Raw genomic sequence first — 56,572 nt, 5'->3', positions numbered from 1 at the left:
AACAGGCCCCGACCCAGCGCCTGCGCAAGAGGTTATGACCCTGGAGCTGCTTCCCGACCGACCCATTCAGGCACAAGAAGTTGCGCACCATTCCACAAAAGATAGGGTCATCTCCCGGGTCCTGGACTGGGTGTGGCGAGGATGGCCCAGCAGCAGCCCCGGGCCAGAATTCGCTGGCTACACAAACCGCAAACATGAACTGTCGGCCCACAAGGGGTGCCTGTTATGGGGAAGCAGGGTTGTTGTTCCCCAGCCCCTCCGCAAAAGGGTCCTCACAGCCCTACATGAGACACACCCAGGGGTAGTGAGGATGAAGGCCCTTGCCAGGAGTTATGTGTGGTGGCCAGGGATTGACAGAGAGATAGAGGCCTGGGTACAACACTGCCAGACCTGCCAAGAATCCCGCCCGGATCCCCCAAGGGCCCCAGTCCAGCCCTGGGAGTCCGCCCGACATCCATGGTCACGCTTGCACGTGGACTTCGCTGGCCCCTTCCAGGGAAAAACATTCTTCATAGTGGTGGATTCCTACACCAAATGGCTGGAGGTCGCACTGGTACCGTCCACTTCTACGGCGGCAGCCATCCGGGTACTACGTAAGCTTTTTGCAACCCACGGGCTCCCTGACACCCTCGTCTCGGACAATGGAACCGCATTCACGTCAGAGGAGTTCCAGACCTTCACAGCGCAGAACGCCATCCGCCACATCCGCTCAGCACCATTCCACCCTGCCACCAATGGCCAAGCGGAGCGCATGGTGCGGACCACCAAGGACAGCCTCCGCCGCATGACACAAGGGGACTGGGAATACCGCCTTGCCGCATTTCTTCTAGCACAGCACAGCACCCCAAGCACAACGACGGGCCGGAGCCCAGCTGAACTACTAATGGGCCGGCGCCTTGCAACTAGACTGGACCGACTTCACCCCGACAGAGCTCAGGATGAGGTAGTGGTGGGGAAAGGCAGGAACCCCCGGACATTTGTGGCCCAGGACGCAGTGTACGCAAAGAATTTTGGGGCAGGCCCAGCATGGGTACCCGCCACAGTCACCAAGGTGACCGGTCCCGTATCGTACGAGGTACTAACGGAAGGGGGGCAATGTTGGCGCCGCCACTGCGACCAGCTACGGCGACGATTCCCAGGAGGAACCCGGGAGGAGAGCGGGACAGAGGGGTCCCAAGGGGACAGCAGGGCAGTGAGGCCTGTAGAGCGAGAGGGGTGGGCAGGGGAAGCAGAAGCAGTAGGCACAGAGGGGCGCCCCGAGGCTGGAAGGACAACGGAAGCAGAGCCACAACCTAGTGGTTCAGTGGCGCCAGACCAGACAGCCCCGGCACAGCCAGCAGCCTCAGAACACGAGCCAGAACCAGAACCCCTGACCAAGGAACACCCCAGGCCACAACGCACACGGAGGCGGCCAGCAGACCTTGGGGACTACGAATGCAACTTCCCGGGCAGGACTGGAACTTAGAGGGGAGGGGTGTTATGTACTGAGCTGAATCCTAGAACAATAGGATTCAGAATCAGCGGGAGCTACCCAATCCAACTCCAGGTGGAAGTGAATCCGCAACCTGATTGGCCTGCTGGAGCAGCCAATCAGGCGGCTGGCAGAAGTGAATCTGCTACCTGATTGGCCTGTAGGAGCAGCCAATCAGGCTGCAGGCAGAAGTCAATCCACAATATAATTGGCCCACAGGTGTAGCCCTGAAGTAGCCAATCACGCAAGGCCCATTGTGTAAATAATGTATATAAGTAGATGGTTTTGGGAAAAGAGCCATTCTTCTTCTCCTCTTCTCCTTGATGACTATGAGCTGAATAAAGAGCATGAAATTCACTCTCGACTCCGAGTACATTTCAGTTAGCCTGCATAAAAAGTGCTTTAACCCTATCTCCCAGGAATCTATAACACTGATAAGAGGTGTTAAACACGGGAACAAGATGGAACCTAGAGGCATCCCAACTGCTCTGTACTGGAGCCACTATAAAATCGTACCTGCAGATGGGCAGTGTTCTGCTTACAGGCTTTCCCCCAGGCATTTTGAGAGGAGTGCTGGACTAGAAGGGCCACTGGCCTAATCTAGGTGGCTCTTGCATTGTTTTCATATGGAGGAATTTGTATCTCACACCAGGCATCATCTCATAACGTAAGACATTCCATGAGTCTACAAGGAAAGATGCTTTTCCTAAAATGGCAACTATAGGTTATAATTTCTAGGTGTGATGTCCAATTAATACTGTTGTTTAGTTGTGTCCGACTCTTCGTGACCCCATGGACCAGAGCACGCCAGGAACTCCTGTCTTCTACTGCCTCCCGCAGTTTGGTCACTCATGTTCGTAGCTTCGAGAACCCTGTCCAACCATCTCGTCCTCTGTCGTCCCCTTCTCCTTGTGCCCTCCATCTTTCCCAACATCAGGGTCTTTTCCAGGGAGTCTTCTCTTCTCATGAGGTAGCCAAAGTATTGGAGCCTCAGCTTCAGGATCTGTCCTTCCAGTGAGCATTTAGGGCTGATTTCCTTCAGAATGGATTGGTTTGATATTGCAGTCCATGAGACTCTCAAGAGGCTCCTCCATCACCATAATTCAATAGCATCAATTCTTCGGCGATCAGCCTTCTTTATGGTCCAGCTCTCACTTCCAAACATCACTACTGGGAAAACCATAGCTTTAACTATACGGACCTTTGTCGGCAAGGTGATGTCTCTGCTTTCTAAGATGGTGTCTAGGTTTGCCATCGCTTTTCTCCCAAGAAGCAGGCGTCTTTTAATTTTGTGACTGCTGTCACCATCTGCAGTGATCATGGAACCCAATTAATATTAGTCTGATAATAACAAAGATTCCAATTGGCTTTGTATAGCAATTTTTTAAAAAAATTATGATAGGTGGCAATTTAAGCAGTATGCGCCCAATTTAAACATTACATGGCAGCAACCATTGGCTGTAAAAAGGGGCAGTCTTATAGCAATTTAACCGTCAATAACTAATGTCAGTAGCAAGTGATAAGTCACTGCCAGCAGCTAGGAGCTGTACCATTCCTAGTTCAAATATTACTTCAGTCACAAATTCACTAGGAAGCATTACGTAATCTCTTATCCTTAACCCAAGTGCTTTACAGCAATCATGTAAGGATAACTGAAATAAGCAATTTGAGCACTTGGAAATGCACAATATAAATGTTAATTATTAATGTCTAAGCACATTTGAGTGCTTGTATGCCCAAGATGCTAATGTACTACAAAATTGGACAGACAAGAGTGATAAAGGCATTTAAGATATACTCATTCTCATGGGGAAGAACTTGAGCAGACGAAACAGTGATAATTCACAGTAGTAAGGAATGTGTAAATGAGCCTTTACCTTGTATGAAGTGGGATGCAAACTGGCTGGATTCCCCATAGTCACCAATTAAAACATTAAACTTTATCCCAAGTCTCCTTCCAATATTCCTTTCATTTCTCTTGAGCCAAAATTGGCTGTAGCTCAAGTGCAATTCCAGGAGCTTAATATGATCTACCTCACCCTATGGCAGCAGTTGGCTGTATCAGCTGTTCTCACACACACACACCTGTCTTCGTTAGGAGCCAATAGCAGCTTATGTGTGGCTCTCAATGATCTCTCAAGCAGGCACTGATGAGCAGACACCTGTTTAGGTCCATCAGTGCTACTGTATCAAGTGCTCCCACAGCATTCCTCATGCCAAGCTTCCGCAGCTTGTGTTTTGCCCATAGTAGGTACACTTAAAATTGCTGCACTCCTAAATCCAGTGCAACACCATTATGGCAGATGCTGTCCTCTACATTACACCCTAAGCATTGGTGCTATCAGAAAAAAGTACACAATAAAGAAATGGCTTTGTCTGCTTCTTTATTTCAAGTTCACTACATTAAGTAAAACAATAAGGCAACACAGTCATTTTATTAATATTGATAAAGGCAGAGTGTCTCCAGTGTCCTCTAGTGAGGATTCAGTGAGATGTTTCTGCAGAAGTGTGGAATACAGAGCAGAGTCCTAAAAGATTAAAAGGAAAAAGCTTCCAATGTATGCCCCAACTTTCCTATATGTTTTGCAAGGAAGCTTCGGGTGTATATCACTTCAGCACAGCAACAGCTCTCGAAAATGAAGTTCCAAAATATTACTCAGCCAAGAATTAACTTGACAGAATTAAATCGGGTTAGTTTTGAGTTATTTTAAAAACTGAGATCAGCAGACACTAAACACTACACATTTAAGAATAAACACTGGTTAGACTTCTTAAACTCATGCTTTATATTGTGTATAGTCTACGTAGGTCTTGTGAACATCAAGCTTCTCTTTTTCTTTACATCCATTGCACAAACTGGATAAGGTGCCACCTTCACCCAAATGCTGCCAAACAAATGAAGACTTTTAAAAGACATACCTCTGAACAACTTGCAATCTACAAGAAAAGCAGCTTCCCGACAGCCTTGAGCCCATTTCCCAGTTATGGTACTTTAATCCAAGATGGAAATACGCATTCCTTTCTGCCTGAGGCTACAAAATAAGCTCTCATATTGTAACACACACCTGTTGACAACAGTATTCAATCATGTGATCTGCACATGCCCCCATTACTCCCAGGCTACAACAGCAGAGCCCTATTCAAAGCACTCCTACATCTGTTACGTAGACTGGAAATTATAAGCAGAAAAAGCAGCCGAGTTCCACCATATGCATTTTTCTTCTCAGTAATCTAACAAAAAATATTAGCCAAGAAGTTTGTGTTGGAACATCTCTCTGCATTTTGTGTCTGTGTGTGTATGCAACACTGCAATGCTGAATTTATGAGTATGGGTGGAAGATTAGAGCCAAGCTCTGGGAATTAGAGTTTACAACCATTTATTTCTTCAATTTGCTAACAAAGCCTTGTGAAAACCATTCACTTTTTCTTATAATGGTATGGAAATCGAGTATTAAGTACATTGAGTGCAAGGATGCACAGTGGGCGCTTGTAGCTACTTTCTCAAGAGATTTTAAACTTCAAAGCATACCAAAAGTGATCTCACGTATCAAAATTCTCAGCTATCTTTGGTCATAAACCTATTCCTAAATAAATAATTTAACAAAAAACACATAAATGCTTCCCACAATGGCACCCCTGCTACAATAAGTGCACTACAGCAGCATTTTCATTTATGGACCATCCTAGATCCTCTTCCATTTTTACACCTGCATCTCCCAAAAGACTCCTCCCCACAAAAACCTGCAGAATATTGGGAGGAGCATTCAAATGCCTTTTTTTCTTGCCTTTCCCTAACAAAGTATGCAGGACAAGATAACATCTTATGAAATATCAACTTCTGGTACATGAATAAAAGGCCAACAAGTGCTATTGGAAACAGATGGCACATCCAATTGAAGGTGGAAGCAAGAGAACATTATACTGCTGCTGCTGCTGCTTGCTGTTTTACTCTAGATGGTGCTACTGCAGCCTTGGAATAATTTTTACTGTGAACAGAACCTACCACAAGGGGGGAGAGATGTTGGCATTATGTAATACTAGCTTTGCAAAACGGATGCAGAGAGTGCCAAGTAAGGTCGTCTGCTGGGAAATTCCATGCCATTTTATCAAGGAGCAATACGACGACAAAATGTGCACGGCAAGCTTTCTGCTACAAAGCTGACCAAGCGTGGGGCATTTGGGGGGGGGGACCATCCATTCACATAGGTTTTGCAGAGAGGAGAGTCATCCAACAGCGCGGCTCTTCTCTTCTAATCCGACCTCTGCATCTTTTGGCTGAAATTTGTGGTGTGCAAGTACATATCTGATGGGAGCCTCTGTGAAACAGTGCCTTCAGCATTTTGTCAGGATGCATTCTTCTATAGAACAGTGACACAATGTAGTGTGTGGCCATCGTTTAGGTTCCAGTTACAGACGAGTTTCATGGAAGCAAAGGGCCCAGGCTGAGCTCCACGTGGTGATTGAGCCAGATGACCTCACAACTCTGATCACTTTCCTCCGTGGGCCGGATAGGAGCGGCAAGGTTTTTGAATTCATGTTTCATCTTAAAGCTCACAGTAACTTCTCCCTCTTCTTTCTGTGGAGTGACCTTGATGAATATCCCAACTTTGTTAGCCTTCCGGAAGGCTATGATGCTGCAAAGGAAGAAGAGAGGCTTTAACATAATTCCACAACTCTTCCCTGTGAGCTACATCACTAAGAAAGTTTATTACCGGTAGTTGCTTAAGCCAACTAGAATAACTAGACAGAACTAACCAAATACATGGATTTGCCCAGTGCTAAAAGATGAGTTCGTGGGTATGCCTGAATTTGAATTTTCAAAAAGAAGTAAGAGAAGCCCTTCTGAATCAGGCCAAATGTCCACAAAATCCAGTATCTTGCTTCAAACAGCCAGCCAAATACCTCCAAGAATCCCACAAGCAAGACATGAAGTCAACAGCCCTCTTCCAAGGCTGCTGCCTAGAAACTAGAATTGACACATATTGCTTTCCTAGCAACTAGCATTCAGAGACATACCAGCACTGATATATCCATCCTCCATGAATCTGTCAAATTCCCTTTTAAAGGGATCTCAAGGAAGGCTCTAATTTTTGTTTTACATGAAGCACTTCCTTTTGTCTGCCCTGAATTCCCTGCCAATCAATTTCACAGACCACCCCAAGTTGGGGGTGGGATGTTTATCTATCAACTACTTTCTAAATTCCAAACTACACACCAGAGGAAAATAAATACTGTGCTCTCAGTTGCCAACCTGACAAAAGCCAACACCATCAACCACCAATGAATCATGGTTGACAAATGGATACACAGGTCTGTAAGATATGGAAAAGCTTACTCGGGATCATCTTGAAAATCTTGAGGCTCTGCCAGCTCATCATATTCTGCTGCTGCATCTTTGCCAGCCAGAAGTAGCTCTTTGGAAGGAACCACGACCTGAAAAACAGGTATGTAGAAAATATGTTTTGGAACAAGTAGCCAATCATCATTCACCCTGCTTTCCCTGTAGTCTATATAAGTAATGGAGGGGGAGAGATTGCCTGTGGCCAACAGCAAGAAACAACACTGGCACAGAAATACCCAATACGTCTTCAGTGCACATTTCCATCATCATTTATTATATATTTATATCCTGTCCTTCCTCTCAAAAGGAGCCAGGGGAGCAAAAATGCACAAATGATTTTTTTAAAACCCACCTAATATAGCAAACTCCTTACTGGTTATGGCATCCACATCGGTACCAATACTATGTGGAAGGCTTTTTTGCATAACTACTTATAAATCCACCTTAAGTCTTCAAGAAGACAATGACAGATGGCTATTTACTGGAGCTTCCAGCACAGCATCAAACTATGGCCCAGAATCTATGCCAGTAAGAAGCTGCAATACCTTAGCAGTACTACTGGTGTCATCAGGATCACCTTCCTCACATTCTTTCAGTGTCACATGGGTGAGATTTTCCACTGGATTGGTGAGAGTTAGAAGAACCTGACTCTCCTGTGCAAATGACAAAGGAAAAGATCACTCTCAGTAAGAATCTTTCACCCTGCTTTTACGCTGTTGCAAAAAACAAGTTTCTGCCTTCCACTGATGCCTCTAAAATTCACAAATTTATCACATTTAAAAATCAGCTAGTCTTCCAATCATTCAGTTAGTGATTTAGTGTTTATATTTGTCATAGCAAGCATTATATTACAAAAGGCATTCCCTCATATATACATGAAAAGGAGTTGTGCTTCAAGATGGTGCTTTTTAAAATGTCATCCAATTATTCGGGAGGGGGAAGACTTTTAGTTGATTAAAGATCTCCCCAGTTCATTCATCCAATCAAATAAACATCAATTGCGGCTCTTCTGAAACTATGGCTTGCTCAAACCATGATTTGGTGTGGTGTCTTAAATTGAGCCAAGGTTATAAAAAATAATGCATTCAATATGAAAAGCTATATAAAATAAATAAAAAAGGTGGTTTAACATTCACTCACATGCAACCTTCAAAACTCCAAGCTCCCAGAAGGCGCAAGCCAATGGTCATAAAAGATGGGAGTTGCAGCCCAATAACTCTGGAGGGCCACTGGTCCTCATCCCTAGTTTAAAATCCCACCTCTAGAAAAACACGTCAAAACACACAAGAACAAACCTTCATATAGCGCAGATTAGGAATAGACATGATTCTCACTTCTGGGATATAGTTGCTACAATACAAATAAAAGAAAGTAAATAGCAAATTCAAGTATGAACCGAATGTCTCTAGACTTCTGACTGCACTTTCACTTTTTAGATATCTGGCTTACCTTTCAACCCAGAATGGGTTCTTAAGATGGTGATGTTTTAAAAAGTGGAAAAAGTAGACGACTATGAACACATGGTTTAATTTTTTGAAAAGGGAACTGTACTGTAGATTAGCCACAACTTCCAAAGTTTTAACTGAGACTAAATGAGAACATGGGGCCAGACTTAAAGAGGTTGGTTTAAATGACATTTCAAAACGGGAGTTTGTAAACCAAGTAGCCCTCTGTACATAGACTATATGTACCTTCATGTAGAAGACAAGTCACTAGTGTGTCAGAGGAAATGCTAGGCTAGATCCCTGTTCTCTGATATCCCAGTTTGCTATGTGCTGTGATTTCTGTTTTAAGAGCTCTCACCTACAGTCTGAAGCGGAACAACTGAGGAGAAAATAGAGACCCAACCGTAAGTGCCATAGATTGTTGCTTCCACCCATTTCCAAAATACTTACACGGCTACCAGCTGAATTTTGAATTTGATGGATGTAGGGTTGAACTCTGGTTTACTCAAATTGTGTTCACATTTCTAGGAGAAACGAACATTAACAAAATGTGTGGCCAAACTGCAGACAACAGCCTACAACTATAAATGCTACCACTGAGCCTTTTTTTTAAAAAAAAATAAACACCAAAAGCAGTAGAAGTAGAGACTAACATATTTTTCAGAAAAGTCTACATACCCGGCACCGAAGGGAGCGTTTGATCAGAAGATGCTTATGACGTGGGTAAAGTTGAGAAGCACAGATGGGCTGGAAGTCTGGCTGGAGGAGGCGCTGCCGTAGGGTTGTCACTGTTCAGAGTACAGAAAGTTTATAAAGAAAAATCAGTTTTGAGCAATACGAAAGAGTGACCACCACCTGAACACATCAAGCTGGGGTAGGAGAGCACAAGAGATATGCTAAGAGCTACTACCTTCTGTTAGATTGATTGGTCGTGTGTAATAGTCCTCAGGTAAAGGCTCCACTTCCTCCACAGCCTGAGCAGGTTCAATTTTTATCTCCTTCTGGTCCTCTCCATCTTTCAGCCTGAGGCAAGAAAGAAACCAGCTGCTTAGGATAATCAGAAAGGTTGCTTAGAAGTAACTGAGCACAGTAAAACCTCAATAATATTACAATTACTGGCTAAATTAAAGCTTTTGCAGAGCAACTGTAAGCAAGCTGCTGAATGACATTCAGACCTCCTAACAAGACCTAGAACAATGACACAAGGCTACAGAGAATGAGTGGGAGAGAACTTGCTCAGCCAGGTGAAGGTGAAAATTGATGTGCTTTTCAAAACTATTTCTTGAAATGTTCCCATCTTTGAGATAATACCATAAATGAAATTGGCATGTAAATATTATAAAGAAAAAGTTACCAACATTCACTAGCCTTAACTTTCACTAATTTTGCCATCCTTAAATGCCACATCTTTTTTTAAAAAACTTCTTAAGTACAGCTGTTCTAGGAATTAGAGGATTAACAACAAGAAAAAACACAGAAAGGGACAAAAAAGGAGATTGCATTTAATGCTGTCCTTCCATTTATGGAGGCTCCTCAATCCAGAGAAGGCTTCTGCTGACAGAAGGGGAAGGGAGGTAATTTCCACAAATTCCTCCTCTCTCTTATTTTCATTTCGTTAGCAACATTTATATAGTGCTTACTTGTAAGAAAACTTCTAAGCAGTTTACAAAAATATACAGCCCTCCATGCCACCTCATATAATACTTTGGATCCCCACAACCTCCTGGCAATGAAGAGCTGAAGAGGGAAGGTGGAACCAGCAAAAAACAAACCCTACATACATACAAAAAAAGAAAGAAAACCAACCCACAGCAGGGGTGGGGTGAGCTGTTCACAGTGAACAATTTAGAATGGGAATTCTCTCCCCCTGCTTCCCCCTCTCCCCCTGCTTTCAACCTTTCCCTAACAAAATGGCCTATATCAAGCCACACAGAATTGCATGGCTGAAATCCCAAGGCACACAGGGGCTTACTTCCAAGAACACATGCACAGAAACAGGGAACCTTAAAGAGAGCCACATGATACATTTAAGGCACATCTAATGCACATTACTGTACCCCAAAGAATCCTGACATAGATATAATTCCCAGCACCTGTAACAAACTACAGTTCCCAGGATTCTTTGGGGTTTTAAACATGTGTTTTAAATATGTACCAAATGTATGGTGTGGATATGCAAAAAGCACCTGAGTTTGTTTCCTCTGAAGAGAAGGTCAACAGCAAAAAGATAGAATGAGCAAATGCTTCTGGGTATACAAGAAAAGATGATGCAAACAGTACAGTAGCTGTGTACTGCACTAGCACAGATAATCAATCGCAGGTACAAAACCTAAGGAAAGAGACTGGTAGCAGTCACATTTCACATTGAACTGAGAAATGGACCTCTTTTTTAAAAAAAAGGGGGGGGAGGGCAGACTCCTCCTGAATATAAGCTGCAGAGTCTTTGGATCACTCTTGGCAGTCTGCAGGCAATTTAATTGCACCGTAGATGGGCAGCAATGGGCAAGCTTGTGAAATTACACCATTTCACCTCTAGTCATACATATAAAAAGGTCTAGCACTCACGAAAGTCCTGTGAGGGCGCTGATAGGGGCCCCGGGCCTCTGACGCTGGAGCCTGGTTCCAAGGCCATACTTGTCCTAGGAAAGAAGTATGCAAGGAAAGTTAGGTCTGTTGATGGAAACAAGTTCACGTGGTTTCTGACAGCTTGAGGGGCACAAGGGATCAAGCATGCACACACGCACACGCACACAAAGGCAATGTACATGGTTTTCTCTGTTCAAACGGTCTTTTAGTAGCTTGATTAGTAAAATAAAATAACTGATCAAATGCTGGAAGAGGGATGCAGCATGCCACTGAAACAATCCTATTTTAAAAAAAACCTCCTACCCTGACCTATTTTCATGTGACAGCTAATGTAGCTTACTCAGAGCGTAACTGTTCTCATACTGGGTATAATTTTGTGACAAAAATATATTTGACTACAGTTAAGACACCACTGGACAGAAAGAAATACATGGTATGACACCCAACTGATTTTACAGCTCAGATTAACTACCATCTGGCAAGGTATTCACTGACAAGTTGCTACAATTCAACTAGTAACAAATATATAGAACTGTATCAACAGCATGGTGGATATACAGCTGAACTTCCCTAGTCATGTTGGCTGGGCTGTAAGTCCAACCTCATCTGGAGGTACTGTACCAACTTGGCTACTACTGTACTAGAGCACTGGACTAAGAACCTACCCAACAGAGAAGACTTGCACAAATACTTATTTGCACACCTGTTTCCATCCATTCACGGTTCTTTGGATTCAGTGTTATCCTATAACAGGCATCCCCAAACTTCGGCCCTCCAGATGTTTTGGACTACAATTCCCATTATCCCTGACCACTGGTCCTGTTAGCTAGGGATCATGGGAGTTGTAGGCCAAAACATCTGGAGGGCCGCAGTTTAGGGATGCCTGTCCTATAACCACCCTGAAAAACAGAGAAACAAAGATTTGCCCACTGCTACTCTGGAAATCATTGGCTGTAGGGGTAATGGGATGGGGATTTCAACTGAAAATTTCCCAGGAAGCAGTCCTGTTACATCCTGTGTCATTTTGTAAGATGGTGGTGCATGTCATTTTAGGAAGAAGGAACATGCACTTGGAGAAACAAGGTGTACTTCTCTCTACCTGTATGACCTATGATATTACATCTAAGTCAGAGAATACTTCTAATAATGACTGTTGCTTAAGATAAGATAAGATATCTTTATTGTCATTGTCCCCTTGCGGGAACAACGAAATTACTCGGTTGCTACATCCACTCAGATAAAGCATTCCGCATAATCCAAAATTTAAAAACCTAATTAAAAACAGTAAATATAATACAAATAACAAGTAAAATAAGATGACTTCAAAGTCCAGGCTTTCCATTTAAGGCCAAAATCGCTCTAGAGAAGAAACTGTTTCTGAGACGGCTCATTCTTGCCTGCATAGTTCTATATCTCCGTCCCGATGGCAGGAGCTGAAACAAATGGTGACCAGGGTGCGTTGGATCTCTTGATATGTCTAGTGCTTTTCTATGGCACCTGGTGGTATAGATTTGTTCTAAGGTGGAGAGTGGGCAGCCAATAATTCTCTCTGCTGTTTTAATAATTCTACACAGCCCTGCTCTGTCCTGAGAAGTACAGCTTCCGTACCACACACATAAACCATACGTGAGCACGCTCTGTATGGCACAGTGATAGAAGAGACAGACATAATACAAAAAAAGCTTTGACGTTTTAAAATGTAAAGCAGCAGGGTTGTAGACAGCAATACAGATGCACATACTTTAGGAGTGCAGAATTTTGGGGGTGGGGGATTACATGAGCAGGGACCAAACACCCCCAAAGAAGGGACGTGAATATAAATAGCACCCCTATCCCAGGAAATCCTGCTGGACAGAACCGAACCCTGAGCCCAGTCTATTAAAAAAAAAAAGTACTCTGCTCACACACCCAGCTGGTTCGAACATCACAACAAGCTGGTTTATGGATTAATCAGACAAATCCCACCTGACTGCAGCTCAAGTCCCTATGTGGCTTCTTCCTTCCACAAGCTATAGTATGGCTTGTTATGTTGCCTGAACCCAAAGTTACTTACAGGCAGGCAGTGAGCCAGAAATAAACCAAGAACAAATCTTAGTTGATTTCTAGCTTGCTGCTTGTGCATGTTCCTAGTTGAGACATCACAGCAAACCAAAATATGGGTTGCGTTGGGGGAGAAGCCGCACAGGGACTTGTGCAGTATAAGGGAAGACATGTTCACAATTAAACCATGGTTTAAGATAAACCGAAGCTTAGCATGTGTGAACCAGCTTGCTCTGTTAGCAGGGACTTGAACTGGCAAACATCATTCTTTATACGGACAATGAAAATGTACTCAAAGTCCATAGCAATAGGTCTACCAGCCTTGCTTGGAAAGCTCGGCTCATTAACTGGACGCAAACTGGACTTCAACTGCAAGCACATCCAAGACCAGAAGGCTGAGTACACTAAATATTGACATACCAGTAGAATGCAAGTGGTTTCAAAGGTTTTAACACTATCAGAAACTGAAGGGACTTACCACTACATGTATAGTGTGTTGCTGCGGAGAGCCCCCAAATTAGCAGCAGGTAACAACGGAGACAAGAAAAAAGCAGCAATAAAGACAAAAGCAAATGCACAGAGCAAGCAGGTTATACGGGTATCCAAGAGGTAGGAAGCATATGCAAAAATATTAAGCAAAAAAGTAAGCCTTTCAAATGACACAGGCTGCACAGCTGAAAACTGAAATGAAATATTGTCACATCTTATGATTTCTAGCACACAGCAAGTTTGTGTTGACGATGACTAGGCAAGCAAATATTTAGTGACTGATCAGTCAGTATTATAAAACTGAAAGCAGGAGCATCTGGGCCTAGCTGATTTCCAGCCCAGACTAATTCTTGCTCTTTTTAATACAATCCTGGGTTACTTGAGGGATTTCAAATGACAGATGTCTACATTTCGGTAGTGGACAATATCCCTTAATAAACGGCAAAACATACTGAAATCATTCCATACACAGATGTTTGGAACTTGTTCTTGGAAGATTATTGATCTGACATGATTCTTTTTTACAAGTCTCAACTAAAAACAACATTTATGCCTTTAAAGTTTAAAAAACCTGTCTTCTGATTCTGCCCAAGAGTTCCAGAATTCTGTATTTGTTGTCCTAGCTCACCGAAAAAGCAAGGGGCATGTAGGGTCTGCGTCGAACCAACTTTTTACGATCCCTCTCCATCTTCTCCTTCTGAGCCAGCTGTTGATAATACTCGACCAGTTTGTTAATCTGAAAGGAATGTCAGTTTAAGATGTGAACTGGAAGAAAAGCTGGCAAAGTAAAGGTTAAACAAAATGGTGGATATACTTTTTTTGGAGGGGGGGTCCCTTTTTGTTTTTTCCTTAGTTGAGCTGCAGCAGCAGCTTCTTGCCCAACTCCTGACATCACTTAACTGACCCAGTTAGCTAGCCGTGCCATACACATCCTAACAATTTTACCCACTGCTCTTTCCTCAGAGAAACTGAAACAAGAAGCTTGCATTACATCATATCCTACTCTTAGGTGGAGATGAGCTACGCCCTACATCTCAAAGTCAGGGCCAGACAGATAAGAAGGCCAGCAGGAAAAAGAGCTCTCATTCTCAAATAAGTGCTCTGTACAGAGTAATTCATGTTAGTGGCAATGCGTATGTATGAGAAGGTTCAAATCAGTGTAGTATATAAGAGCTGGGGAAGAGATGCTGATCTCTGCATGACACAAGGTCTGTGCCAATTCCTAATGACTGCTAGTTTAAACTGCATTCCAGCAGCTAATGAGGTCAATGTAGGTGGGCCACTTCTCAAAGAATGCATGTTGTGGAAAACTGCTTGGACTACTTGGTATGTTTTGCTCATCATAATGTCATCCCCAGCCCCAGTTTGATGCTACAGTGCTAAATCAATTGGGGAAAGATGCAGTCTAGCCTCAACCATGCAGGACTCATCCTTTCAAGTTTAATTAAATGTTGATTCTCTTCTGTGAGTTAAGTTAAGAGATAGACAAGAGCAGACCCAACACAAAGACTCTTCTTTTTCAGGCTACTCTATGAAAGAATTCCTTTTACGTACCTTCTGAGTATGTGGATTTTCTGGCTCCTGCCAACCTCCACTGGCTGCAACACAACAAAGCATTTTTTAAAAGGCTGGTGGGTGTGAGGGGAGGGAGAGAGAGCTCATACATGCACTGGACAGAGAAAATGAAATATATGCAAAATTACTGCCTGCTTCTCTCCTCCTCTCATCTAACCCAGACTACAGTTCATTAAATCTGGTATCATTAGTATCAACGTGTCAGATACCAAAAGCTTAAAGTTCTTGTGCATCACAAGAGGAAAGTGGCAGAACTACATAATATACCTGCAATGATGTGTTTCCTATACTTGTGTTTGAAGGTCAACATGAATGCAGGGGCACAGAGAAATATTTGTAAGAAATTACTGTCAAGTTTTCTAACACTTGCAATATTCATCTGAAAACTAATGCCACTCACCAACTGATTTATCTGCCATCCCAACATCTCTGGAAGTCCAGCGGCAAAAGCCACAGGCCAGGTAATAAGCCTTCTTCATTGTGGTCTTGGCTGGGTCATCAGGCAGCGGAGCAGGGATGCTTGTTGCTCGGGTAGAGAGTGTGTGCATACAGCAAGGACAGTCAAAACAGTTAGCACACCTGAACAGAGAGAGACCAGCATGGAAGTTTGACTCAAGTTTGTACTTGAACACCAGGGATTATACCTGGTGTTCAAGGCTCCTGATTTTATAACTCAGAAATTGCCTCTGACAAGTTTAAAAAAACTAAATTCTTTCCAAAGGTGTTACTATGAAAGAAAGGACTTTACAGAATCAGTCAACAAAAAACAAAGTAAGCCATTTCATTCCACTTCCATCACCCTTTGTGAAAGGCTGTAGGCAGTTTCAAATCTGGTCACAGTAAACATTCAAGATTCCACAAGTGCTCTGATCCACTGTGCATGTATTTCATAGAAATTCACAAAAGCATAGATGTCAATGTACGACAGATGTAAATTTATTCTGCAAGCCTTCTTGCAGCATGGGAGATCACCAGCAATTCCACAGTGTGCTTTTCTTGTGATTTCAAAAAAAACCCCACACACATTGAGAGTGTGAAAAGGAAACAGGCTTGTGCTCAAGTGTAAATTATTGCAGCATTACTTCTCCAGTACAGTCAGTACTTGGCAGTGCAGACTATAAACAGAGTGTGCTAAGTCAACCACACAAAAGCACTTTCCTCATCACAATGAGATCACATTGTAAATAAAATCCTTACTGAGAGGATTTTCAAAATTGTTTCAGATTCTTACTAAGGTGCTGTGGGCAAATATACACTGATAGAAGAGAGACTGTCCTAAAGCATGACAAAAGTATAGAGTAATGTGAGAATCACAGAAATAGCATGTAGTCTTACCTATTCTTCTTTAGCTTGGCTTCAGCTGATGGCATATTTTCCAAGCAACTAGGACAATAGTGAGAATCCACCTAAAAAATACAAAAAGGCCTTTTTCATTTTGTACCATTATCCTTCATCAGATGCTTTCCCAATACAAAACAAAAACAAAACTGTGAAATTTTTTAGAGCTGCACAGCATAGTAGGTAGTTCAAGTTATGAGACATCAAGTCCCCAATCTAATTCTTACCTTTGTCATGAATTCATCAGATGGCCTTAGGCAAGCCACGCCACCTCAGTTTTAAAGTGTAGTCTGTTAAGGATGCTAGGCATTGTAGCCCTGTGAGTGGGAAACGCCACAATTTCTAGGATTCTTTGGAGGAAGTCGTGCATAAGTACACAGCCTTATACCTGTACTTACACAGTAGTTATAATGAATACAAAGATTCCTTTATAAGGAATGTGAAATGTTGTCAACCCCCCCCCCCAAAAAAAAACACTAAAAAGTATCATCATCTTAAAACTGAGGTGTCTAGGGAATTTCTTGACCTAAACACAAAAAATTATCTTCAAACAACAGACAAACTGTTCTGGCAAAGTTATTCAGTCTTCTAATGCCCAGGAACTAAGCCAAGTATGATGACTGTCTTACTATTCAGATGGAATTTAACAATATGTTGCTGAACTATGTGCTAACAACCTTCCACCTTGCCACTCTCACAGATATCATCATCTCTATTATTCTGAACATTAGTGGAAATAACTGAGCAAATAATTTCCTGTTCACACTAAAGTACTTTATTTCCAACTCCTCTGAACCTTCGGTCCTTCCAGAATAACATAATGCTACTTCTTGTGACACTGTATATTTTAAAGATCATTTATAAGCAAAAGGGCACATTACAAACAAATGCATGTAATAAAACCCCACCTTTAAAAGAACCAGCAAAGATGAGGGGGTGCTTAATTTCTTCCATAAGCCTTAAGAATAAAACAGCCTTACTAGACTGATTTTGAATGGACAATCATTGGGGACAGTCAAATACACAGACTACTTCACCCTCCTGGGTCTCTTTTTCAGCTTTTCTGCTTTGATTATGCATTTGCATGCAGCTTCCCTTGCTTACTCAGGGTTCATACACCAGAACAAGGCATATCAGAATTCAATACCCACTTATTAAAGAGGTCCTACATATGAGTAGACATGTATAGAATTGCATTGCAAGGCATTCAAAAATAAACATTTCAGTTTTAATAATCTTAGTTAAATCCAGCGTAAATTAGGATTTCTGCACAGCAGCAAATATTCAGATCAGGAACAGTTAATAAAATTATGTTACTTTTTCGGAACATCAGTTCCATTTATATATATTTTTTAAAGGTCATCAAATTCAAGCCATGTATCCAATGCTTTATTCAAACAAAGAATTCTCAGTATAGAATCCTGTATCTTGCAACATCCACAGGACTATAATAGAGGAATGATTCCATTATACCAAATGAAGTCATTTATCATAATTTAGCAATGAATTAATTTTTTAGCTAAAGAATAGATGAAAATGAAGAAATGTCTAGGTGTGAATGAGGACAAAGAAACCAGCTCAGCTCTGAATCAAATGGGTATCAATACAGGGAATACAATGTATCTGCAAATACAAATTAAAAAACTAATTTAATAGTTATTACCTCTCCCTAAACTATTCTGCGATTTCTAGTTCAGTAAAGGAACCCTTGGACTTCTTGCAGAGAAAATTCAGCAACCTTCTCAAAGAACAATTCCAAGGATTCTTTCATGAGTCAGAACTGGAATAAAACCCGTAACTTGATCATGTAGATATTTTGGATTATTTGGCCTGAAATGTGTTCACTCTCTTCTGAGAGCATATACTGACTTGATGTATGGGAATCTCACATTCATTTCAACACAATGAAGAGATTTGTTCTGTAACCTTGTCTGTTGACAGGACAAAGCAGGTTTTTGGCTGTTCTGTTCACAGTATTTGATGCATATCAACAATCCAATGCTGTTCTCATTCTTCTTAGTTATACAGAACTGGTGAAAAACAGTGATATGCAAATTACCTGCCACTGTCTTTCTCCATCTTTTACATAAACACAGGAACACAGAAAGGTAAGGATATCTGTATATTTAAGCCTGTATGCTCTATTGTGACCAACAGTGTTTCACTATTATTATTATTATTATTATTATTATTATTACCAGGAGAAGTCTTCTCCATCACTTGCCACCTAACCCTTTTAACTGGAAATACCAGGGACTGAACTTGGGTCCTTCTATAGGTACAGCATGTGCTTCACTACTGACCTATGCGTACAAATGAATTCCTAACCTATCACATTGGCAGCTACAACTTGAAGACTTACCAACACATCTAAAATGTTATTGCAGTGTGTGTGTTTTTATACTGAAAGACTGGGAAATAATACAGATGTTCTTTACACAAGTCAAAGTTATCATGAAAAGAACATTAGACCAAGGTGTGGGCAGGCAGGCAGGTGTGACTTGTGAACAGAGTTGCAAACTTCAGCCCCCAACTATGCCAAACTTAGGTGCAGAAGCAGGCTCTAATCTTTAGATAGTTGTTAAGCCAAAGTCAAAAAGCAGCACGGCTTTTTAAAAGTTTTACAGCTACTTTACTTATTCTGAGGTTCTAACAAAGTAAAACATGTGTCCAGGCCTATTTAGTAATCTTATTGTCAAGGTAGAAGCTGCACTCAGGTTGGCACACTATGAACTGGCTGTCTCCATTCTCTACAGTTTAAAAGGGCGGAAAAGATTTAAGAGTGAAAAGAATTCAGCTAAGATATAAATAACAATTCTGTGTAACAAGAAAATTCACAGTCTCAAACTCCCTGGGTGGTACTCAACCAAGTTTCTCACACAGAGTAAATTAATGGACCCATCTCAGTTATGTTCATTAATTTCAACCGGTCTGCTCTGAGTAAAACTTAGCTGAATACCACCCTCTACATCCAAATAAAGAGGAGGAAAGACAGAATTTTTAAGACAATCAATTTGAGGTTGTGATAGGACTGGGTAATCAGAAAATGACTTAGCTAATCAGAAGAGAAAGAAACTGGTTTCTCCACCCCCTTCGTTCAGCCCGGACACTGAGGTCCAGCTCAAAGGGCCTTCTGGCGGTTCCTTCACTGCAAGATGTGAGGTTACAGGGAACCAGGCAGAAGGCCTTCTTGATAGTGGCACCCGCCCTGTGGAATGCCCTCCCATCAGATGTCAAGGAAATAAACAACTACCTGACTTAGAAGACATCTGAAGGCAGCCCTATTTAAGGAAGTTTTTAATGTTTGATGTTCTATTCTGTTTTTAATGTTCTGTTGAAAGCCGCCCAGAGTGGTTGGGGAAACCCAGCCAGATGGGTAGAAATAAATTATTATTATTATGTTGGTAAGAGTGCTGTATTTTATCCATAATCACTTCTGTGAGTTGAACAGGACACAATATACTACGGGTCAGCAACCTAAGGCCCATCCCTGCCACCCGCTCGGTAGGCTCACGTGCGCCGTGCCTTCCGCAACACTGGCTGGCTTCCCATTGGCAGCAGAAAGCTCCTGCAGCCAATGGGAATTTGTGCACGCCTCCTCCGTGCCAGAAATAACGTTTGCGCGTGCGTGCGTACTCCGGCCCATCACGGTGTCTGTGGGACCATGAACCGACCCAAGCCACAAAAACTTTGCCGACCCCTGCAATATGCTATAGAAATGGAGGGATGGGGCAGAAAACTCAAGCACCACACAGGCTGCTAAAAGAACAAATAAGAAGACTGAAAGCGATTTATTTTAATGTGCTGAATATACAGTAGAGGTAAAGGTAAAGGGACCCCTGACTGTTAGGTCAGGTCACGGACGACTCTGGGGTTGCGGTGCTTATCTCGCTCTATAGGCCGAAGGAGCTGGCATTTGTCCGCAGTGGAAAACCAGAGCAGCGCAGGAAACACCGTTTACCTTCCCCAGAGCGGTACCTATTATACAGAATATACAGTGTAGGAAGCAAAAAGGGAATGAGGGTGTAGCTAATTACACCCCCCCCACACACACACACAGGGTAACAGCCCCCCCCATCATGTCTACTGCTTACCAAATGCTATACTGTAGAGGTTGTTGTGACTTAACTATCCTGTGCATAACTCAGCTTTTCCACAACAGAGCAACTGGCAGGCTCACACCACCCTAGGAAGCAACTGAGAGGCTAAGAAGGAATATAATTAAGAATACAACTCCAGTAATGCCAGACTATAAAATGAATAACTGGCATCCTGCAGTAGACATTAGAGAGAAGGCGACGGTACTACCACCATACATCATATATAAATCAAAGAATGATATGGACCCGCCTCCCTCTAATCCATCCATCTCCCCTAACCAACAGAATGAAGGGAAGCAGTGAGTGGCAGCTGGACGGGCCAATCAACGGGCTCTCGAGGCGTGGGATGCGGCGCCCTCCCTGCCCCCCTCCCCGTTCTCCAGCCCCGTCAGCCCCAGCCCGGTTTACCTCATGAGAGACGCACTCGAGGGACCGTAGCTCACTGCAGTAGCGGCAGAAATAGAGCTGCGAGAGCGGCATGCGGATCTCCTTCTCGCCCCGCACTAGGTACGAAACGCGCTCGGACTGCAGCAGCGAAGCCATTTTGGGAAGACGGGGACCAGCCCCAACCTCTCCAGCCGCTCGCCGCACCCAGCCGCCCCGACTTCCGTCACGTGACCCGGAAGCGCCCGTCGCTTGAAGAGAACCGGGTGGGCTGGTCACTTCCGGGTGACGCTCTCTTATCTCCGCCTGCTGTAACGTCATAGGAAGGGGAGATGAAATACTGTTAATGGGTGGTTAAAACAGAAAGATACATAGATGGAATATTTATATATAAAATATTATATTTATGCCTATCTGAGTCTAAAATTTTAAATTTGATTTCATGGGTGCCACAGAACATGTTTTAACGTTTCTGTACAGAATCCACAAAATTTCCTGCAGGATAAAGTCTGTAGCTGTGTATAAAACAAAATATTATATATAACACATTCATTAATATCTCTGCTTGTGATTTTTATGCTGCAAGAGATTACTTTGACCATATATTTTATTGTATTGTTCAGAGCTGTGTTGTAAGCCACCCTGGGGACATTTCAGTGAAAGGTAGAAATAAATTAGGAAGCGCATCTCAGTCATAGTCTTCTTAATTGGTTCTTTTTTCTTTAAATAAAATTTTGAGCATTCCTTCTGATGATCAAGCTGGAAACTGTTTAGGACACATAATCCACCCTGAAAACCTCATACCATGCAAAAGCACAACTGAAGACTCGTGTTTACTCTGTCATTTGGCCAGTACCTTAGTTCTATAGCAATGTTTATGGAAGCTTGGATATGTTATAAAATAATATTGAGGGGGGGGGTTGCAGGACACCATTACTAATGAACAGAGAGGGGTGACCGAACCTGACAGCTGCAGTTACCCAGAATCCCTCGCAACACCACCTTCTTCGCCTCTGCTCCACTCCAGAGACCCGCACCCCTCCCGCTTGGACTCAACCCTGCCTTAAGGAAGGCTTAAGGATCAGCATATGCACACATTTCCACATGACTAGCAACTTGGGAGCCATAATTCGCTGTCAGTGGTATCTCATTCACAATGGAAGACTCCTCTGAACAAAAGACAGTGATCAACTCTTATAAAAATGTTAATTTCTCTTTGTGTTTAGGAATTCACACCTGGGAGGGGTGATAGGAGGACTAGGAGAGGTGTCAAAAGTGCTCAGATTTCTACCTTGAACCCTCCTTTTTTGTGAGATATTGATTACATAGCTGTGATGTAGGAATGATGTATTGGGGGCGTTTCTTGGTGATGGAGAAACTGATAAAAGTGGAGGTTCTCTTTTGTTCTGGGTTCCTTCCTTGTTCTCCTACGTGAGGGGAAGGACCCTGTTGCAACAGCAAATAAAGGCTTTGCTTCTCAAACTTCTCTGGTTGGCCTCTGTTATATATTCTCCGACCGATGGAGAACCCAATAAGGCTCTTGTGTACCCCATAAGGGAATAAGAGCAGATTTTGCTTAGAACAGATATATGTACAGTCTTTCCCCACCTGTCGGTGACTCCTCTCCACCTCCTGCTATCCAATCCTTGTTCTTCTGCTGTAAGCTCCAAATGTAGTTGAAAATTGACTTTCCACAGATATGTTTTATTTGCTGTGTGTGGCATGGGTACTGTGGGGAGGGTTGTGTACACATTCACTGTAAGCCTTCATGAACCTCTCAGAATGCAGCATTTTTATTAACTAAAAATAAATATACAGTATGTGAAGTCTATCTAGTGTAGCAGGCAGCTATGCCATATGTTTGTCAGTAAAACTCTTAATGGAACTATGGTATTCGTTTTAGGATTAAGGTACCAGGTGTAGCAGGGAGGTATGCTACATCTTACAATCTAAATCAAATCCCTTATGAATACACAGTGGAAGTGAGGAACAGGTTTAAGGATTTAGATTTGGTGGACAGAGTGCCTGAAGAACTATGGATGGAGGCTCGTAACATTATACAGGAGGCAGCAACGAAAACCATCCCAAGGAAAAGGAAAGGCAAGAAAGCAAAATGGCTGTCCAACGAGGCCTTACAAATAGCGGGGGAGAGGAGGCAAGCAAAATGCAAGGGAGATAGGGAAAGATACAAGAAACTGAATGCAGATTTCCAAAAAATAGCAAGGAGAGACAAGAGGGCCTTCTTAAAAGAGCAATGCAAAGAAATAGAGGAAAACAATAGAATGGGGAAAACCAGAGATCTGTTCAAGAAAATTGGAGATATGAAAGGAACATTTCGTACAAAGATTACCATAATAAAGGACAAAAGTGGTAAGGACCTAACAGAAGCAGAAGACATCAAGAAGAGGTGGCAAGAATACACAGAGGAATTATACCAGAAAGATATGGAGATCTCGTACACCCCAGGTAGTGTGGTTGCTGACCTTGAGCCAGACATCTTGGAGAGTGAAGTCAAATGGGCCTTAGAAAGCACTGCTAATAACAAGGCCAGTGGAAGTGATGATATTCCAGCTGAACTATTTAAAATTTTAAAAGATGATGCTGTTAAGGTGCTACACCCAATATGCCAGCAAGTTTGGAAAACTCAGCAATGGCCAGAGGATTGGAGAAGATCAGTCTACATCCCAATTCCCAAGAAGGGCAGTGCCAAAGAATGCTCCAACTACCACACAATTGCGCTCATTTCACACGCTAGCAAGGCTATGCTTAAAATTCTACAAGGCAGGCTTAGGCAATATGTGGACCGAGAACTCCCAGAAGTGCAAGCTGGATTTCGAAGGGGCAGAGGAACCAGAGACCAAATAGCAAACATGCGCTGGATTATGGAGAAAGCTAGAGAGTTCCAGAAAAAGTCTACTTCTGCTTCATTGACTATGCAAAAGCCTTTGACTGTGTCGACCACGGCAAACTATGGCAAGTTCTTAAAGAAATGGGAGTGCTTGATCACCTCATCTGTCTCCTGAGAAATCTCTATGTGGGACAAGAAGCTACAGTTAGAACTGGATATGGAACAACTGATTGGTTCAAAATTGGGAAAGGAGTACGACAAGGTTGTATATTGTCTCCCTGCTTATTTAACTTATATGCAGAATTCATCATGCGAAAGGCTGGACTAGATGAATCCCAAGCCGGAATTAAGATTGCTGGGAGAAATATCAACAACCTAAGATATGCAGATGACACAACCTTGATGGCAGAAAGTGAGGAGGAATTAAAGAACCTTTTAATGAGGGTGAAAGAGGAGAGCGCAAAATATGGTCTAAAGCTCAACATCAAAAAAACCAAGATCATGGCCACTGGTCCCATCACCTCCTGCCAAATAGAAGGGGAAGAAATGGAGGCAGTGAGAGATTTTACTTTCTTGGGCTTCTTGATCACTGCAGATGGTGACAGCAGTCACGAAATTAAAAGATGGCTGCTTCTTGGGAGAAAAGCAATGACAAACCTAGACAGCATCTTAAAAAGCAGAGACATCACCTTGCCTACATATAGTTAAAGTCCATATAGTTAAAGCTATGGTTTTCCCAGTAGTGATGTATGGAAGTGAGAGCTGGACCATAAAGAAGGCTGATGGCCGAAAAATTGATGCTTTTGAATTATGGTGCTGGAGGAGACTCTTGAGAGTCTAATGGACTCTCCATTCTGAAGGAAACCTATCCATTCTTAAGGAAATCAGCTCTGAGTGCTCACTGGAAGGACAGATCCTGAAGCTGAGGCTCCAATACTTTGGCCACCTCATGAGAAGAGAAGAATCCTTGGAAAAGACCCTGATGTTGGGAAAGATTGAGGGCACTAGGAGAAGGGGATGACAGAGGATGAGATGGTTGGACAGTGTTCTCGAAGCTACGAACATGAGTTTGACCAAACTGCAGGAGGCAGTGGAAGACAGGAGTGCCTGGCGTGCTCTGGTCCATGGGGTCACGAAGAGTCGGACACAACTAAACGACTAAACAACAACAACAATGCTACATCTTACATGGTGTCATCAGAACCATGTAAGTATAGTACAGTAGGTTCCTTTCAAAAGAGGCACATTGGAATCATAGAAACGTAGCATTAGAAAGGACCTTAGCGATCATCTAGTCCAACCCCCTGCCATGCATGAATTTTAGCTAAAGCATCCATTCTAAAGCATTATACTCTTCTATGATTTATTTCATGGTTTGTTTCTGGCTTACAACCTTAAGCCAAGAACAGCTGGGGAGGAAAAACCAATTTTTTGAGGGAAAGGTTATGGTGTGTTGGATCATCTGTTGGACAACTGATTTTTTTCCAAAAAAGTATATTTAAAACAGACTATGGGTTAGCATTATTTCTGAACTGTCAGAGGTGTTTGCGGCTGCTCTTGAGTAAAGACGCTCCACTCCATCTTGTCTTTCAGAGTTTTATTGTGCATATTATTTACAGTGCAAAGATCTCAGCAAACATGACTGCCTAGTCCATGTCAGAACCCGCAATAGCTTCTTCGGGGTTCTTGCCCAGCATAAAAGCCTGGGCACCCCAAAGCGCCTCCCCCTGGCCCTACGGGTGGGTGTGCGCCTCAATTTGGGCATTGGAGGTAACGGTCTCTTTTCTGGCGGTCCTGTGTCCGACATCTCTCCAGACTCCTCCTCCCCTGGCCTCTCTCATAGCAGTGCTGAGGCTCCGATACCTGAAAGAGCCCTCTCTTCTCCCCGCTCACTTCCTCATTCCTTTCTCCTGACTCGCTGCTCGTGCTGACGCTGTGTGAGGAGCTTGTCAGGGTGACAGGGGGTGGCTCTCTGTAGGGTGTCCCCCTGACATGAACTATACACTTGCAAGCTGCTCTCATGCCCCTATATTGGAAGGTTAGCTAATTGGTATGATGTGGCCACTGAAAACTGAAGCTGTTTCTATTACTTGCTTAAAACATAAATAAATAGAGTCAGCCAAGAATAGACATATTTCCTTGGCCTTTTAACACCATGCAACAGTGGAATATTCCAAGAGAAACTTTCTATTGTTCTGTAATATTCCATATGGAGGAAATCCAGTTTCCCACGGCTGGGCTATTCTTTTGGCATCCTGAGAAATGCCTTACTATGACTTTTCAGTAAAACAAACATTTCACATCACAGGGAGATCTTAATAAAGGGCTTGGCATTTTACTTTTCCTTCTTGAGTAACTTTGGTGTGGAGTTTCCTCATCTTCTTTCAAATCCCAACCAAATACACGCTCATGCTCACCTCTATAGAAATTCCACATACCCTGCAAGCTCAATTCGACTCATCATTTCCTCTCAGGGACAAGCAATTGATTTAAACAAGTTTCTTTCCTGGTTGTTTTTGTAGCTTTAGTGGGTCCCTTGATGTGCTTCTAGCAGGTTTCATATGACCCGGTTTCTTAGAAGGAAGCAGAATGACCAAATGGCTTTCCTGAGTTCGGTTAGTAGCGCCCTCCCTGTGGAATGCCCTCCCTTCAGGTGCCAAGGAAATAAGCAACTATCTGATTTTTAGAAGACAGCCCTGTTTAGGGAAGTTTTTAAGGTTTATTGCTTTTATTATGTTTTTAGATATGCTGTAAGCCACCCAGATGGGCAGGGCATAAATAAAATTGTTGTTGTTGTTGTTGTTGTTGTTGTTGTTGTTGTCAGCAATCTAAGTAGATCTTCATTGTTTTGAGCATCACTTGAGCTTGTGATGGCTCTCTTCTTTTTTCAATGGCCATCATATTTAAGCTATGTTCTAAAGAGGGATGATGTCTACACTAGACAAGACCTAAATTGTGGGGTCCTTCCCTTAGCCACAAGAAGGCATAGAAGAAGATATTTTAAATGTACTCTATGGTTGAAATAAGACAATTATAAAGACAAAGAACACTCCTTCTGAAAGGGTGTGATGTACACTGGAGCACATAAGGAAGTTCTTATCCCTGTCTGTACCATCGCACCTTCTGGAAGATCAGGTTAGCTGGGCAACTAAATGTTCCACCTTTTCCACTAGGATTAAACCCACAACAGAATAGCCCAATGAATTGTTAGCTGCCAGCACATGCAGAATACAGAGCAATAGGATTATATAGTATCAAAATGTAACAAAATATACATATATGTTAAAAACAGAGCATTGCAGTCAATTTAAATCCAGAAGAAAAGATAGTTCTAACCTTTGAACATGCCCTGGCTGTAGAAGGCAAATAACTTCTCTTATGTGCTACCTTCCCTGGGGATTAACAGCATGGACTTCATGGAGCTTCACCTGCTGAAGGTCCCCAGCACAGGACATAGCTGAGCATGTATTGATCTTTGCCTGTGAAATTGACACAGTGCCCTGAAATGCTTCAGGATGTTAGCAGAGGTGAACCAAGGTGCACCCAGATTTCCCATTCAGGAGCCTTGAGGTGCAACAAGTTAACAGTTTAATTCCTCATGGAAGAGTGGGTGAGCTTCTGGCAAGGCAGATATATAGACACTGGCTCTCAAGCAGTGCCCAGATCATTGTGTGGGGTGGGGTCCATAACGACTTTTTGCAATGGTAACCCTAGGGATGTGTTAGAAGGCCACAAACTGTGTGCGTGTGCAATTTAGCTGAAATGGGATGTGTATGTCTGAAAGTGAGGTTTGCGAATTGCATTATATTTAATTTCCCTTCCCTAGACTGAGTGCTGCTGCCAAGTACGGGCTTGCTAACTACAGTATTCAGTCAATCCCACTGCACAATTGTCTGTTTTGAATAGAGTCTTAGTCATCATTGCCAATATAAGAGTCTCCGTATAGTATTGTGAGTGCACCACTCAGCTCTCAGAAACAGACACCATAGCGAGCTTCCAGGAAAATATGACTTCCATTCATAGTCACATTACTTCATCCGGCACATGTATTTTCATAACTCTGACAGTGAAGAGAGAACATAAAAAACAACAACAACCAGCTGTTGATTTCAGAAAACTAAAAGCAAGCTGCAATTTCCTTTTTTATTATTCTTTCATGCACTGCAGGGCAAAGTCCTGACATTAACGATTCCAGTGCTGAACCTCGAGTGAAGCCTTGCATATGTTCACATTCTGGGGCCACATTTTATGCAGATGCTTATCTACAAGGGTGCATTTTACTTCCACGTAGGAAAACCACATGTACTCAGCGATGCTAAGTAAAATTGTGGGAAATGTGCATGTTCCATGCAACAGGAAGTTTAGAGAAATGGATCCAATGAAGAAAGCTATTCCTTAAGAAAACTCACATTACAGCATGTTTCCACCAGGCTCTTTACTATGATGGTGGGTTTTCACCAGGTCTACATGTGTAAAAAATAAACTTGTCTGCATATTTCTAGTTACAGGTAGGTAGCCGTGTTGGTCTGAGTCGAAGCAAAATAAAAATATTCCTTCAGTAGCACCTTAAAGACCAACTAAGTTTTTATTTTGGTATGAGCTTTCGTGAAGTGTGCATGCACACGAAAGCTCAAACCAAAATAAAAACTTAGTTGGTCTTTAAGGTGCTACTGAAGGAATATTTTTATTTTGCTTGTCTGCATATGTCAGAGTTTTTCTATTGTGTAAAGCAGCTCATATATCACTGTGGCCACGAGTGCACGAGTCCATTGGCTCTAGGGGCTACTCCAGACCCAGAAATCTTTTAAAATTAACATCAGTGCTTTTTTCCCTTTAAAAAAATGTTTAGGGGTACTCTCATTTTGACTCAAAAAAATCACCACTTTATAGTTCAAATCAGGGGGAAATAAATACAGTAAATAGACAAAAGTACAAAGATTCACAAAATGTTTAGGGGTATGCGTACCCCTGCGCCCCCTTATAAAAAAGCACTGATTAACATATATATATATTATCTCATACATGATATACATGATAATCATCCATCATATATCCATCATAAATAATAACTTCATTGTTATACAGCCATTTTGGTTTGTTTTTCTTTTTTCTTTGACAAGCTACTTTATAATCAAATATCTTCTCATCATGCTATTTCGGATGAGAAGAAGGTATACAACTGGATACTGGTAATGTATACTGTATCAATCAAACCTATCAAATCAAACTTAGGTTTTGCACTTCGCCTGTGGCCACTAGGTGGCCCGCTCGCCTTTCATGTCGCGGGGGCGGGGCGTAGCTGCGCTGCTGCCTCGCCGAAGCCTGACCTTCCCAGCGCAAACGAGGCGAGCGCGGAGTTCCAGCGCGCGTAGCAAGCGAGAGGGAAACTTTCGCTTTTGTTCGAATTCCCTTTCCCGGGCGTGGGAGGCGGCATCCCGTTGGCCAGAGCACGGTCTTTGGGGTGGAAGTTGTCCGCCGGGCTCGGAGAAAGAGGATCACACCTGCCGGGTGTGTGTGAACTTACTCCCCACATTTCTTCGTCCAGTTATTCGGCGGCCCGCGGATTTTGCGCTCTTTTGGACCAGACGCTAGCAAGCCGAGCAGGCGACACTCCAAGCAGGTTTGGAAGCAGCCCGGAGACTCAAGAGCAACATAAGAAACCCCTGTAAGTCCTCTTTGTAGCGATGAGCAGCGACTTGTCTGTGAATTTTTACGGCTCGAGAGAGGCGAGTGCCACGATTTCTTTTGCTTGCTTGTTTGCTTTTTCGTGCGCTTTCGTATTCCTCCTACTACACCTTCTTCATGTCAGTAGTTTCGCTTCACTTCGTTTCCCGTTTGCATTTAGCATTGCTCCGATTTTTGTTTGCTTGCTTGTTTGCCTTGGAGATCAGTAATAGTTTTAAGTCCCAAGGGAAAATCCACAAGTAGCTGGTCAATAAGAAAGGGCTCTATCCATGCCATCTTTGATCTTCATTTCAGAAAGTCATTGGATTTTTTTTCCAAGGAAAGTGAGTGATCTTGCCCTGCAAGATAAGGTAAGTACCCTGCAAGACCCATTTGTGAGTTTCCTTCTACATTGGGGCATTTGAGGTGGTAGCAAACCTTCTCTTATGACTACGGTATTTTATTCTGGTGAGCATCGCTTAAGCTAAACCTTTGACACACGCACACACATTTATATATCTGTATATACTGCTCTTTTAGATATGCCTGTGCTGTTTTACTGCTGTTCGTTTTATAGTTAGCTTTCCCCCTGTGGTTTATAATATAAATATGAGATCTTTAAATGTGCATTGCATGTATCAATGTGCCTATCATTTTTATAGCAACTGTTGTAAAGCTATCACTAACAAAAACAACGAGAGGAAACCAAGATGTAAAAATGTTGTGCGGTTTGCTGTTCCTATCCTGGTTTTTGGCAGTAGTTCTGTTGTTGGATCCTTATCTCCAGACTGCTTCCAAAAGGCAATTGTTTTCCTTCATTTCCCTATAGCAAAATATGGGGAAAACCCATACAGTTGGGCACATGCGATGACTAGACATAGTTAATCAACATCATGCATATGCAGAGGGAAGCCAGTACCTATAACGGTGATGCTTACATTAATCACCTGTGATGGCCTATGTACATCATACATTTTGTTACCCACACAGTGTTGTGTAACCGTCTCCATTCCCAGTAGCGAAATGACGCTAATTCAGTACTTATCCAAAGAAATTGCAGTGAGCTGGAATTCATTGGCACATCTAATTGCCTTTATCGGTGCTTGAAAAAGAATAGGGAGTGGCTCTCAGGCTACAGAATGTATATGACCTCCCATATGGATATGTGATAGTTTCAGATGATATTCTATTATTTTCATTTTTCACTTTCTCTTGGTTTTCAACCCATTTCTGGTTAGTGCGTTTGCAGTCTTCTCTATGCAGCTGATCACAAATTGACAATTGCAAGGCATGTCACTAGGTTCACCTTTTGGTTCAAAGAAATAAACACATTCACTTTTTGTTCTACTCTAGTCCATTTAACTGTGACAGACGTACCTAAATGCAAAGGAAGTCAAATATAAGGTTGGAAGTTTCATGTTGCTTGTATGTATTTCATAACCATACTAACCACAGATGTGCTGTGTCTTTATTTTGTTTTCTTCCTCCCCTGTTTCCGTTTATAGCTTCTGGCATGAACAAAAGCTTAGGGGAAGCTTCCTATCTGCAATGTTTTCCAAGTAACCCTTTGAAGTTTTAAAGGAAAGGCTGGATAGGGATGCTTTAGATATATTTTTTAAAATCTCTCTTAGTTCAGGCATTTGGAAAAGATCAGGTCTGGTACAACACAGGATGTTGGATTTGTACTATTGTTCAACTCATTTTTCGTTCTTGGATTGTCTTTATGAATCTGGACAAGTCCTTTATTTTTCAGCTTCTCTTACCTATCTGTGAAATGGAAATAACAGCAATTCAGCTCACAGGATTGTTGTGACTTTAAGGGCAGGCATGAAATAAAGATGGTAAAGGACATTGTAAATTACCAGCAATACTAACAAATTCCATGGTGTTCAAAATTACTTGGTAACTTTCACATGCACTGTGCCAATTTGCCATCATTTAGATGTCTGCACCCTTAACTGTTGTACCATTTGTATTTTGATCAGTAGTGTTTGGGCACTGACTTACCATTGGCTATTCCGCTGTTTCTCTTGTGCTGCTTTTGAGGGACATTTGGCTGGTTTAGACAATACCTGAACAAGCTGCCCACCACAAGGCATGATTCTCCCTCCATCTCTAGCCATCCATGCTGAAATGGCCTGTCTGGATGTGAATGGGCACATGTCAAATCCTACAAATGTGTAGGGGGGAGTTACATGTCTGGTTCCCAAGTAAAACCCAGAAATCAACTGCATGCTTTTAGGCCGTTACATGTAATATTATTACTATTTATTGCATTTAGGTTTTGTTTTGTTTTTAATTGTCAAAGTGGCTTACAGCAGCATAAAAAAAACAACAGCTAAAATCAGTTAACAAGGAAAAAGCTAGAGACAATAAACACAAACTTCCTGAAGTGCCCATGCTATAATACTATAAAACAATTCTACCACACGCCGCTAAAGTGCAGAATGTAAAATAGGTGCATATTTGGATGGGTCTCACTCACAGGGATGGCAGGAGGCAGTGGAGATGGGGAGGCAGGTGAGCCCAAAGCAGGCATCCCTTGCTTTGGAATTCTGGGGCTTAAGGAATTCCAAGTGAAGGCAGACAAGTGAAAGTGACATAAATGCAGATTTTCTGGCCTGGAGCCTTCCGTCTCTAATTCACAAATGGGAATTGCTCCTCCCTCCTCCCTCACTGATGATTTGAAAGCTGCCTGCTTTCCTGGGTTCTTCATGTCCCCAGTGGTTGTATATTTTGATTTTATTCTGCCTTGCAGGTATAGGGTGGTATATAAATTCAATAAATAATAATAATATGTTCGTCATATAAAGTGATGGGGCCCCTTTACTTTCTCTCTCTTTTTCTCTCTCTCTGCTCTACTTCAGGCACCTAGCCAGAAACCTTGTGGTAAGGGTGGGGGTGCGGAATCACTTACAGAACTTCAAGATCATAAATACAGGTATCTGTCTATGTTGGAAGGGATTTAATTGCATTGCTTCTTAATGAGCAATTGGGTAGGATGCTGCCTGAAGCCTTCCCCACCCCCTCCTTATAGCTGAAGTCTTAAAAAGGGCCAGAATATTTTTAAAAATAAAAGCTGAACCTTCAAAGAAGGACTGATAATGTTTCTGAAAAGGGGCCTCCCATTAAGAGGCAGCTTCAGGCAGCAGATTTGGCACAGCATTATTAGGATACTGTATGCCCATTTAGTTTTTTAGTATTATTTTGTGGCGTGCTAAGAGCACCATTTTTATTTTTATTTTTATACTTGGCCACCAAAATAATCAGAGACTGGCTTCCTCTGCTCTCAGATAAGATGCTGCCTGATTTTCATGCCTCTGCTTTGATTAGACTTCTCCCTTCTGATTTGTTTCCACTTTCTTCGGAAAGCAAGAGATTTTTCAGTCAAATTAGGACTGACCCTTAACCAGTCAAGCAAGCTATGGGCTTTAATAACACATCTTCCACTCCTGTTGAATTTGAAATAGATAGTAGTAGTTTTCTGCAGGCAGGCAGTTTCTATCCAAGAAAGATACTTATTAAATAAACAAACAATTAACATTTAAGTATTGTGTAGTAGCTTACATAGGACAGAGTTTTTGTCAATTATGTTGCGTTTCTAAGGAACTACATGACAGGGATGCCATTCCCCCCATTATTTTTGGCAGTGTCGGGTTATTAATTGGAAACATCTATATTTTTGATAAGCTCCCTGATACTACACTAGTGGTAGGGAACAGTGTTAGAAATTCAGGTATAGAAGCTAGGTCTGGGAGTCAAGGAGCAAGGCGTCGGCAAGGCAAAAGGTCCAAGGGTCGAGGATCAAGGCATCGGCAAGGCAGAGGTCCAAGGGTCGAGGATCAAGGCATCGGCAAGACAGAGGTCCAAGGGTCGAGAATCAAGGCGTCGGCAAGGGTCCCAGGAGCAAGAAGCAAGAAGCCAGATGCAACCAGGCAGGGATAGCGTTGCTGTGGCAAAGAGCTGAAGGGAAATGCTGAGCTTTTATGCCTCCCAGCTCCTGCCACCAGGTGCAGTGAGGTATCAAGTGGCCTCACCTGAGTGGCCACTCCTTGCTTCTCCAGCACAAGCTGAGGTCTTCACCTGAGTGGCCACTCCTTGCTTCTCCAGCACAAGCTGAGGCAGGCCCCAGTCCTGCAAAGCACTACAGGCCCCAGAGCCTGACTCCTGCCCATACTCCTGACAGTCACTTCTGGCTGGGAGGGCTATAATGTTAGGGTAGACACAGATTTAGATGAATTTACCCCAGAAGTAGGGTGGCCAGGTAAACCGGGCAGGACCTGCAGAAAGTAGTAACAAGAGCAACGGGCTCATAGAATCATAGAGTTGGAAGGTACCCCAAGGGTCATCTAGTCCAAGTCCTTGCAATGCAGGAATCTCAGCTAAAGCATCCATGACAGATGGCCATCCAACCTCTGCTTAGAAACGTCCAAGGAAGGAGAGTCCACCACCTCCCGAGGGAGACTGTTCCGTGTTTATAGTCTTTGTATTTGAACACCCAGCAGGATGCATTCACAATTTGAGGGAGAAATGGTTTCCATAAATCCTCAGCTCAGCAAGAATGACCATTAAAACCGGCAATGAAGAATCTCTTAAAAGTTGAGTAACTTGCTCTTGAATCTTCTCCAAGCGCCACCAAACTCTCTCTCTCTCTTCATTAAACACCGGTGATTCAGAGCACAGTGCCTGCTGGGTTTTCCCTCCCCTCTCTTTTGTCTGTCGGCAAGCTGGTTTAAATGTGGAGCCCCCTGTGCTGCGTGATAGTAATAAATAGGTTTGTGGGTTTCTTACAAACAGCCTGTGTTTTAACAAGTAATCCCTTGAAGGCATTAAGATGGGTGTAGCCTGGCCTTTGAATCTCCACAGGTTTTGACGTCATGTTATCTTTCTGATCTGGAGCACTTCAGAGAATTGGCACAGTGACTCCAGCTTAACCTGTTCTTGCTGATGTCAAAGTGGCAACGAGCGTCACCAAACTCTGGGGATAAATTACAAAAATGGCACAGCCAAGATGATGTCAGGCTGCTCGGTTGGAGGCGCTTGTGCATTGTACACAATCCCATGGTCACCGCATAACAAGTTGCACGGTTGCGTAAGCTTTTTCTTCGTATGACATTTGTATCACACCCTGTCACTCAAATCAGCCCAGCACTGGGGGCTCACAACAACCCTTTGAGGTAGGTTAAAGTGAGAGGGAATGACTTGCCTAAGAGAGGCAAGTAAGTAAGCAAGCAAGGATTATACTGAAACCTAGGTCCCTTACATGGTGGCACGATGCCCGCAGACAGCCCCTTGGCCAGCTGCCTCTTCCAGTTTTCTGTTTTGTTTAATTTGTACAGTGCTGGCTGAAAAGCAATGTGCAGGCACCTAGCAAGTCTACCTTCTTCCCTCACATTTCCTAGAAATGCCTCTGGGCCCCACATGGACCCCCTCATAGGAATGGAAAGGGAGAGAGAGGGGTGTAGTCCTTGACTTTGAACCTCCTACAACTCATACGAATGATGTGTGGCACTGTCTCATTTCCATGACAACAAGCATAAGAGGAAGTTCAACTGAGAAACAGGGACTGCTCCTGTGAACTTAATGGCTAAGCAGGGCTTGGTACCCAGGTCTCCTGGATCCATGCCCAACACGCTGCTCCAAAGGTTGGTGGGAGCTTTAGTGTAACAACATATGGAGAACCAGGTGTTCCTCTTCCCTGTTCCACTCATGGTACCATGTTGGCTGTCAGAAAGCTGTGTTGGAAGTCGATTGCTTTTGTATTGAATTAATGGGACTCGCCGGCTTTAAATCTCAAGTCTTCCAGCATCCCAGTTTAGTTTTGTGTGTGACATGAAATCCAAGTTAAACTAATAAGATTACTGAGACTGCGCTGCTCACGACACGAGGAAGCACCCAGGGATCAGAGCCTAGAGCCACAAAACACTTGTCAATGTAGGAAATAACTGAGTTTCACTTGGAGCAAATCAACAGCTTAGATTACTGCTTGCCAGGAAGTTCATTCCAAATAACGACAGCGCTAATGCACTTCTCTGTAAACGGAGCACGGAGCACACATTTTCCTGTGCTGTGCGTAGGCTCTGCCTCACACACACACACTCGTAGAAGGAAGGCCTTCCATTTCAGCAGAAGCTTGCCAGCAAATTCTTCCACTTAAACACGCCTCAGCCTGCCTATGACATAGGAGAGTCTTATTCCACGTAAGACTCTGACATGGAAACCCACAAAACAGCATTGCGGTGAAACTTGAATCCCAAATTAAACTAGCACTCCCAACCAGTCCTGCTCATGAATTATGTTCCTGACAGTCACTGTGGTTATCTTTCCTAAATTTTGAACCATGATTTTTGGTTAACATTTTATTGTCCAGTTTATTGACATCTTTAGTCAATGGAGTGTCCTTTTAGGCTGCAACTAAGAGATCTACAGAACCAAGACTAGACCCAGTGGATGGAATTGGCAGGGAAGCAGATTTTGGCTAAAACATTAGGAGTAACTTCTTAAAACCAAGGTCCCTTCTGCACTATATAGTTAAAGCAGCCATGGCTTCCTCTACAGAATCCTGGAAAATGTAGCTTGTTAAAAGTGTCAGCATTGTTAGAAGATTCCCTGTTTCCCTCACAGAGCTACAATTTGCAGAGTTATTCCCTCGACTTCCTGGGGTACTAAAAAAAAATTGCGCATGTGAGCACACAAACACATATATAATAAAATAAAATAAAAACTATTTTAAAACAACAACCACACACATGTAAGAACAATTCATATCCATCACAGATAGCAACTGGAATAAAGAGCTGTGTTTTCCCCAAAGCACTTTTGATCTGAATTGAGAAACAGAATGATGTAGCTGTGCTTTGAGCTGATAATGTGTACACAGCCTTAGTCCGGATTCGACCCATTGACAGAATCAGGTGTTGAGCCTCTTGTTGAGAAAGAATGGATTGGTTTGCTTTGTAGGCTGATGTTGGCTGGAGAGGCAAGCAAGCAAGCAAATAAGAAAATAAATAAAGAAATGTTAACAGGATCAAAAGATCAGGGTGGGAAACAGCAATGTATCCAGCTGGCAGGGGTTTGCGCACTGTTTGGTGTCATCAGTTGCTTCATTCGTGTAAAGAAACTGATTTCGTGACTCAGGAAACCATGATTAAGCACAGGTGAGATGCCTCGAGGCTGCTGAATCAGACACGAAATCTGCATCAACGCCTACTGTAGTTAAAATATACACAGAGGCAGTCCGTGTGACTGGAGATTTGGCAAGGGTTTTTTACCCCATCGCTAATTTTATTTGCCCAAGCAAAATCTTCCCTGGAGACTGGACAGATGAGAGGCGGGGTCCCATGGGCTTAGAGGCTGCAAGCTTCCTACCAGAGCCGGTTCTGCCATTTGGCACAGTAAGGTCTTAGGCAGCATATGCTGGGAGCCAGTGGTGCCTCTCAACTCTTCGAGAAGAGAGCTGTGTGCCACACCACTTTGCCACCCACATTTATATCTATCCTGCTGACCTCCCTCAGGGGCAGGGCAGTGCCCCTTTGCTAGTCCCAAAGCAGGAGGCGTATGAATGGGTGTGCATCATTTCTCCTTTGCCTTAGGCAGCCAAATGTCTTGGGCCAGCCTTGCTTCATACATAGACACACTTTGGCAGTTCATGGGACGCCAGTTGAATTTGTCCAAGAGAGGAGAGGGAGAGAACTGCAGCAGTTTATTAGCCTGGGATGTCCAATGTTTCTCATTAAGGTAGATAGTACTGTGCAGGTACTGGTCTGTATGTTGAGGTTGTTGTTGTTGTTGTTGTTTAGTCGTTTAGTCGTGTCCGACTCTTCGTGACCCCATGGACCATAGCACGCCAGGCACTCCTGTCTTGATGTTGAGGTTAAGGTGATGGAATTCAGGGCTATAACTCTTTTTGGCTGAGGGGCTGAGAACTTTAGATGCTTGCGTTTGGAGAGGGAAAGGGCCTTGCACTGATCCTTTGAACCCAGAAATGGGGACCCTGTGGGCATCAGGGAAATCCTCTGCCACACTGGCAACCTCTGCCCTATGGTTATGTTTCCCCACCTTCCTTTTCTTGCAGGTGCATACACACTTCTGTGCAGTTACCAAAAAAGGTGGTGGGGAATATTTTTGGAGGGCAATTGCTTCTTCTTGAATCATCCCTGCTAGATTAAAAAAAATCAAACAGGTGTCAGCTTGCCTGAAGTTGTACAGCAAAGGGATCAGAATGGTTCATTGCAGATGCTCAGTGCCTCTATGACTGCAGCCTAATCAAGTAAAGCATATCCTACTGTGGCAATATGCTGTTGAGAGAGGAGAGACTCTGGCTACTTAGAATTGATTGGACGGGAGCCAAATTGCTTGCTTTTGAGCTGACTCATTACAGAATTTATTACACACACACATACATTGTGCATATCTATCTAATCTATCTAATCTTTAAGTCATCCATTGGTGTTGGTAGGAACTTGTAGAAGGAGACAAAGAACCAGGGGGCGGACCCCCCCCCCCCCCATAGAGGAGGACAACATAGCAATTAGGTAGCTCACATGCAGCTGAACAATTCTTCTCCCTCCCCTGCTCCCACTGTTCCATTTTTAAGGCACATTTTCACATTTAGATGGTGGCATAAATGATGTGCTGTATATCATTTCTTGAGCATACAGAAGGCCTGCCAGTTTGCAGAGAATCTCTGATGTTGCTTGAGAAGATTTATACGCTGATATTCTGCAGCGCTTCCAGGGTTTTTAATGGGTACAATCCTTAGGCCAGGTAGAGAGCTCTAGAGGGCCACATTTGGCCTGTAGATCTGATGTTCCTCATCCTTGTTTTAAAATAATCGGTATCTGGCACCCTTCCAGGCTAATTCAACTTTGACTCTCCTGCATTAAGTTAACATGTTTCTATCTCACTGAGGGGCAGAATAGCAGAGTTGTGAATTTTTTTCATCAGATTATACAATAGTGGTGCAATTAAAATAATGACATGTAATGAATGCTAATGAAGAGCCAGCATTTTACGATGCCTTTTTATTGGAGGGTATCAGAGTACATGGTTTTCCTTTTACAGCTCCCTTCCCTCCTCAAGATACCTTATTAAACAGAACATTTTGTCACCATGCGGCTTAAGAAGTATGAACAGCAGCCCACACTGACCTTGAGAACTGCCTCCCTTCTGTGCCACCACGCACAGTTTCACATTTTGATGTTATGAGCATGTGGCGGTGTTGCACAGCAGTGTTTTGCAACAAAGCCCTCCTTTTGTTTCTGTGACATTTTGTGGAAATGCAGTCCTCTGAAATAAATAACATTCATTGTATTCTTTGATGCGCAATTGGATCAATTGTTAATTTAGCACATGCGCTAAATTATGCTCTAGCTTCATGACCCACTCCAGACCCTCTTTCCACTGAGTAGGAATTCAGACTTAGAAGTCCTATACTGTATCTGGGTGGGATTCGGCTAATGAATCCCTTTGACAGAAGCCTGTGCAATGGCTTTCATTTGCACAATGGGGTTTCCTCTAGTTCTCCTGGTGGCAGTCAGGAGAATCCCCAGAACAGCACATGGAAGAAGGTGGATGGGTAGGTGGGACTGTTCTGTCTAGGAAGCTGAAATGCTTGCACTGACTGAACATTCAACATAGTACAACATTGAATTCCTCCCTCTGTGTACAATATACTAGTCACTACAGCAAACTAGCTGAGAAAGCCACACGCATGAAATAACATTAAATGACATCTATTTCTATTTACAGGTAGGTAGCCATGTTGGTCTGGTGTAGTCGAAACAAATAAAAATTCCTTCCAGTAGCACCTTAGAGACCAACTAAGTTTATCATTGGTATGAGCTTTTGTGTGCATGCACACTTCTTCAGATACACTTCAGATACACACTTCTGAGCACACGAAAGCTCAGACCAATGATAAACTTAGTTGGTCTCTAAGGTCCTACTGGAAGGATTTTTTATTTATTTCGTATCTATTTCTATGTAGTGCCTGGATGGCAGGCAGGCAGGCAGGCATAGAAGTGACCCATCCCATCTGATCCCACACGGCAGTGTTTGCACAGACCAAATCTTTACGTCCTTAAGTCTGCAATCATATGCCTATTTATGTGCCAGAAAGCCTCACTGCATGAAGTGGGGCTTGAATAAGTATTGTTGCATGCTATCCCAATCTCTGAGCAGTATGAGATTCCAGGAGTTGCAGGTACTTACCTTTTGGAAATGGGACACAGTAGAAGCTGTGGAGCCTTTATGATACTGTATATGGTTTATTTACACATATATACAACCTGAGCCTATGATGGAGCATTAACACCTCAAAAGGGTCTTGTTTCTCCCATAGCTGAAGCTATGGGAGAGATCAACCATTGCTGTGCCTCTCTGGCTTTCCAGCTTGCTGCTTTGCTACTCTGCCACATTATTCTTCCTAACCTCTCTGCTGTAAACTCTGGTTTTATCTGTTGAGGAATCCTTTGATTCTTTGTTCTCTTAATGGTCCATCACCCAGGTGATCACTTCAACACAGGAAGCTATCCTAGCTTAATTAGCTCTGATTAGATTTTAACACTTGCTGGACCTGGGGATTAGAGGGGTCTGGCACCCAACTTAACACCCCAAGCTTTGATTAAATTCTAACACTTACTAGATCTAGGGATTAGGGGTGTCTGGCACCCACAAACTCATAACAATATGTATAGATAGGAGTGTCCTGCATGTCTTCTTCTGGACCCAATGAAGTGCAGATAAGTGTTCTACCTTACATCATTTTAAAGCAGTCTATCCAAGCTCTTTTATTTCAACTCTGGAGGTACAGAAAGGTTATGTGCTTGTCACCTGTGAGGATTGCATTTGCTTTGTGTTCTGTTTTATTGATACTTTTCTTTTTCTTCTTTGCTTTAGGGAGGAACAGGAGGAGCATGGATGTTTTGGGAAACATAGAGGCCACACCGCTTCCCCTTCCAAAGCACATCTTGGAAGTGTGGGTCATTGTCCTGATCATCCTCGTCACCATCGTTGTCATGACATCCCTGCTCTTGTGCCCAGCGACAGCAGTGATCATTTACAGAATCCGGACACACCCGATACATAATGGAGCCGTGTGAAACTTGCTTCCATGTCACTATGTTGGGCTTTGCTTTTGAAAAACACGGGAGGAAAAAGGATTACAGGGAAACTGTGAGTTTATCAGGCTTTCTCTGACACCAAGCCAAGCTTTGAGGTGACAATGGAGGCATGCCAACAACAATATGACAGCAGCACAGAGACTATGATCATGTGACAAGGAATGATCATGTGACAAGGATGTCACATGTCACCAAAAGTGCCCCAGAAGCCTGGTTGCACAATACAAACTCTGTCCCTAATGCTCCACATCTAGGACTTTATTCCCAGTTATGGAATCAAGTTGGCTGGTTCAGGATTCCAGATGGTTCCTGTTTTGGATTTTTGGTGTGCCCTTTTATTTGAAAAATGGTTCTTCGTGTTTACTGGGCAAGCTGTTCCAAAAGACTAAGGAATTGGCAAAAACAGATGTCAGAAAGGAATAATGAAATGTAACCCAAAAAAATCCCTTCCATGTAGATTCCAGATGTGGAAACACAACTTGTTTTATCTATCCCCTCCAAATTGAGACATAGACATATAAGCTTTGATTGCTTCCAGCTGGCATGTTGGTCATTCTCTCTTCCCTTCAAGATCCCTCTAATCCAAACAACAGCAGCCGAAAAGGGATTTTTTTTTGGGGGGGGGGAGAGGGAGAAATGAGATGTAGGTAGATAAGCGAAGTAATCGTATTTGTGGTATACAGTTACAAAATGATATACTCATCATTGAACATCTATTTTTAAGGAACCTAATAAAATCTAATACAAAAAAAACAGAGGAGGGGAGAATGAGATTTGAATAAAGTAATTTACTGTCAGGGAACAGTTTTGTGGCGATGAAAAAATGGAGGGAAAAAATGGAGGCTTTCTTTTGCTGCTGGGTTGTGAAACTGTGTGCATCTTGCAGTTCTGTGAATGGGATGGGAGGGCCTTTCCTAGTTGCACTGAAGGAATGGCAACTAGGGAATAAACTTGTAAAGACTGGGAATCTTTGCAGCTATGATGCGATACAAGTAGTGTGGCTGTTCCATCCATCCCTGTTTCACACGCACCCTCAGGCAACTGTCCATTAATGTGTTCTCTTTTTACTAATGAGGTTACTAGACGTCTATTTCCGCCTGACAACAGTGAACATATAATTGGCATGAGCATGCAACAATTTATTGTAGTTCCTGCATGATTCATTTCCCTTCTCTCTTGGCTACTGCTGGCCTCTACTGCTGTGTCTTTTCTTGACAGCCATCTGTTCCCTCATACAGCAGAACTGGCAGCTCCTAGTCCAAAGAGGCCTTCACTGTCTGCACACCAGGGAAAGGTTCAGCAGCTATTCTTGCTGCTATGTGATGTTGAAGGAAGACTCAAGATTGACCAGACCTCTCCCTTTCGCTCAGCTACAAGTGATGCTGAAAACATCCTGCCAGGCCAGGTGTTAGGAGATGTTGTCCGTTCATGGTTCAGAGCTGGAGATGATCTACTTATAAATCTGTTTTTATGGAAAGAAACACTCCACCCTGTGAAAAATGGTTTCAAAGGTTTAAGTAAAATTTGTTTATGTATTGTACATAAAAGTGGATGCATTTCCATTAAATGTATCAGCAGGAAACCCCTGCTGAAACTGTGATATTGTGGCAAACCCATGTAATAAACATTTGTTATTTTATTTTATTGCATTTGTGAACAAGCTTATCATGAAACATCTCAAAATGATTTCGCAGTACTGTAGAAACATCAACAGTTAAAAACAATTCCATATTTTTTTAAATAAAGTCTTTCGTAGGACCCAACAGACAATGGAGATAGCACCTCTCTGATGTGTAATGGGAGGGAAATAATAATAATAATTGTTGTTGTTGTTGTTTTATTTGTACCCTGCCCATCTGACTCGGTTGCCCCCACACTGAAGGTCTGGTTTCTATTTCGGTTGAATGAATCTTCTGCTAATATGCAGGAGAGACCCTCTCCTGCAGAGCACAGTGTTCGATCCGGTATATAAGGGGTTAGACTGTCTTTTAGGTTGTTTTGTGCACAACTATCATCTCAATATCAGGCATTGTTGAATTAACTGCCTGCTTTTATTCTTGGACTTTCTATACTAGTCTCATTTCTGCAATGACTCCTGATCGTTCCTATATGAGCACTTGTGAGTGTCACCAATCTCATAGTGCAATCTGGCTGAGTATCCTTGCATCTTATGTATGGTTATTATTGACTGTCTCAAATAGAAAATTGGTGTTGCTCATTTTCATGTTCTTCCTATTCCCTGCCTCTGGGGTAGCCAACATTAAACCCCTCAGACGTTTTGGGCCCATCAGCTTCAGCCAGCATGGCTAATGATCAGGGACGATGAGAGCTGAGTCCACAAAATCTGGTGGGCATCACCTTGGCTATTGCTGCCCTACGCCATGCGCTGCAATTCCTCATTTTTCCTCCTGAGACACAGGAAAGCTCATCTCTCTCTCTCTCCCCTTTAGAATTTCAATTAGAAATAAATCTACACCACTTTCAACAAAGCAAAACATGGACACTGAAATAGAAATAGCAATGCAATTTGCAGTGAAAGAGAGGAAAGAACATAAACAGGTGAAAATTCATCTCTAATTTTTAGATGACTAGGATTGGGAGCTTACAGTTAATATCTGCCTTTACCACACACATTCTTTGTGTCCAGAAATAGCAAAAAGAGTAGCTCAGGGTGCTTAGAACAAAGGTTTTTAAAAATCCCACTGGCCATGTGATGTTTGAGACACACAACCTATTTTCTTTCTGTTGAGGGTTGGGACAGGATGTGAATTTACTGTACTCTTATATCAACCATGGCTCACGCCATTGTCATATGCACATTTTGCTGAATTTTCTCTTAAGGTTTGAGGTTCGACCTTGACGAAAGCCAAACACACGAGGGCTTTCTTAGGTAATGAAATGAGTCAGATTGCGGCCTGGGAAGAAAATGACATAAATCAGAGTCAGAGAAATTGTTTTCTTGGCTTACATCCTGTTTCTTGTAGCTGGGTGGGAAGAAGTGAATAAATTAAATATAGGAAGCTGCCTTAAAATGAACCAGACCATTGATTCATCTAGTTCAGTATTGTCTACACTGGCTGCAGGGTTGCAGATAGGGAATATTCTCAGTCCCAGCTGGAGATGCCAGGGATTGAATCTGGGACCTTCTGTATTCAAAGCAGATGTTCTGCTATTGACCCACAGATCTTCTCATGCTCTGCAGACATTTCCAAAGCGGTTTTTGTTGGGAGTTTCACATGTCTGGTGACTGTGAACCATTACGCTGCAAAGAGCTACCAATCAAAAACAAGTAATAGTGGTTTTGAGTGTAGCCCTTTGGGGGGATTTAAAGAAGGAAGACTGGGAGTCAGGCTGAACGTGGGCCTACCATGGGCATGTCATGCCACTGCAGAAGTGCAGAAATAGTGGATGGAGCTAAATGTCTGAATATGGTAGGAAGGGCTCCTCAGAGTGCAGCGCAATAGGAGCAAGTGGCTGCTGTCAAAGCAAGTATTGCTGGACACCTATTGCATCAACAAGCAGCATCTATACGGTCGGCATGAGTCATATCAATCAACCACATTAAACAAGCACATTGAAATTAGCGCAGGAACCTCACCATTACCACGATGTAATTGTACCTTATGCTTTAATCCCAGCCTTAAGAGAGGAGACTTGTGATCATAAAGTGCCTAGATTAGTGGTTGAGCTAAACCTTAATTTACCTGTTCTTGTCATTTTGTAAGCAGGCATTAGTCTGAGGGTTCGAGTCTAAAGGAAGAAAAACTTCCCATCAGTCTCATTAAAGGCATCATGCGTGATCGGCAGCTAAGTCTGCACGTTGAATACAAACCCCATGGATCTTCTTTAGGGCTTATTGTTACTAAACACAAAGTGCGAGGTTGATTGATTTCTTGAAATCTTTTTAAAGCCCACACTTTCCCTCAGAGCTCCAATATATGTGTTTAACAGTAACCTTTTACCTCACAGATCTGCAAGCAGAACTATCAGAAGACTTTAGTTTATCCATTCTAATATTATACCAAGAATAGTCCCAGTATACCTGAAGGAGCATCTCCACTCCCTATCATTCAGCCCGGACACTGAGATCCAGTGCTGAGGGCCTTCTGGTAGTTCCCTCACTGTGAGATATGAGGTTACAGGGAACAAGGCAGAGGGCCTTCTCGGTGGTGGCGCCCACCCTGTGGAACGCCCTCCCATCAGATGTCAAGGAAAGAAACAACTATCTGACTTTTAGAAGACATCTGCAGGCAGCCCTGTTTAGGGAAGTTTTTAATGTTTGATGTTTTATCGTGTTTTTAATATTCTATTGGGAGCTGCCCAGAGTGGCTGGGGAACTCAGCCAGATGGGCAGGGTATTTATTATTATTATTATTATTATTATTATTATTATTATTATTATTATTATTACCCCCTCCGAGTTTATTCTGAAGGAGAGATTTGAAGAGAATTCTTCCTGGTTTGAATCACGGTTTAGTCACTCTCTCAGATCAAACCCATGGAATCTAAATGCCGTTTAATCTTGTACATGAAGGAGCCAAGGACTGTTCTACAGAGACTTGAAAGTGCCAGTGGAAACAATGTGAAGTACTTTAGATTCAATTAAGATTAATTGCATGCACTTGGGTCCATTAGTCCTAATTCTTAGGAAACAGCTTTTCTCCAAGGATTTAAGAGGAAGCACAATTAGGATAAAATCTGTTGCTTTGGAAGCAGCCTAAGTCAGTGAGCCTTTGGACAAGGAGGCAGAGTACACAGGACAAAATGAGATTCTCGGGGCGGGGGGGGGGGGAATCTTGACGCAGTAGCTTATAGCCAAGACATAGTGCAGAAATACTTGATGATATTCATGTTCATTAGCAGCTCGCCTCTTTGTTGAACCCAGGCCAAACTGCATACAAAGTCTTGTTATGGAAAAATAAGATGGCAGTTTGGGGGGGTGAGGAAAGGGGAATTTATAGCATGCAATTAGAAAGGGTGCTGCCAGGAGTCAAAGGTTCTTTTAAGATTGGAAGACAATGAACACACGTATGGGTGAAGGCTACACATTCTTTATTAATGCATGCAAAGAAAATAAAAAGCATAAAACTACAACAAGAAACAATGCTGACATTCCCTTAGACTAAGAAATAAGGGCTTCATTGCTTGCTACTCATTAGATGCATGATAAGACAGACTGTGAGGATTTAACTCTCCTTTTACTCCAAGGTTAGCTCAATATATTTTGCCGCCTGAGGCAAAGACAAGATGGCATCCTTTCCCAAGGCACATACAGAAGCCAATTGGGCTGGCAGTGGGATCTTATTCCAATACTGGTGAAAGGAAAGGGTCTTCTACTGTATTTGTGGGCTGGTGTAGTGGTTACAGGGCAGTGCACTTAGCACTCACTGCTCCGGCCATCTCCCCACCTCAGTATCAGCCGCCTGAAGCAGCTTCCTCAGTCAGCTTTATAGTTGTACCCTGGTTCTCGAATGTAATCCATTCTGAAAGTCCGTTCAACTTCTGAAAATGTTTGAAAACCAAGGTGCAGCTTCCGATTGGCTGCAGCAGCTTCCTGCACTTAATTGGAAGCCACGGAAGCCACACTGGATGTCCGGGTTCCAAAGAACGTTCGAAAATCGGAACACTGACTTCCTTGTTTTCAGCGTTCAGGAGCCAAAACGGGCAAGTACCAAGGTGTTCAAGAACCAAGGTACGACAGTACTCCCTGGCCTCCTCCTCCTAGAGTCAGACTCTCTAAGGAATTGGAACTCTCTTCCATTATCTTTTTACCCATCTGTGGACGTTTTCAGACAGTCACTTTTTAATAATAATAATAACAATAATAATAATTATAATAATAATAATTACAATCACATGGTTTTTCTGTTTGGAGACATATGGGATGGACTTCCTTGCAATACTTTTGGAGTGATTGGTGCAGAGAGCAGCTAGAGAGCAGCCAATTGACAGAAATGCCTCTCCAAGTTCAAAGGATGTTTGGAACAGAAAAGAGTGTGGCTCTGAGAGATTCTGGGGGACACTTTTTTAAAAAATGGCTTTACATTTCACTTGGTACAGCTAAGCCCTGGTTCCCCTAATACAGCGTTTCTCAACCGCTGTTCCGCGGCACACTAGTGTGCCGCAAGACGCTGGCTGGTGTGCCGCGACGTGCAGGGACGAGAAGGGCGATTTGCATTGTCACGTGCCTGGTGGCCGCCAATAGGCAAAGCTGACCCACCGGAAAGGAAGCCGGCCGGGTCACAACGCGGAGCGAGCGCAGCTCTCAACAGCCACCACCACGGGAGGGTGGTTTTAGACAAACTTAAAGAAGCTGGCTGGATGAGCTCAACCTGAAACTTGCTGAGCAAAGGATTGTGCTGGCAGAGAAATCAGCGGCTTGTGAAGCCTTATTACAGGAGATTGCAACCAACACAGCAATTGGCAAGTGTTTCTTACAGTCATAATTATATAGTCAATATAGGGCGGCACAGAGTTAAATTTTTTAACTTTTTTAATGGTGGTGTGCCTCGTGATTTTTTTCATGGAACAAGTGTGCCTTGGCCCAAAAAAGGTTGAGAAACACTGCCCTAATAGACCAGCCTCCACTGATTTTAATCAGGGAGTAGGAAGAACGAAGAGTAGAAACAAAGTATCAAATTAAAATGCTAGTATTCAACCATGGCGAAATCACTGTTTTTAAGTCATGTTTCAAAGGCATTCTCTCAGTTAACAATGTACTGTATACTAATAACTTGGGGAATTCTCAGTGACATGGAACCCTAATTTTGCACATACCTAAAAATCCCCTATTGCAGCCCAGCATTAAAGGGGATTTGGAACGTTCTGCAGTTCCCTCACAGCTTTGTTTTGTTGGGGACTGAGCAAAAGATGGTTACCCAACCCAGATATGCATTTTTCAGAGGTTGCTGCTTGGCTGCGCATGCTATTAATTAATTAGACAGACAGTGCTGCCAAAGGTGCCCATTGTCAACATTTCATTCAAGCCTTTTTCGAAGGGAAGCTGAGTGCATCTGCTTTAGAAATAATGAGTTAGTTCATTTTCCAACTCCCATGGCATTTTATAAGAAACGTCTTCCCAAGCCAGAGGTCTGTTAAAGCATTTTGAAAAATAAAAATAAAATAAAATGGAACAACAGGACAAAAATCCCCATTAATTTTACTTTTAGCCCTTTGCCAACACTTTCCTTATTCCAACCACAGTGGAGTGGTCATCTCATTTCCAGAAAAGGCCTTGTGTGCATGTGTTGAGGGGTGGCGGCCTTGATGTCAGAGTTTCCTTGTTTACTACTTTTGAGTCCCACCCCCCATCCAAATCATAGGTGTGCAGTTGGTCTACAAATGCAAAGTTGAATGAAGGGAGAGGGCTATAGCTCTTTGGTACAGCATAGCTTTACCATCCCCATAGTATGTCTATGCCTGTAGACCTCTTGTATGCTTCTTGTCAGCAATGATCAGATGAGATGCCTTAAAAAAAAAGTTGCAAGTGCATCAGAGATGAGCAAGTTTCAGATCATTCCTTACTCTGGTGAACAACATACATGCAAATACACACCTGTGGGCTCAAAATGCCCGCGATCCTTCCCCTAACTACCTATCCAGAAAACAAACACTGAGCAACAATTCTGAGCAACCAATATGCTATAATGAGCATAATGAGATTTACTGTGACATTGAGGTTGAATCCTGACAAGACTGAAGTACTGTTTCTGGGGGACAGGGTGTGGGGGACTCCCTGGTCCTGAATGGGGTAACTGTGCCCCTGAAGGACCAGGTGCGCAGCCTGGGAGTCATTTTGGACTCACGGCTGTCCATGGAGGCGCAGGTTAATTCTGTGTCCAGGGCAGCTGTCTACCAGCTCCATCTGGTACACAGGCTGAGACCCTACCTGCCCGCAGACTGTGTCGCCAGAGTGGTGCATGCTCTGGTTATCTCCCGCTTGGACTACTACAATGCGCTCTACGTGGGGCTACCCTTGAAGGTGACCCGGAAACTGCAATTAATCCAGAATGCGGCAGCCAGACTGGTGACTGGGAGCGGCCGCTGGGACCACATAACACCGGTCCTGAGAGATCTACATTGGCTCCCAGTACGTTTCTGAGCACAGTTCAAAGTGTTGGTGCTGACCTTTAAAGCCCTAAATGGCCTCAGTCCTGTATACTTGAAGGAGCGTCTCCACCCCCATTGTTCAGCCCGGACACTGAGATCCAGCGCCGAGGGCCTTCTGGCAGTTCCCTCACTGCGAGAAGTGAGATTACTGGGAACCAGGGCCTTCTCGGTGGTGGCGCCCGCCCTGTGGAACGCCCTCCCATCAGAGGTCAGAGAGATAAACAACCACCTGACATTTAGAAAATACCTAAAGGCAGCCCTGTTTAGGGAAGTTTTTAATCTGTGATATTTTAATGTATTTTAATGTGTGTTGGAAGCCGCCCAGAGTGGCGGGGGGGACCCGGCCAGATGGGCGGGGTATAAATAATATTATTATTATAGAGCCACTTTTATTATCCGTTTACTAACACGTCTTGCTTCAGAAGCTAGAACAAGACAAGTTATTGGAATTAATGAATTAATGACATACCACAGACAGAGAAAATCCCTCAGTAATGAATGGGGCTGAGAGACAATTCTCCACTGTGAGAATAGCGCAAAAAGCTGGAGGGTTACTGTCTGCCATCCCCTTCTATCACCACACATTTTTCACATTAGCGTTGCATAAGGAAGCTCTTAACTCACAGAACTCCCCGTTCCAAAGATAGATGCAACATATTTATGTAACAAAGCAGTCACTAGCTACAAGGGTCAAATACATGCCTTCACATTGGCTGGCTGACCTATCCGCTGAGAGCTGGCCCAAGGATGGGGATATTGTGAAAGCACATTTCTTCATTTGCTCTGCTGCTCTCCAAGAACATCCCCTGTGTGCAATTACTGGGTGGGGAAAATATTGTTTTAAAACTCAATGCTGAAACAAGACTCTATCTGCCACAAGCATTAACCACTGCTGTTGTTCCTTTCCTTCAGGAAGGAAAAACAATAACACTCCAACATAAATATTTTCAGTACAAGCAAGGAACAGCTGCATCATGGGTCATCAGCCTTTGGGGGCCCAAGGGCACATTTGCAAAACAAAGAGACCACAACCAAGCATATATACTACAACCTATCCTTTCGGCTACAAAAGCTTGATTTCAGTGTGGGGAGAAGAGTCTGCCAAGCACAAGGGAAGGACTTTGCAGGTGCCCAGGGATGCCACATTAGCATAGCAATGCTTGTTCTACCTTCTAAAAGTTGCCCTGAAACTATAGTCTAAGACTCCTCCATCGCCTTGCAATTAAGCAATTGAATGCCGAGGAGTTTTTAAAGACATTTAGCTAAGGCTAGAAAGCCAGTGCAGTGCAGTGTAGTGGTTAAGAGTGGTAGACTTGTAATCTGGTGAATGGGGTTCGCATCCCCGCTCCTCTACATGCAGCTGCTGGGTGACCTTGGGCTAGTCACACTTCTTTGAAGACTCTCAGCCCCACTTCACCTCACAGAGTGTTTGTTGTGGGGGAGGAAGGGAAAGGAGAATGTTAGCCGCTTTGAGACTCCTTCGGGTAGTGATAGAGCGGGATATCAAATCCAAACTCTTCTTCTTCTTCACAAACTATTATGGCGAGGAAAGAAACCATGCTTTCTAATGCATGCCAGTGAAAGGAAAGAGGTTGCTTTCAGATTTTCAGGGTTCTGAGGCTGAACCAAAAGACTCATCCATACTGGCAAGAAATACAGGCAATTGCTGTGTGCTAAGCAATAAAATATTTAGGAAGCAATGGAAAAGTCACTCGAGGTGATGAAACACTTGCTCTTTCATGACTGCCAAGAAATCAATTCCCCTTTCAAAAACTGAAAAGGGGCGGAGGGTTAGGGCTGAGAGTCCAGCTGTTCATCCTGATTTCAGCTGGAGGATGAACAGAAAGCTGAATTTAATTCTCAAAAATATTGGCGGTGGCAGTGGGGGGGGGAAGATCTATTCTAAAGGAATCACTAAAGGTAAAGGTAAAGGTACCCCTGACCACTAGGTCCAGTCACGGATGACTCTGGGGTTGTGGCGCTCATCTTGCTCTATAGGCCGAGGGAGCCAGCATTTGTCCGCAGACAGCTTCCAGTTCATGTGGCCAGCATGACTAAGCTGCTTCTGGCGAACCAGAGCAGCGCCAGAGCGGTACCTATTTATCTACTTGCACGTTGATGTGCTTTTGAACTGCTAGGTGGGCAGGAGCTGGGACCGAACAACGGGAGCTCACCCTGTTGCAGGGATTTGAACCGCCAACCTTCTGATCCGCAAGCCCTCTGTGGTCTAAACCACAGAGCCACCCGCATCCCTAGGAATCACTAGTGTGTAATAAATACTGCTTTATGTGAAGTGCCTGGAGAACTAGTGAATCAACAAGGGAATCCTAAAGAACAACAACTGCCAAGATAAAGTTTCATGCTTGACTGAAGCTATGGCCATCTTTTTTGGGGGGGTGAGTCCTGGAAAACCTGCTCCCCGCCTAGCAGGCCTTTTCCCACTTGGCCTGGGAGGGCAGGGCCCCTGACTGACTCAGCTACAAAAACTGAGGCTGCCGAACAGACTCTTGGGCTCGGTATTGTTTGGGGTTTTTTGTTCAGGTGTGTGCTGCTATTGATTTTTTCTTTTAGTTGAAAACTTATTATGATTTGTGTTGAAATTAATTTGGTTGTGTCCTGTGTCCTTTTGATGTTTTATTTATTGTTTATCTCTACTTTTGGTTATGTTTATAATTATGCATTTTTTTCATGTTGCAAGCTGACTTGAGCATGGTTTGAACTGGGGAAAGGTGGCTACAAATAAAATGATGCATGTATAGAATCACAGAATTGTAGAGCTGGGAGGTAGACCCAGGGTCATCTAGTCGAACCCCCTGCAATGCAGGAATCTCCACTAAAGCACAGTATACCCAAAGGAGCGTCTCCATCCCCCATCGTTCTGCCCAGACACTGAGATCCAGCTCCAAGGGCCTTCTGGTGGTTCCCTCCCTGCGAGAAGTGAGACTGCTGGGAACCAGGCAGAGGGCCTTCTCGGTGGTGGCGCCCACCCTGTGGAACACCCTCCCATTAGATGTCAAGGAAATAAACAACTATATGACTTTAGAAGACATCTGAAGGCAGCCCTGTTTAGGGAAGTTTTTAATGTTTGATGTTTTATCGTGTTTTTAATATTCTGTTGGGAGCTGCCCAGAGTGGCTGGGGAAACCCAGCCAGATGGGCGGGGTATAAATAATAATAATAATGTTGTTGTTGTTACATCCATGACAGATGGTCATCCAACTTCTATTTAGAAACCTCCAAGGAAGGAGAGTTCACAAGCTCCTGAGGGAGATTATTATGACCATATATATGAAACCTAAACTAATACAATCTATGCTATTGCAAATGAAAGCACTGATACATGGTGCTTACTCTTGATACCCAAATATCTGCAAGAACTTCTTGCCTCCTATCAACCTGCCTATGCTTAGTTTAAGGTCATCAGATGAGCTCCTCCTAGTGGCCCTTGAGTGAGAGCCTGGGACAGAGCTATTCCAGTCAGTGGTGGGTGCTTGCCTCCCTGTGGAGATGTGTCAGGCCTCATTTGTTTAAAGCTTCAAGCAGCTGGACAAGAAGATGCATCTGCATTCAGTGATTCGTTTCTGTGCATTCTTAATTGACTGTTATTATTTTATGGATTTTATGGATTCTTACCTCCTTGATTTTGTTGTTAAACAGCCCTCTGAATAGAGCAGTATGCAAATTAAAAAATCTGGAGTAGACAGCACAGGAATACATTTAGGTGCTGTGGAATGAAATTCATTTTCTAACAGAGCTTGAAACATTGGTGCCTTAGTATTATAAGTGTCAAAACAAGAAAGGGGGGGTCTCTGTTTGTAGAGACTGCAAAAGACACATCAGGACGTCAGCACACGAGTTTAAAAAGCATGTGTGATGTCAAAGACAGTAGGACTGGACACTGTGTTGTTTAGCCAGTCTGGGTGCAGAGTTCTATTTTAATTCACAGTGAGCACTTAGCATTCATATCCATCCTTCAGACATGAAGGAGTAAAACACCGAGAGAGATCTGTAGACCATCATAAACTGCTCTTATCCAATCCAACCATCTAGTGGACATCCTAGGTAACTGCAGGAATTCTCCAAAGGAAACCAGAGCTTCCACACAACCAAAAAATGCAATGTTCAACCAAATATTACCCCTTTATGCGTAATACTCCTTCAAGCCCCACTTCATTATAACTATTCCATCACATCAGCCCTACATAATGGATATTGTCTAACAGCAGAGGGTATTGCGGCCTCCTGTGGCAGTGAGTTCCATAGTTTAACTCAGGCATAGGCAACCTTGGATCTCCAGATGTTTTGGAACTACAATGATCCCTGACCACTGGCCCTGTTAGCTAGGGATCATGGGGGTTGTAGTTCCAAAACATTTGGAGAGCCAAGGTTGCCTATGCCTGGTTTAAATGTACGCTGTGTGAAGAAGTACTGCCCGCTGTCCTGAATTTCAAAGCATTCAGCTTCATTGGATGGTCCTGGGTTCTAGAATTATGACATTTGAGGGGAGGGAGATAGTCTTACATGCTATCTCCCCTCAAATTATAAAGCCACAAATGTAATATTTCTTCATCCTTTTTGGGAAGAGGTGACCAGAACACAGTATTCCACAGTTGCGCCATAGGTAATATAGTAGTGCTATAACAAAATTAAAAAAATCCTTCCAGTAGCACCTTAGATAGGAGCGCTATGATATAGGCAGTTTTGTTTTCAATTCCTTTCTGGAAAATATATGAGAAAATATCCACAGGGTTGAAACTCCCCCCCCCCCCGAATTCTACACACTCTCTGGTCTGCTTCTCCCATTTCAAACAGGCAAACAGCATGCCAAGGCGGAAACAAAGGGCTCAGTGCAAATACTCTTAATCCATCATGCCTATTAGTCTAGTGTCTCCAGTCGTGTAATTAGAACAGAAAGTCAGAGGTGAAATGAAGGTAAATTGCCAATTACCCGTTGTTCCAGGAAATGAAGTATTTGCTTATCATTTTACAGGCAAAGTACAGCTCTTTGGATTTCTAAACACTATTGGATTATTAGCCAGACTTGCCAAACTGACACATGATCATTTCAACATTTGGAAACAGCATAATTCAGTCAGGCATGATCCCTTTGCAGTATCATGAACTGCCTTTGATCCTTTTATGGTCTTATTTAATGTGATACATGTAGGCATCCCTGATTTGGGGGAATTGTTGATAGGGAATTTGATGGTGGCAGCAAAAATGGCACAAGGCTGGAAGCTCCCTTCTGTCTGTGAATGGTTGATCCAATGTCTTGAGCTAGCAGAGATAGACAAGATTGCAGAATGGGTGTGCAAGGGATCACAATTTTTGACAGATAAAGGCTCAAATCTTATTTTATATTGCAATGGGTTTATATTCTGGTTACAGGGGTCTGGATAGGAATCTGTTTTTTGTGAATTGTCCATGCACCCGAAGGACTGTAATACCTTTCAACCTGCCTCCTTCGCCTGCCGTATCAGTTGCCTGCATTGGAGGTATAATAGTGATTGTCTTTATATAAGAGAAATTCATGTGTCAGATTACTTTTATCACACCACTACTAAGGTTGTGGTGAGAAGCCAGCCAAAGTCAACATCGATAGCCCATGTTTCCTTGATGTCATTCAAAGATAGTAGATGGGGTCCCTGCCAACTATGGGACTCTAAATCCTGCTGTAAATGTCCCAATACATTTGGAAAAGGAAGGAACAGGACCTTTAGGATCAGAACTGGCATCGTGAGGTCTTGCTAAGCCAAAGGAAAATGTTTGGGTGGTGGCAACATTTAAGCAGCTTGCTTGAATACATGGGTGTTCAGATCATGAGACGAGTTTTGCCTATGTGGTCTAGCATCCTGTTTTCACAGTAGCCAAACCAGGTGCCTATAGCAAGCCTGGACGCAGGACACAAGCATTTCCCCACCTTGCGATTCCCAGCAAAGGGTATATGGATATTTGATGCTTCCAATACGTGGCCACAATGGCTAGTTGCTTTATCCTCCGTGAATTTGTCTACACTCCCTTTAAAAGCTGCCACAATCCTAATATCCCTCTTTCTCACTCACTGCCAGGTCTCACACACCCTGTAAGCATATTTGTGAAATTGTTGTGGTTTAGACTTTCCCAGTGAGAAAGTGAGAGATTTTACTTTCTTGGGCTCCTTGAGAGATTTTACTTTCTTGGGCTCCTTGATCACTGCAGATGGTGACAGCAGTCACGAAATTAAAAGACGCCTACTTCTTGGGAGAAAAGCAATGACAAACCTAGACAGCATCTTAAAAAGCAGAGACATCACCTTGCCTACAAAGGTCCGTATAGTTAAAGCTATGGTTTTCCCAGTAGTGATGTATGGAAGTGAGAGCTGGACCATAAAGAAGGCTGATCGCCGAAGAATTGATGCTTTTGAATTATGGTGCTGGAGGAGACTCTTGAGAGTCCCATGGACTGCAAGAAGATCAAACCTATCCATTCTTAAGGAAATCAGCCCTGAGTGCACCCTGGAAGGACAGATCGTGAAGCTGAGGCTCCAATACTTTGGCCACCTCATGAGAAGAGAAGAATCCTTGGAAAAGACCCTGATGTTGGGAAAGATTGAGGGCACTAGGAGAAGGGGACGACAGAGGACAAGATGGTTGGACAGTGTTCTCGAAGCTACGAACATGAGTTTGACCAAACTGCGGGAGGCAGTGCAAGACAGGAGTGCCTGGCGTGCTATGGTCCATGGGGTCACGAAGAGTCGGACACGACTAAACGACTAAACAACAAAGACTTTCCCTCTCAACTTCCTTTCACCCCCCCCAACCCCTTCATTTTTAAGGAGGATTGTTCTTGGGAGAGGATAATTTTAAATTCTGGCATTGAAGTACAGTCCTAAAGCTGTTTCCTCAGAAGTAAGCCCAACTGAGTCCAATGGCAGCTAGTCACATATAACCCATGAACTTAGTGGGTTTCGCTTCATTTTTCTTGTCATTACAGCGGGAGGGCCATGAGCCAAAGTAAAAACACAGTATGTTTGCTAGAGCTGGCCTTTTTCTCTGTAGCATTCTCACACAGCATACCTTTAAAGCACATCCCCCACCCCAAATAATCCAGTGAGTGTACTTTGTTGAGGGTGCTGGGAATTGTAGCTCTGTGGTGGGGTAAACCACAGTTCTTGGGATTCTTGGGAGGGTGCTTTAAATGTATGGTGTGTGCACAGAAGGGGCTGGCCTCAAGAATTGGAGCTGCAGCAGAGAAAACTTCCACGTCAAGGCAGATTTGGCAGCACAACTGGTGGTTTTGCTGGCAACACTAACTGCTTTGGATCACAGGTCCAGTCCGTTTCCTTCCTAGCTATTTAAAGACAAAATTGGTTCAGAACCTTTGGATCCCTGTCAAGGGTTTTAAGTGGGGGGAAACCACGCACAAGTAAGTTAAGCGCAAAGGCTGAACCATGTCCAAAGAGGAGCAACGGTATTGTTTCCAGGAGGCATTTTAGCCTCAATAATAGATTGTATTTATACACTGTTTAGAGCTGTGATTGCTCAATCTGAGCCAAGTCAGCCTTGGCCTTTCTTTTGCTCTGGGAAGGGGTCCCCCTAGTCTAATAGCATAAACATTTCAACATCGTGGACTGGAAGTGGTTTATGCAAAAAGACCTGGGATTTCTCGTAACGCAAAGGGAACTGCGCATTTCTTGGAAGCAATTTAGGCAGCCTGAAATATCTCTGTGCCACGGCCTGATATTCATATTATGCCTTCTGACTCTTTGATGGATTTAACGTATGCTCCACTTGGAGTGCTTCCACAGAAGGTGTTTCATTTGGAGGTTCTATGCTTCATTAAGAACAGGTTAGATCAGGCCAAAGACTCATCTAGTCCAACCTTTTATTCTCACAGTGGCCAACCAGATGCTTATGGGAAGCCTGTAAGCAGGATCTGAAAGGAACAACACTCTCCACACTTGTGATTCCCAGCAACTTGCATTTGGAGGCCTCTGACAGCACGTGGAGAGCACCACCATCGCAACCTTTTACCTCACTTTCTAATTTCCTTCCTCTGTGGCCCTTTCCCCACACAGGAA

At 43.2% G+C, this 56,572-nt stretch overlaps 2 protein-coding genes across 3 annotated transcripts; one reads left to right on the top strand and one right to left on the bottom strand.

Annotated features, from left to right (window-relative positions):
• Window positions 1–3,838: 3,838 nt before the first annotated feature.
• Window positions 3,839–21,010, bottom strand: DCTN4 (dynactin subunit 4). Its single transcript, XM_035105677.2, has 13 exons — window positions 20,794–21,010; window positions 16,283–16,353; window positions 15,348–15,526; window positions 14,927–14,970; window positions 14,001–14,108; window positions 10,823–10,896; window positions 9,168–9,280; window positions 8,936–9,045; window positions 8,708–8,781; window positions 8,108–8,162; window positions 7,358–7,465; window positions 6,807–6,904; window positions 3,839–6,105 (listed from the first exon to the last, which is right to left on the bottom strand). The coding sequence occupies exons 1-13, from the start codon at window positions 20,926–20,928 to the stop codon at window positions 5,892–5,894; spliced, it is 1,383 nt and encodes a 460-aa protein (XP_034961568.1). The 5' UTR covers window positions 20,929–21,010; the 3' UTR covers window positions 3,839–5,891.
• Window positions 21,011–28,937: 7,927 nt separating this feature from the next.
• On the top strand, window positions 28,938–42,043 carry SMIM3 (small integral membrane protein 3). Of its 2 annotated transcripts, XM_035105679.2 has the most exons (3): window positions 28,938–29,282; window positions 29,597–29,652; window positions 40,181–42,043. In XM_035105679.2, the coding sequence occupies exon 3, from the start codon at window positions 40,198–40,200 to the stop codon at window positions 40,381–40,383; it is 186 nt and encodes a 61-aa protein (XP_034961570.1). In that variant the 5' UTR covers window positions 28,938–29,282; window positions 29,597–29,652; window positions 40,181–40,197; the 3' UTR covers window positions 40,384–42,043. The 2 variants fall into 2 exon arrangements, with proteins under 2 accessions (XP_034961570.1, XP_034961569.1); XM_035105678.2 differs by lacking the exon at window positions 29,597–29,652 and having other exon boundaries at window positions 28,940–29,282.
• Window positions 42,044–56,572: the final 14,529 nt, after the last annotated feature.

This window comes from Zootoca vivipara, chromosome 2 (genome assembly GCF_963506605.1).
Source record: "Zootoca vivipara chromosome 2, rZooViv1.1, whole genome shotgun sequence".
Classification (NCBI taxonomy): domain Eukaryota; kingdom Metazoa; phylum Chordata; class Lepidosauria; order Squamata; family Lacertidae; genus Zootoca; species Zootoca vivipara.
This window is presented reverse-complemented; position numbering and strand designations above follow the sequence as displayed.

Bases quoted from the DNA above. Each gene is read 5' to 3' on its own strand.
- SMIM3 (XM_035105679.2), top strand. From the start codon at position 40,198: ATGGATGTTTTGGGAAACATAGAGGCCACACCGCTTCCCCTTCCAAAG.
- DCTN4 (XM_035105677.2), bottom strand. From the start codon at position 20,928: ATGGCTTCGCTGCTGCAGTCCGAGCGCGTTTCGTACCTAGTGCGGGGC. The intron at 14,109-14,926 runs GTACGTAAAAGG...CATTCCTTTCAG, and splicing joins AAAATCCACATACTCAGAAG to ATTAACAAACTGGTCGAGTA. The intron at 6,106-6,806 runs GTAAGCTTTTCC...CTTCCTTTGCAG, and splicing joins GATTTTCAAGATGATCCCGA to CATCATAGCCTTCCGGAAGG.